Genomic DNA, 71,367 nt, shown 5'->3' on the forward strand with positions numbered 1-71,367 from the left:
GCATAACACCCTCAAGTTCCATCCACATTGCTACAAATGGCCAGATTTCATTCTTTCTCATTGCCATGTAGGATTCCATTGTATAGATAAACCACATCTTCTTGACCCATTCGTCCGTTGATGGACACTTAGGCTCTTTCCATGTTTTGGCTATCGTTGAGAGTGCTGCTGTGAACATTGGGGTACATGTGCCCCTATGCATCAGCACTTCTGTATCCTTTGGGTAAATTTCTAGCAGTGCTATTGCTGGGTCACAGGGGAGTTCTATTGTTAATTTTTTGAGGCACCTCCACACTGTTTTCCAGAGTGGCTGTACCAGTTTACATTCCCACCAGCAGTGCAGGAGGGTGCCCATTTCTCCACATCCTTGCCAGCATCTAGAGTCTCCTGATTTGTTCATTTTAGCCACTCTGACTGGTGTGAGGTGATATCTCAGTGTGGTTTTGGTTTGTAGTTCCCTGATGATGAGGGATGCTGAGCATCGTTTCATGTGTCTGTTGGCCATCTGGATGTCCTCCTTGAGGGCTGCTTTATGTCCCAGTATGTGATCTGTCTTGGAGAATGTGCCATGTGCACTCGAGAAGAAAGTGAATCCCATGGCCTCAGGATGTAAAGTTCTAAATATATCTGTCAAATCCATCTGGTCCAATGTGTCTTTCAAGTCCATTATTTCTTTAGTGATTTTCTGTCTAGTTGATCTGTCCATTGCTATAAGTGGAGTATTAAAGTCCCTTGCTATTAGCACATTCTTATCCGTAGATTGTTTCTGTTTGTGATTAATTGTTTTATGTATTTGGGTGCTTCTGTATTCAGTGCATAGACATTTATAATTGTTATCTCTTCCTGATGGATAGACCCTGTAATTATTATATAATGGCCTTCCTCATCCCTTGTTCTGCCTTTACTTTAAAGTCCAGTTTGTCTGATATAAGTATAGCTACTCCAGCTTTCTTTTAACTTCCAGTAGCATGATAGATATTCTCCATCCCCTTACTTTCAATCTGAAGGTGTCCTTAGGTCTCAAATGAGTTTCTTGTAGACAGCATATTGATGGATTTTGTTTTTTAATCCATTCCGCTACCCTATATCTTTTGATTGGAACATTTAGTCCATTTACGTTCAGTGTTACTATTGAAAATATGGGTTTAGAGTCATTGTGTTCTTTATAGGATTCATGCTTGTGGTGGTGTCTCTGGGACCTTGCATTCCTTACAACATTTCCCTCATAGGGTCCCCCTCAGGATTTTTTTGTAGTGCTGGTTTAGTGGTGATGAATTCTTTCAATTTTTGTTTATTTGGGAAGACTTTTATTTCTCCTTCTATTCTGAATGACAGGCTTGCTGGATAGAGGATTCTTGGCTGCATATTTTTACTGTTCATCACATTGAAGATTTCCTGCCATTCCTTTCTGGCCTGCCAGATTTCAGTAGATAGGTCTGTCACCACTCTGATAGGTCTCCCTTTGTATGTTAGGGCCCTTTTCTCCCTAGCTGCTTTCAGAATTCTCTCTTTGTCCTTATGTTTTGCCAGTTTCACTATGATATGTCATGCAGAAGATCGATTCAAGTTACGTCTGAGGGGAGTTCTCTGTGCCTTTTGGATTTCAATGTCTGTTTCCTTCCCCAGATTGGGGAATTTGTCTGCTATAATATGTTCAAGGACTCCTTCAGCGCCTTTCCCTCTCTTTTCCTCTTCTAGAATTCCTATGATACCGATAATGTTTCTTTATCTTTGAGAGAGAGAGGCAGAGCGTGAGTGGGGGAGGGGCAGAGAGAGAGGGAGACACAGAATCTGAAGCAGGCTCCAGGATGTGTGTTGCAGCACAGAGCTCAATGGGGGGCTTGAACCCATAAATTGCGAGATGATGACCTGAGCCAAAGTCTGAGCCACCCAGGTGCCCCAAGGCTGATTTGTTCTAACAAGAATTGCATCTCAGGGTATAGAGAGGTCAGGTCGCAAGGAAGAGCAATTCAGAAAAGTAGCCAATCTGGGCAGACAGTGTTTTTGATATAGGTGGACCATGATTTATTTAAACATTCCATGATTAGATTATTTTTTATTTTTTTCTGTTACAAATAATGTCACATCAAATATCCATGTACACACATCTTTGTGTCGCATGTGAGTGTTTTCACAGGCTGGAATCCTAGAATGGAATTGCTGTCAATGGGTATCATGTATGCTGCCAAATCATTTCAAAAAAGATTGCAATTTTCACTTCTGTCAGCTGTGTATGAGGGTGCTGCTTCCTCATTTCTCTCCAATCTTTTAATTTTCACCAAAATGATTGACAAAAATGTATTTCTGATTTGCATTTAAATATTGATACATCATAATCAAGCACAGCTTTTTATGTTTATTGGCCATTCAATTTTCTTTTTTGTGATGTATCTACCCTTTGTCCATTTTATTCAATTAGATTATCTTTTTCTTATTCATATGTAGGAGCTCTTTACCTGTTGTGGACTTTTAACCCTTATCTGGTATATATGTTGTAAATGTTTTCTCTCAGCCAATCACTTGAATGGTGGCTCTTCTTGTACAAAAGCTTAAATTTTTAAGTAGTCTAATCTTTCAGTTTTTTCCTCTATGTCTCCTGGGCATTGCCATAGGGTTAGCAAATCCTTTTCCAACCTCAAGATGATTGAAATAGTCTCATGTTTTCTTCTAGTATTTTAATAGTTTTAGTTTTCATATTTGGATCTTTAATCTACTTAGAATTTATTTTTGTGTATGGAATATACATAAGTAACTGTCCCCATGTCATTAAATAATTCATCTTTTTTGACTGGAAATGCCAGTCTTATGGTATATTAAATTTTCATTAACTTGCAGTTTCGTTTCTGGACTGCCCATCTGTTCCATTAATCTGCCCTTTCTACTCATGCACCAGCACCATATTTCCTAATTAGCTTAGTTTTGTAGTATGTGTTCATCTCATGAAGCATTTTTCAAAATGATGGCTTAATTTTGAATATTTACTCATTTAGAATCAATTGGTCAAGTCCTCTCTCCCCGTAAACTACAAAGAATTCTAGATAAATATGGGGAAAACCCCATATTTTTAAAAACTTTATTTAACTTTTTAAAACATTTTTTTAACATTTATTTATTTTTGAGAGAGAGAAACAGAGCATGAATGGGGGAGGGAGAGAGAGAGAGGGATACACAGAATCGAAAGCAGGCTCCAGGCTCTGAGCTGTCAGCATGGAGCCTGATGCGGGCCTCAGACCCACGAACCATGAGATCATGACCTGAGCTGAAGTCAGCACTTAACCAACTGAGCCACCCAGGTGTCCCAAACCCCATCTTTTATAATGTTGCCTTCCTATCTGGAAACATGGTATGGCCCTTCAATTTTCAGTCCATCTTTCATATCTTTTAGTGAAGACATACAGCTTTTTTCTATTTTTTTAACAAAGACTTAGCAATTTCTTGTTATCTCCAGGTATTCACTTTTTATTGCCTTGTGATTATTATGATTTTTTTATCATTACATTTTCTAAGTGGGAAAGCTTATAATTTTCTCCATTTGTCTTATATTCAACCAATTTACTGAACTCCATTATTATTCTAATAGCTTTTATGTTAACTATCCAAAATAGTCTGAATTAATAATTATAGTGCTTGCAGTAATGGTAGTTTTGATTCCTTTTATTTATACTTCATTTCCTTTTCTTGCCTTTTGGCCTTGCCATTGGGAGTCTGGGCATGGTGTCTCTCTTTGGCACTCCTTTGATCTGTGACACAGGGACTCTGCCTTCCTAGTGCAAGTCCTTTAACCATGGGTGAAGCTCTATTACTATTTTGTATGTGTGTGGAGACCCATTCCCTGAACCAGCCTCTACTTATCAGAACGCACCCTTCCTGCAAGCGTGACTCTCATCCTTCTCTCTTGTGGCTGCCGCAGGCTCACACTGTGCAAGGAAATGGGCAGCCATTTGAGGAAGCACCTCTAACGATGACCTGCTACACGCTGAATGCCAGCAAAATCTGGGCCCCATCACAGCTTACTTCCCTTCATGCTGCCGGCTCTGCCTTTGCTCGCTCAGCACTAGAAGATTGGGTTGGTCAGTCTGGAGGTCCTTTGTTTCCAGCTTACCCTGTTCCCCTTTGTGCATCTCCTCATGACCATGCTCTCTTTACTCAACTCTCATTGACCCATGGGGACCCCAACTTGTGCGTCCATCCTCTGCCACCACAGACCTGAGCCAGGCATCGGACAGAGGAACGAGAATGCTGGCACAGAGGCACTGGAGGCTGGCTGCAGAGCCTGGGGAAATGGGAGGGATTAAGAAGCAAGGAGAGATTCCATAACTCTTGGTCTGCCTGCAGGAGTCTCCAGCTATGCGGAAACACTGGGCTAGGATAACCAAGAGATACCTCAGGTGGCCAGGATCCCCTAAAAAAAGACATGTTGTCAGGGTAGTTATATAACCTCAAGAACACACCTATCATCAGGGGGGCTTGGATGGCTCAGTGGGTTGAGCATCTGACCCTTGATTTCGGCTCTGGTCATGTTCCCAGGGTCATGGGATTGAGCCACACACCAGGCTCTGTGCTGCGCATGGAGCCTGCTTAAGATTCTCTCTCCCTTAGCCCCTCTCCCCTACTCATGCTCTCTCTCTAAAATAAAAAAAAATTAAAAAATTAAACAAGACCACACCTATCATCACCCCATCCCTTTAGACTCTCTTCATTTCTGCAAGCTCTTCCTTCCAGTTTGGCCCCTGGCTTGGCCCATAGCTTACTTCCCATTCCTAGCTGGCCTCTCCCTCCTAAGTCAGGGCCTTTGGGTGTATCTCAAGGCCCTCGAGTGGAGCTGCCCTAGATAGAGGGCAGTCTTGACAGCCAGTACCTGGTGACCTGGTCATTGCCTACCTTCCCTCACCCTACTCTGCAGCACCAGGTACACACACCTGGGCCAGGCAGGCTGGAAGTGAGAGGCAAGGGGAGGGCACTGGAGAAATCCCAGGTTTTTAGCTTGGGTGACTAGAAAGGAGACAGAAGGGAAGAGAAAGGATGTGAGGGGTTAAAGGTAACATCTCTGAGCAAGATGGCTAACGACAGAGCTAAGAGACAATAGTAAAAGAAAGAGGAATGACCACTAAAGGTAATTATGTTCCTTTCCATTTGAGATTTGCTCTTTTTTCCGATTAATAATATGTTGTGTACTGGTGGATGCTTGGGGAGGCCCCATTGTTCAAAGTATCTCTTCTAGGTGCTGGGACTCCACCCTTTGAGACTCATTTCTTTGGGTCTTAAAGGCTTTTTGGTCCTTGAGGCTCTTTTAAGAAAAGCTAATATGCTTCTAGAGGCTCTGATTCCCCACTGTCCTCTGAACAAAGGCTAGGGAAGAAGGACCAAACTTCCTGGCCGTGTGTGTCTCCCGTCACCTACCCGTGTCCTGTCCTCTGCCCACACGCCCCGGGCCAGCCCAGTGCTGCTCCTGGGGACCAAGGCTACTCCCAGACATGCTGGGCTTTTCCACACCTAAGGGAAACACAGAAGTTCTGCTTTCCCTACGTCTGGTTACCCTTCCTGACTGCAACCCGTCCAAATTCTACCTAAACATCACCTATTTAGTATTCCTACCCAAAGGTTTTAGCTTGGATCCAATCATGAGGAAATGATCAGACAAATTTAGATTTGGGGACATTTTATAAAACAACTAGCCTGGACTCATTGAACTGTCAATATCATGAAAGGCCTTGTTCCCCCAAAAGAAAAGGCAGGGTACTGTTCTAGATTAAGAGAAACTAAAGAGGCATGATAACTAAATAGAAGTCATTATCCTCAGTTGGAATCCTAACTGGGGGGGGGGATCCCAAAACTCTCAAACTACAAAAGGACATTATTGGAATAACTGAAAAAAATCTGAGTATAGATTAACAGGAAGAGGATCATACTGTTATCACTGATGTTAAATTTCTTTTTTTTTTTAAGTTTATTTATTTATTTTGAAAGAGATAGAGAGTGCAAGCAGGGGAGAGGCAGAGAGAGGGGGACAGAGGATCCGAAGTGGGCTCTGTGCTGATAGCAGAGAGCCCGATGTGGGACTCGAACTCCCAAATCATGAGACCATGACCTGGGACAAAGTCAGACACTTAACCGACAGAGCCGCCCAGGTCCCCCAGATGTTAAGTTTCTTTTCTTTTCTTTTCTTTTCTTTTCTTTTTAATAGTTTATTTATTTTTGAGATGGAGGGAGACAAGTACAAGCAGGGGAGGGGCAGAGAGAGAAGGAGGCACAGAATCTGAAGCAGGCTCCAGGCTCTGAGCTGTCAGCACAGAGCCCAACGTGGGGCTCAAACCCACGAACCATGAGATCATGACCTGAGCCGAAGCTGGACGCTTAACCAACTGAGCCACCCAGGGGCCCCTGTTAAATTTTTTTCTTTCTTTTATTTTTTTTAATGTTTTATTTATTTCTGAGAGAGAGAGAGAGAGAGAGGCAGTGTGAGCAGGGGAGGGTCAGAGAGAGAGGGAGACACAGAATCCGAAGCAGGCTCCAGGCTCTGAGCTAGCTGTCAGCACAGAGCCTGACGCGGGGCTCGAACCCACAAACTGCGAGATCATGACCTGAGCCGAAGTCGGAAGCCCAACCGACTGAGCCACCCAGCCACCCCTTAAATTTCTTGAATGTGACAATAGTACCATGATTATGTACCTTGTTCTTTTGAAATAGATTCTGGAATATTTGGGAATGCTGTGTCATGATGTCTGCAACATACTTTCAAGTGAATCAGCAAAGTGTATAAATGTAACTGTATGTGTCCACAGGGAGAGCAAATATGACGAGCTGTTAACAGTCAAGTGACTCTAGATTATGGCTGTATGGGTGTTCATTACACTCTTCTAAGTTTAAACTTTTTCAAGATACAAATTTGGAGGAAAAATCTCCTATCTTTGAATCTGCGATCCAAGGCAGTCACCTCCTTTACGAAGCCTGCTTCTTGGCCCCAATCTTTATGAACAGCTCTTTCTACCGTCCGCCGAGAGCCCATGGGTTTGCCTGTTATATGACCTAACCCTGGAGTGCGCAAGCTGCAGATGTGCCTGTCCCCTTCTCAGGCTGTGAGCACCTGGAGGGCAGTGGCTGAAGGGGCCTCAGGGGATGGAGAGGGTGAAAAGCAAGGCATACCGCGTCCCAGCTTGGCCCGTGAGCACCATCAGGCATCTGACCTGTGCTCTAGGCCCCTAAGTAATGGCCCTCCCTGCTCCTTTGGGGACCTGCCCTCCCAGACAGGGACCAATTCCATAGTAGAGGAATCTATTTCAAGGTTGTATCAGGGTCCAATTAGGGAAGAGACCACTCTGAGTGGGTGTATTAGGATTAAGGTTCTCCTGAGGAACAGAAGGGACAAGATGTGTATGAAGGGCGGGGGGGGGGGGCGGGGAGGGCAAGGGTGAGGGGTGGAGAGAGAGAGAAGGGGAGAGAAAGAGAGAGAGAGAGAGATTTTAGATTTTAAGGAATTGGCTCACATGTTTACAGAGGCTTGGCCTGTTCAAAATCAGCAGCATAGGCTCTTCCCAGGGAAGAGCTGCAGAGAAGGGTGTAAAGGTGGTCCACTGGCAGAATTCCTTCTCCTGTGGAGGTCAGTCTTTTTCTAGTAAGGCCTTCAATTAGTTGGATGAAACCCATCCACATTATGAAGGGTAGTCTGCTTTACTCAAAGTCCACTGGTTTAAATACTAATTGTATCTAAAATCATCTTCAGAAAAACATTCAGAATAATGTTTGACCAAATACTGGGTGCTGTGGCCTACCCAGGTTGACATATTAAATTAAACATCAATAGCCATTCTTTGTCAACTTGGCGTCCACGTATATCTCCTTAAACCACACTTAATCTCTGAATAAATACAATAATAAGGTCATAATTCCACCTAACAGGATATGACTATCCTGTATACAACTGAAAATGCATGAACCTTTCCCTAGAAGAGGATGCAAAGTCCTTGGGTAATATTACTCTTCTCCTTGATAGCCCATAACTTAAATACTGTGATATAAAGTTAACAATACTGGGGTGCCTGGGTGGCTCAGTTGGTTAAGCAACCAACTCTTGATTTCAGCTCAGGTTATGATCTCACGGTTTTGTGGGTTCGAGCCCTGCATCGGGCTCTGCACACTAAGCTGACCATGTACAGAATGTGCTTGGGAATTCTCTCTCCCTTTCTCTCTGCCCCTCCCCTGCTGGTGCCCTCTCCGTCTCTCTCAAAATAAACAAATACAAACAAAACTTAAAAAAATAATAAACTTAATACTATGATATATATGATATAAAGTCAAAACGTCTTATGTTACATAAGGGAGTAATAGAGGAAAGAAAGACATTAAACACACAAGTGCGCATAACAAAATAAGGAAGAAATACTCATGACGATCACAGTCCTTGTTTTCTGAAATTGGTCACATGGTTGTAGGTGGTATCTATAATTACCTTTTCCTACTGCCCACTCCATATTCCCTTTGTCCTTGGCTGGTTGTGCTTCTTTACCTGCTAGGGTGCCCCAAACCTTGATTCATGAAGGATCAAGGTCATTAGCAGGTCCTGCCTGAATTTGATTGTTGTAATTTTCCATTGACTTTAATCACAGGGTGTGGTAATACTAAAGAGACGCCCTTAAGGGATCTCCTATATTGCAGACATACTCTTCCTTAGCTCCATTGTGATGTTCAAGGGGTATGTTTCGGTCCCACCTTCCTGTAGCTAATGTGTCCAAAGCTACTTGGCTATTTTGAAGTCTTTCTCAGGTCCTGATTTTGAGTCACGCTCAGGGCATTCTCTGCATATTTCTTTCTATTCAGGCCAGTTCCTGTGTTCATTTACATCCACATATACCTAGCAGGGAGTGCTCAACATGCAGTCACTTGGAGTTGCCCTTTGGCATCATTTTTTCTTATGTGTCCCTAAGCAGTGGCATTTACTCTTGATCCTTTGTCAGAGGGCCAAACTCACGGACATTTTAAACCTAAAATAAACATTTAGAAAGCTGGACTTTGCCTATTTAATGACAAACACACAAACATTCAGAACTCTAAATACTGTATTTTATCATTAGGTGGCTTTATCATACGGGTGTGAGAATTTCCCTTCCTAGCTAAAGGCAAGCATTGAAATAATACACAGATTTGGGGAGATGTTTCCAGGGGTGTGTATTATACCCTATTAACTGAGCAGTAAGAGGATTCCGGGTGATCGGCCTTGTAACTTACCTGGAGAGTGTCCTGCATGCAGATAGTGCTGAGGGAGCATTGTTACCCCACCACCGGCTAAGGTGAGTGAACACTGAACTGAACGTGAGAGCTATTAAGAGGGATAAATACTTCAGGTCTTGGGAAAAGCCTGGTTGAGAGGAGTGAGTTGGGAAGGAGCAGATACGCCTGGGGAAAGAGGTGCTGGCAACCCAAAACAGAGAGGCAGCAACTTGGCAATTTGATTTCCCTTTTGAAATAGTAGGTAGGCTCTGTCTTTGGTAGCAAGAGGCAGAAAATATATTAAAAAAAATTCATTGGAAAAAAGTTGAAAAGATATCAATGAAAATAAGCATATAGTTTTGTATCCTGATTTTTAAGAGTTTACTGTAACAAATATTCTTTGAAAAAAACAGAATTTGAAGGTCAGAAAATTAAATCTGATTTAAGGGTTGAGAATCTCGTCCCATACTCTTGTATTTCCAAGTTTATATAGTCAATTAGAACCTATATTTGCTTTTCCTAGTTGAGGGCATCAGATCTTGGCATCTGTATTGGTATTTGTTGAAAGAAATTTCCATTTAATAAGGCAATTTGAGCTTCTATTAAATTGCAGAAATAATGCCCAGTAAGTTACAAAACAATTCTGTACTCCAGATAGTCTTATAAACTAGGATTTTCATCCTTTTAAAAAAAATTTATTTATTTTTGAGAGAGAGAATTCTGAGTAGGCTCTACACTGTTAGCATGGAGCCTGACAAAGGTCTCGATCCCACAAACCCGGAGAGCATGATCTAAGTGGAAATTGAGTCGGATGCTTAATTGACTGAGCCACCTGGGGACTTCTCATCCTTCCTTCCTCCCTCCCTTCCTCCCTTCCTTCCTTCCTTTTATAGAGCAAGAATCTTACGACAATTGGTGGTGTGTTTAGAGAGAGCCTTTGGGATAGGGCAGACGTGTGTGGGACCTGTCTTTGCCTCTTGCTAGTTGTGGTGCCAGAAGCAATTATTTGACCTCTGTAGGCCTCAACTTCCTTAGAAGTGAAAGGGGATAATCTTAGGCCACTTTTAAGATTGTTGCAGAGATTAAGTGAAATAACGCACACAAAGCACTTGACATAGAGTCTGGTACGTAGTGATTAACTGCTAAATTGTGTTGCTGAAGACAGAGAGCCAGCATTTGGTTATTATCGCATTCCGAGAACAAAGCACAATGTGTGAGATATAATAAGGGCTAGATGTAAACGGAAAGAGGGAAGGAAGGAGTTTTATAGCTTGAGATGAATGCGCAGAGGTAGGGACACTGTTTTTTATCTTCCTATACTTTCCCTCTTCTAAGATCCTGACTACCTCAAAGAAACTTTGCTTATATTTCCAAACTACTGGAGCACCTGGCTGGCTCACGTGGCACGGCATGACTCTTGATCTCAGGGTCCTGAGTTCAGGCCCAACGTTGCGTGTGGAGCCTACATTAAAAAAAAAAAAAATTCCAGGGGCGCCTGGGTGGCTTAGTTGGTTAAGCGTCCGACTTTCACTTAGGTCATGATCTCGCGGTTCGTGGGTTCGGGCCCCGAGTCGGGCTCTGTGCTGACTGCCAGCTCAGAGCCTGGAGCCTGTTTCAGTCTGTGACTCCCTCTCTCTCTGACCCTCCCCTGTTCACGCTGTCTCTCTCTCTCCTAGAAATAAATAAAACATTTAAAAAAAAAAATTCCAAACTACTCCCCACACCAAACTGTGTTAAAAAAAACAAAAAACAGCAAAGATTTTAATTAAATACACTGCAATCAAGAGACAGAAAGGGGGTGGGGATATGGATGCCCCTCTTTTCCCAGAAAGGTCCAAGCTTTTGTTTTACTTGCTCATTCACTGCAGGGGAAAAGACAGAGCCTCTAGTTCTCATTCATGGGCAGAAATCAGTATTATAGTCACGTCAGGATCAATCTAATGGAGCCCATTAGATTCTTAGCACCACAGTTTTTAGAGTAATCTGTTGGGCTTTTTCTTCCTTTCACTGTCAATTATAGAAAAACAGGCTGCTTGACACTTAAAATTCTGAATTAAGGGCATGATATCTAGCACCTCTCCCCCCATTTTTTTTTCAATTGTACCTAAACAGAAGACCTGAAGGGTTTAGAATAGTAAATGGTGTTATTCTTCTCTCTTCCCCAGAGGAACACAGCATAGAGGGCTGCACCTGGGGGCTTCTGGAGGGGTTCACGGGTTCCTGTGCCCGGCCAAGGGCAGGATTTAACCTGCACCATTTAGCATTCAATGCTTGCCGCTGAGGGCAGAGAAGACCAAAGGCATTCAGAGATGGGACAGGGCCAGATCTACAAAGGGAGGGCTAGGAAGATGAGGGAATGATTAGCATGATTTAGGAAGGGCATGAACCAGGAGGTGATTAGGAGCTGACATGGACAGGAGCAAACACTGTTGCTCTCTGGGCAGTGGGATCTCTTAGGGGACTTCGTTCCAATGAGAGTTTTTCAGGATGTTACCTCTTCTACAAAGCCCGCCCTGAGGCCTGGTGGCACTCTCACTAAACTTCCATGTCCCTCTTTTAGAAGATCTACAGAACTTCCAATGATTCATTTAGTTTAGGTATATGTCTCATTTCCCTCCATGAAGGCAGAGACGAAGGGCTGTTTCCCTCCCAAGGCTAGCTTCGCAATTTTCAACAGCACCGTTGGTGTTGAAATGAGATGAAATGTAGTAGGTGTGGAATGCGCTGGCCTGAGGCCTTGTATCTGGGTAGAGGAACTGCTTTTACAAGGGGGTGAGGGGAACAGGAGGGCAGAAAAGAGACAGAGTCTTGGCACACGCTGTGTGGAGAGCGAACTGCTTCCATGTTCAACCCCAGAGTTCAGAGTTTCTCCAGTTTCAAAGTCCACAGCAAGGACCTTGGAAACAGGAGAAAGGTTTAAATGGTCCGAGAATGGCTTTTGTCAGACTCTCACTTAGCCTCAGCCTGTCACCTGGCCCTACCCCTTGGGAATCCCTGATACTTCCTGCCTGTCTCTGAGAGCTTACTAGTGATGCCCTAGAGGGCAAGGCAACTGGGAAATAAAAGGAGCAAAAGCTCAGGCTGAACAAACTGATTTCTTGTTAGTAGACTTGGGAAAGGTCCGCTGACAATGGCCATGAAAGGTGGGCAGAGATGCCTCTTTTGGGTTCATGACTGGCTTAGTCTGGGAACCCCTGCAAAATTGACTCTGAGCAAGAATATAGGTAGTTTATTTTGGGAACAAATCCCAAGGAACAGGAGTGGTGGGCTGGAAAATCAGACAAGCGAGAAAGAACAGAGAAAAGCAATCCAAGAGTGCAGGACTGAACTGCAAGTTGGGTACCACCATGGGCCACCAGCACCCTATCATTTTAGGAGTTATACAGAATGCACCTCCGAACTGCCCACCAGGAGGAGGGAAGAGTAGAGGATTTCTCTACCAATTCAGACGCTGGTTTCTGCCTCAAAGGCTGTCCCATGAGGTGTTAGTTTTGCATTTGCAGGTTTGTGCGTGTGTCTGAATGGGCAGTGGTTCTGCAAGGGTCCCCAGCTGCCGTGACAGAGATCTGAGGCAGAAAAACACCAGGTGCAGCTGTGGCAAGGCGCTGCCAGGTAGCACCTGTATGCAGCTGTTTGCCATAGCAAAGCTGGATCAGAAAGACAGCCTGGGAAGATGCGATGTCAGCCACAGGTGCAGTCTTGATAGAACTTTTGGTCAAGTATCCTTTCCCTGTTTTCCATAAATAGAACTACATTTCAATTTAATTCTGAGTCCAAAAGCAGAGCCTAGGTGAAAATATTAATTCTTCCTTTAATTAACCAGTTGTCTAGCAAGGCGTAACTCCCAAAGTGTAACCAGTGGCCCAATATAACGATTTATGTTATGGCTGCTGCATGATGTGCACAGTGAGAATTCTGAAACACAATACTGAAGAAACAATGCTTGCGATTTGTCTGAAAATTGGGTGCAGAGAATCAAGTGCATCCTACCTGTGTGACCCTCTCATTCTTCAAAACTCTATGTGTCAGGAGCTGGGGATAAATAAGGAAGAAACAGCCACTCTCAAGAAGCTCATGGAACTGAGCTGACAAGTTTTTTTTGTTTTGGTTTGGTTTTTTTTTAAGTCCCACCAGGCCAATACTTCCCTCCCGTTTTCATCTGCCTCGTCCCTTTCCAATCCGTGCTTCTCCGTAATTTGACCTAAACATAGTTCTGCCACAGATTTGTCCTGATCGTTTCCTTCTCTTTTCAGTCGGTTTTTCATCCTGGAAACTTGGCGAGGGCATCCTGATCTGTGGCCAACTGGCCCCTGATGTTCCATTGTTGAAACTCTGGGAGCTGTGCTATTCTTAAATTACTTTTAAAGATCCGTAGGAGTAATTCTTTAAATGCATTTCACCCGATCCAAAAAAAAAAAAAGAACACTAAAAAACAAAAAAAACCCTGAGAAATCAACCAACCCGGATGAGTTCTAACGACAGAAAACATGCACAGAACCTGGAAGGAGCCTTATTCCTCACCAGGTTTCCCTCAGGTCCCGGTGCGGCACCACCTTGTCCCAGCCCGAAGGCCCCCAGCCCCCACCCGCTCCAGAAGGGGGCTGGCGGGGGAGATCAGCGCCCGACAGGGGTCAATCTCTGGCTGGGAGCCCGACAGGGGGTACCCAACGCAGGAGGAGGGCCAGGCGGGACCGCGGAGGCCGAAGGAGGCCGGAGAAAGTGCAGGAGCGCTCCCCGCCCCGGCCACGCCCGCCTTGCGCCCCGCCCAGCGCAGCCCCGTCACGCGCACCCACGGGGTCCAGGCTTGTCCCCATCCGGTAGCGCAAGTAGGAAGCCGCAGTAGCGGCAGCAGGTAGAGGGGCTTCCAGAAGGAGACGGCGGCAGCGCCCCCACTCGGCTGCTCAAGCCAGCAGCGCGGGTACCCGCGAAGCGCCTGTCCCCGGGGAACGCGCCAGCTGAGCCGTGGGCGGCCAGAGCCCCTCCGCCCGTTTGGTTTTCGGTAAGAGGAGGGGTCCGCACCTCTGCAGCTCTACAGGGATGTGCCTGCGCCTGCGCACTTGCTCACTTCGCTTTGGCCTCGCTTGGCCGCTTGGCCGAGTGGCCAGGATGCGGGTGGGGAAGGCGCCTTAGGTTCCTGTAGGTCTGGCCCTGCCGCTGCGGCCGGAGTCTAGGTAGGAAGGTGGACTTACCCCGCCCAGACCCGCCTCACCCCCCCCCCCCGTCCCCGGGAGCCCGTCTGGCGTTTATTATTTGGAATAATGTGCTCCGCAGAAGGCCCCGGTTGACCATGCAGCCCGAGGCTCCCAGGGGAAACCCTCGGCACTCATCTTTCCTCGCCCGCCGCATTTTACAGACCCCCCTGGCTCCCCAAAAGGGAAGGAGGCGGCCTAAGGTCGTATCTTAGAGGTCGATCCAGGACCAAAAGCTAGCAGTTTGGTCTTTCGCGTTCGGCGGTGCCCCCCGGCTTCACTGTATCCCCCTCATCCTGCCCCGCATCGCGTCCTCCATGAGGCCCTGTTCGCAGGACTTGGGGAGCGCTCCCCCCCACCCCGCCACGCTGCGCCATGGGGAGGGATGGCGGACAGTGGTTAGGCTGCCGGTCCTGCCGCCTGGGGCGCGAGCTGAGACCGCGATGGCCGGGGGACCTGACCGGCTGCCGGACGGGAGGAGAGGGGGAGGCAGCACGCCGGCCGCGCCGTGGGGGCAGCGGGGGGATGCTGAGGTGGCCCTGGGCTCCGGGGCACCCTGAGCCGGGGGCGTCGTCCGCGGGGCTTTGTCTGGGCGGTGCCGTCTTAGCCAATGGGAGCGCGGCTCGAGCCGAGCCCCCGTGGCTCGGGCCGACGCGTAAGGAGCGTGGCGCTGCCATTGGCTGCGCGCGCTGCGCGCGCTGCGCGCTCGGCGCACGGTGAGGCTGCGCCTGCGCGTCTCGGGCTTCCCGTGCTCTCAGGTGCTGGAGCGAGTGCGCACCGGGCGGAGCCTGGCTGTTCGCCCGACGCCTCTTTGGAGGAGGGCTCAGCGCTGCCGGAGTCGTTAGTTCGGCGCGTTTTTTTCCAGCCTGTCGGCCCAAATTGGCCTCGAGTCAGCTGATGTAGAGTCACCGGCGAACCCTGCGAGGAGGCAGTTGCAGGGGCACGTTCGCCTGCATGCCTCCTGCTTCCCGGATCCTTCAGGATGCAGCACGTGTCCTACTTTCTCCCTGAGCCTTGGAGTCCCCCTCTGCACAGTTTATATACACCCCAGGCCGGCGAGGAGGCTGACCTTTGGAGTTTGTGCGGTTTTCATACTCTGTTCATACACATTTGTATAGTGTCTGTTTCCTGCCAGACACAGGCGTAGATATTTTGGAGGAAGAAGTGAATGATAGGATAGGTGGATCCTATCTGTGGGGCGCTCACAGTCCAGGAGGGGATCAGTAGTTAGACAGGGGCTTGAATGCTTGGAAATAACCTCCATTACTCCTTGTTTAGGTAAGTGCTATTCTAAGTGCTATTACAGAGGCACAGAAGGAAGGGACAAAATGCAAACGTAGGGGAGAGATTGATTGTTTAGTTGGGGCATCAGGAAAGGCATCTTGGAGGAGTGTTAATGGAATCAGAACTTGGTCATATGAAGAAGGCACATGTGGTACAGGATGACCAAGACGCAGAAATTGGAGAGTACAGGAGTTGCCAAGTGACGGTATCACAAATGGTCTGTATGAGTAGATGCGAAAAGCATAGTTGGAGACATGATTTGGCGTGAGTGGGTGAGGCCCAGTTTGTATACACTGATTTGAAATGTTGTACGCACTTATGAATAGACTGGTTCTTTAATATATCCTTTGTTGTAATGTTATTCTCTTTTTTACATCTGCACCAAAAACCTTAGAAATATTTTTTATTTTCCATTCTTGCACATCCTCCGTTAAATTTGTCAGGTAAATCATATTGGGCTCTTACCTTCAAGACGTGGCCAGATTCTAATCACTTCTAATCACCTTTGTGGTTTCCACCAGGGCTGGCAGCCCTTTTATGTATCTCCAGACAGTACTTGTCACGTTTCACTGGAGCTGTGCAGTGCACAACCTTTGTGGCTATAAATTGTGGCCCTTGGTTATTGCCATAGCATCTAAATGGTCTCCCTGCTTCTGCTCTGGTTGGTTCATCCTCAGTTTATTGTTAACCCAGTGAGGCTTATTGTATTATCGTGTTGTATTAAGTCTGATCATAGTATCCCTCTGCTGAAGACCCTGTTAGATAATTTGCATATTATGTACCTACTGTGTACAGGGCACTGTTAGGTGTTGGGGATATGACAATGACCAAAGCGACCAAAATTTCTGCTCTCAGACTTTACATTCTGATGGGACTGAGAGATAACAAATGAGATAAATAAGTACAATGTGTATAACATTCTTATGTGGTAAGCCAAGGAGGGAGGGGAAATGGAAGCAGGTAAGGGTATAGAAAAGGTCAGGATGGGGGTGGGATTGGTGGGGTGGCCAGGGAGTGATTTACTGAGTAAACATTTGAGTAAAAGATTGAAATGAGAGAATGAGCTCGTGGATGTTGAGGGGGAAGAATGTTCCAGGTAGAGGGAAAAGGAAGGGCAGAGTTTCCAAAGCAGGAGCTTACTTGTCATGTTCTAAGTATAGCAAGAAAGCCACTGTGACTAAGGGCAGTGAACATGGGGGATGAGGCCAGAGAGGTCATGAGAACCCAGATCATGGACAGCTGCAGGGGGGCAGTTTGTAGTGACTTTGGCTTTTAGTCTGAGCAAGAGTTTGGTGCAGAAGTGACATGATCGAGTTTGCATTTCATAAGATCATGTACGGTAGTGTCGAGCAGTGTCTGAAGAAGGGTAAGGGTGAAAGCAGGGAGCCTGGTTAAGAGGCAGTTGCAATAATCCAGGCAAAAAGTGATGAAGGCTTAGACAAAGATGTTATCTGAGGGTCCTAGATACATGGTGAAGGTGGAGTCAGGATGTGCTGACAGCTTAGCAGTGGAGTGTGCAAAAAAGGGAGGGATCAAGAAGGAGGAAGACGTAGAGAAGCAGGTATTCAGTGCCATAGCACAAGCTCAGTTTTGGACAGGTTCAAGTGTAATATATGCCTAGTACAAATTATTATAAATTATAATTGATACCTCTTAAACATTACAGTGGGGATGTCGGATGGGCAGGCAGATACATAAATTTGGAGTTTGGAGTAGAAGACTGGGTACAGAGAAATATTTAGGAGTTGGCAGCATATAAATCTTATGTATTTATTTTCAATTAATTAATTAATTTGGAGAGAGAGAGAGAGAGAATGGGAGAGGGGCAGAGAGAGGGAGAGAGGGAATGTGCTTCAGCACAGAGCCCGACGTGGGGCTTGATCTCCCACATTGTGAGGTCATGACCTGAGCCGAAGTCTAGAGTTGGATGCTTAATCGAATGAGCCACCCAGGCACCCCTGTAAACCATATTTAAAGCTATGAGAGTTCATCATGGTGTTGTGAAGAGCCTACGAATGGAGCCCTGAGACTCTTATCATTTAGCTGTCTGACTTCAGTTTGATAGGCAAGCCCTACTCGTAGGGATAGAATGTCTGCTTAATCTGGCATTTGTGACTATGGCAATTTTGACAGCCCTTCAAACACTTTCTCTCGGAGAAGGACAGATGAGAAGCAGAGAGGAGGAGGCACGTGTTGCTCTTTTCCTTGCAAGATCTACAGTGTGGCGCTCTCGGAATATGGGGCAGGCTTAAGAATTAGTAATAATGCTCAGGGGTGCCTGGGTGGCTCGGTCGGTTAAGTGTCTGACTTTGGCTCGGGTCATGATCTCACGGTCCGTGGGTTCGAGCCCCACGTCGGGCTCTGTGCTGACAGCTCAGAGCCTGGAGCCTGCATCGGATTCTGTGTCACCACTCTCTTTTTGCCCCTCCCCCGCTCATACTGTGTCTCTCAAAAATAAATACATATTTAAAAAATATTTTTAAAGAATTAGTAATAATACTCTGCAGAAAGAACCTGCTTTCAGTGTATGTAGCTAGTGTTGTTTCTGTTCTAAGGAACAGGGACTATAAACATATTTAAATAACATGGAGAATAAACACCTTGTATGCCTCACAGAGCTGGAGGACAGGAGGGCACATAGGTCTCAGAAACAGGCCTGTAGTGGGGCGCCTGGGTGGCTTAGTTGATTAAGCATCTGACTTTCGCTTAGGTCATGATCTCACGGTTCGTGGGTTCGAGCCCCGCGTCGGGCTCTGTGCTGACTGCCAGCTCAGAGCCTGGAGCCTGTTTCAGAGTCTGTGACTCCCTCTCTCTCTGACCCTCCCCTACTCATGCTGTCTCTCTCCTAGAAATAAATAAAACATTAAAAAAAAAAATTAAAAAAAAAAAAAAGAAACAGGCCTGTCCTGAGGCGGTTCCGTTGTGCTTCACTTTTTTCTCCGTGTCCATCTCTCCTTTCTGCATGTGGGCCAGGCTCTTCTCTCTGCAGACTGCCTCTCTCCCTCTCCCTCTCCGGCTTCAGGCCCCCCTCCCCGCTGCTGCAGCCAGCTCATTTGTCCCTGCCCCACCAAGGTCGATTTGCATTCTTTCCCAGTGCCAGGGGACAGAGGACGGGCTCTGTCCCAGACCCGGTCCCCCTCGGCCGGAGGGGGGGCCTCACTGTGCAACCACAGCAGCGGAGGCCAAACCCTCTGCAGTTCTAAGAGGCTAGGGGTCAGGTGAGCAGGACAGACGCCCAAAAAGATGACCACTTCAGAGTGTTGGTGCTGTTTTATTGGAAGAGTGTTGCCATCACCTGAGTTTAATCAGGTGCCTGGAATGTGTCTCAGACTAACCGAGACACATGTATATATACGTACATATATATGTATATACACACACACACATATATATGTTTGAAATCCCTATATATATACACATATATATGTGTGTGTGTGTGTGTGTGTGTGTGTGTGTGTGTGTGTGTATGTAGGGATTTCAAACTCAAATGCCCAGAGTCCAGGAAGTTAACAGAGGTGATTGTATGGAAGCTCAAGATAGTAAGTGCAACTCTGTATTGCATTCCAGCATTACTTAGCTGCCTAGCTGCAGTGCCAAAGGCTGCCCAAACAAAACAGCCAGGTAGAACACACTGGAGGCAGGCTGCCAGTTGTCGGAACTTGAATCTCACACCGAAGCCCACTGGTCTTAAAGCTGCTCAGTGTGGGCTCCCTTCATAGGAAGACTTCCTTGTGCAGTCCCAGCTTGCCCTCCTCTGTAGGACAGGGCCTTCCTTTCCCACTTGGTATTGCCACGGCCCCTCCAGGCTTCACATCTCAAAACACATATGTTCTGTTTCCTGCCTGACGCCCACCTCCTGTGTTCCTGTTTCCTGCCGACGCGCCATCTTTTCCAAGGAAGTCCGTATTGGGAATGTCTGTCCCTTACAAGGGAGACCTTGATCCTGACGCGCAGGAAGGCATCCGGCTGTGTCCTTTGCAAGGTAGTCCTGTCAGAATGTGACAAGGGATCCCAGCATTGGGGCGAGGTGCACACACTGGTTTTTTGGAGAGGAGATACCTTCCGTAGGTTATGCATTGAGAGGACGTGTCCTTGAGAGTAGACCCGGCCATTCTCCACGTGAGAAGAGTTTCTCCCAGATTACAGATTGACACGCGAGCATCTTGATTTTGTGACAGTATCTTATAAATTTGGCAGTCAAGCTCCCTGTGCCAACTTGCCCCGGGGCAGCTGACTGAGTTCAAGGCTTGGGAGACTGTGCCCACCCCCACAAGGCACTCTGCCTTCCTGCAGCACCCCCCTGTCACAGCCACCTCTGTTTCCAAGCCAAAAGGCAAGTGAGGGCTTTTCAAGGTTGAGAACTCCGTATCTGCAGAGAAGAAAGTCTAGCAAAAGGCAGTAAGCTGGCAAACATCCCCAGAGACTACGTGGGAATCCCACTGCTTGTAGCATTGTGTTTGCAGTGAAAAAGGCAACGTGTTTAAGAGACTTAAAAAAGAGGGGCACCTGGGAGGCTCAGTCAGTTAAGCATCCAATTTCTGCTCAGGTCACGATCTTACTTTTTGTGAGTTCGAGCCCCGCCTTGGGCTCTGTTGCTGACAGCTCGGAGTCTGGAGCCTGCTTCCGATTCTGTGTCTCCCTTTCTCTCTGCCCCTCCCCCACTCATGCTCTGTCTCTTTTCTCTCAAAACTAAATAAACATTAAAAAAACAAGAAACTTGAAAAAGAAGAGATGTAAAATTCTACCATTCTGTGTGTAAGAGACTACTTTGTGACTAGTGCCTTATTCAAGGGGCTGAGTTTTCATGTTCTTCAAGCTATTTTGATTCCCACCCTTTTCCGTATTGTGGACTCAAGGGAAAAGAAAATTGAAAGCAGCCCTCAGTTTGGAGATAATACTGAAGCAGTCTCTACCACAGGCCCTGAGCAGAAGGCATGGAAGGGCTTTAATTATAGACCACTGGATTCGGAGTCACCCAGTGGTGGTGACCGCAGACTCTGTCCTGATGGGAGAGGTGGAGATGTGTGTGCAGAGCCAGCTCAGCCACTGGGGTGGGGGAGGGAGGCACCCAGGTAAAGAATACGAGTCATGTGGGCCTGTGCCTTCTATGAAGGGCGAGTTTGGGCTCCATTTTGCTGTCCCCTGCCAAGTACTTGCCATGGAAACTTCAGTTTGGGCTACAGGCTGACTTTCTGCACTCAGCAGAGACTCACCAACTGCCTCCTTTGTGTGAGGCTCCTTTGGGCACGAGGGATTTAGTGGTGATCAAAACAGACAAGGCCCCTGGTCTCACTGAGCTCATCGTCTAGAAGGGAAGGATAAAGTAAAGAAACAAGGTGCTTTTGGATTAAGAAGTGATCTTACAGAGCGCAACCTCTGTGTGCTGCCTGGAGGGTCAGGGACAGCCTCTCTGATGTCCAAAGGGTCAGAAGGACTCAGCCATCTAGAGTGAGGGAGGGGCAACATCCAGGACCCTGAGGCAGGAAGGAGCTTGGCACACGTGGGAAACTTTCAGAAGGTCAGTGTGGCTACAGAGCAGAGGGGAGGGTGGTATCGGACAAGGTTGGGGAGGGACGCAGAGGCCTGTTCCAATAGACATGGAGAGGACGCTCTTAGGCAAGGGATTCACGTAACTTGACTGTGTTATAAAGACCTTTCTGGCTGCAGTGCTGAGAATAGTGTGCGGTGAGTAGGGGCCAGAGTGGGAGCCAGAGTCTGCTGCAGTGTTGGAAAAGATCACACAAGCCAAGGGATCCCTACTTGTTTTCTCTTCTTGAGGATCAAGCAGTTAGATACCTCTACCTGCTCCGGCAGTCAACAGTGCAGTGGCTGGCCAGGTAACGAGTTCATTACAGACCTAGCGGCCCGGGTGGCTGGTTAGCAGTTAGGCTGGGTGGCAGCAAAAGGGCAGGGAGGAGCTGCCTCCTGGGTAGAACCTCATTCCTGATAAGAATGGTCTAACTCCAGGCAGGTGCGCCAAGGAGAGGCTAGAGAGGTTCACCAGGACAAGACCAACAGCTCCTCCAGCTGTCGTTGCCTTGCTCAGCTCCCTCCTGGCCTCCCCTTCCCTCCCTCGGGCAGGACTCACTGTTAGCCGGAACAGGGGGGCAACTAATGCACACATCAGTCAACAGTTAGTAATGCACAGCTAGTCATGGTGCTGAGTGACTAAGGTGACACGACGTGGTACATGGCCTTGTGGCAATAAGGTTGATTTGCCTTCCGAAGAAGGTGGCGGGACAGACGGGGTATGTATGTGTTTTAATTTAGGTTGATGGAAGTGTGTCCACCTTTCCAGCTCCCGTCTCCATGCGCTCTGAGCTGCTGATGAACTGAGGCTCAGGGCCAGACCCTGTGTGTGGTGGGGTGTGGAAGGATGGTGGAAAGTTGAGTCCAGTGATACATGACATGGGCTGGAAGAGCTGCCCGTGGAGGCATGTGACCACACGGAGTGCGGGCTGGTGTCCTGGGTCACCACAGATCGGCGATCTGCAGGTTGTGGGGAACACAGACAGGAGAATGGGACTCATGGAGTTGGAATGCCCGAGGGGGTAGGTCCCCAGGTCCTTCCTGTGGTTGCTACTTAGCTTGGTTTTAGGATCACCGTCCTGGGCCATCCTTCTCACGTTACCAATGGGCGAAGCCTTGCCCAGGGTTACCCAAGGAGTTGGTGGCACAGCCAGAACCTAGCCTCCTGATTCCTTCTAGCCCGTGGGGCTGCAGCTTGATGAGGGCAGTGCAGGGGGACATTGCTTGGTGCCATGAGCCAAATGGACAGCGCCCAGTTGGGACTCTCACAACCTGGAGCGAAAATGGCCCCTCCCATCTAAGCCCCTGAAAGGTAAACACAGGAAGGCAACAAGGCAACGCTGAGTATACATTTTGTGTTTCAGAATCCCCCAGGAGGAGGCTGCCCGTTCTACCTCTTGTGGCCACGATGCTGACCGCCCGTCTCTTCAGACCTCTGTCACAGCTCCCCAGGAAAACCCTGAGTTTCTATGATAGAGAAAAGGTAACAAGGTAAGAAACTAAAAGGATGGAGGTGCCCTCGAAGGTCACACCTTCTGGGTGAAACAGCTCTTCACACACGGATGGTGCAGGCGGTGGTAAGGCCTGACCCTCAAAGATGGCTGCCAGCACCTGCTGTCTTCCAGCAAAGGAAATTCCAAGGTGTCTGCAGCAGACAGAGACTTTCACAGGGCACAGAAGAATATCTTTCATCACTCCTTTATTTTCTTCAACTTTTTATTTTGAAACAACTACCCTTATACAAAAGTTGCAAAATTAGTACAGAGGGCTCCCGTGTCTTTCACCTAACATCCTCTGCGTTGTGCAATCAGCAAAACCCGGAAATTGCCACCAATGTGATACGACGACCGGATTCAGATTTCGCCAGATAGCCTACAGATGGACCTTTCCGTGGTTCCGGGTACAAACCAGGGTCCCACAGCGCATCTAGTTGTCACGCCTCCTCAGTCTCTTCCTACTGGAGTCCTTGTTGTTCATGACCTTGACACTTTGGAAGAATGCCTGTCAGTTTGGGTTTGTGTGAGTTTCGTCAGGTTTACACTCAGATGTGTCTGTCTGGAAGAGTCCCAGCTAAGTGAGGTGATCCCTCTCTCGGAGCATCGCATCAGGATATGTTGGTGTGGTACTTTGATCATCTGGATAACTGCTCTTTTTAAATCTTACACATGAAACCAGTTAACTAAAATGTCCTGAGGCTTCACCGAACTTTTGTGTGATTTAGAGAAAGTATTAAGTACAAATTAAACAAGCAGTTCTTTGAGAACTTCTGGAATTGCCTTTTCCAAGGGGTTCAGAGTGCTCTGTTATCTCATTTTTGTCTTTTGTAACACAGAGCGAGGAAAAAAATAATTCACTTTCTGTTCCTTTATAATTGAGAGAAGAGAAATTAAGTATCAGGTTAAACTCAAAGTCTCAGCAGCTAGGAAATGGATGGATATTTTCTATCCTGATAAATATGTCTGTCTAGAAGAACATGCATTTAGGCTTTTAGCACCATTTGCTTAAAGGCATTTCCATGGGCTGCAGGAGCTTGGTTGGAGATGGGCTTCAACTAGCAGAAGACATCATATAAGAAGAGAATAGGGGCATCTGGGTGGCTTAGTTGGCTGAGCATCTGACTCTTGATTTCGGCTCAGGTCATGATCCCAGGATCGTAAGATTGAACCCCGCATTGTGCTTCACACCGAGCGTGGAGCCTGCTTAAGAGCCTCTCTTTCTCCCTCCTCTGCATGTGCTCTTTCTTTCTTTTTTTTTTTTTTTAAATTTTTAATGTTTTATTTATTTCTAGGAGAGAGAGAGACAGCGTGAGCAGGGGAGGGTCAGAGAGAGAGGGAGTCACAGACTGAAACAGGCTCCAGGCTCTGAGCTGGCAGTCAGCACAGAGCCCGACACGGGGCTCGAACCCACGAACCGCGAGATCATGACCTAAGCGAAAGTCGGACGCTTAACCGACTAAGCCACCCAGGCGCCCCTGCATGTGCTCTTTCTAAAAAAGAAGAGGAGGAGGAGGAGGAGGAGGAATATAAAATGGCCCTTCCCACAAAGGCAGCATCCCATTGAAGAGAGAATGGAGCCTGGCTCTCTTGAAGGACACTGGCCTGATGACCTGCCCTGCTAACTGGCCCCGCACAGCTCCAGATTTTCCATTTCTGACTTTGGTAAAAGGCTCTGCCCTGCCCCAGGAGAGGTGGCTTACTGATGGATTCCTCACCTCCCAGACACTACCTCCTGGATCCTGGTTACACACCAGCTGGCTGAACGCCGGTGCTCAGCTCTACCTGCCTGGGCATGACATCTGTTACGCCGGGATAGCCTGACCTGACAGAGTGGAGAAGTCTTCTTTATCCTTTCCAGCCTTGGCTCGCGTTAGATCCTTTTGGCAGTCACACCACTAGCGATTCATGGTTGAGCAGACTAGCTTGTTTTCCCAGATGCTGCTGTGTGAGGCCATATTTCTCCCAAGCTGCACTGTGTCACTGACATTTGTCTCTCCTGGACTCTATCTTGTTGTAGTCAGCCTGTCAAATCACTTCGTCATGACTCCTCTCAGCAGAAAGCTGGGTTACTGGTCATTGTGGCTGATTCATGATGGAGGAATAAGAGATAGAGGCACAGACTGGTAAGATGGAAAAGAAGCCAGGATGAATGCCCTGGCCAGCATGGGGTGGCATCTCAAATGTGGCCAGGCAAGTTCCCGGATGACAGCGCTTTGGAGGCCAGGGAGCTCTCACCCAGGCCCTTGGGGGACGTGCCAGATTGCACCTTCTCTGCCCCATCAAATTGCACTTGTAGGTTAGGACAGCAGCCAGCTGGCTCTCCTCTGAATTTGGCTGCTACCTCTCTGGGATTCTACCCCTTAGAAAGTTTACTGACTGTCCCAAGTCTAACTTGTACTGCCTGTGAGGCTGGCATAGCTGTTGGAGTAAGGGTTTTGGATGACCCGCAGTGTGCTGCCATCCCATCCTGCGGAGTCAGAAGATCAATGGGAGGGACCTGGGAATCTGCATTTTAACAAGCTCCCCAGGTGCTGGTCAACTAAAATGAGAGGATTGAGGTGCTAAGGACTTTCCAGGCCCAGGGACCTTCAAATTGAGAAGTAGCCCCAAGCTAGGGATCCTGCAGCAGCTGCAAGAGCCTCCCAGGGAGAGAAGAGAACAGGAACAGGCTGAGGCAATCCCAGCAATGGCCAAGGGGGAAAGGCCGAGAAGCCCGGCAGTCCCCTGGAGGGTCCCCTCATGCATGGCCCCACTCACCCACCTTGTCAAGATTCTGCCTCGTGGAAGATGAGCGTGCAGGGATGGAGCCCTGTGCTCTCTAGAGAGGAAGAACTACGCCGCCGACAGCTGGGTCTGAGCACTAGAGCCTGCTATAGTACACCCAGAGGTCGTCAAGTTTGGGTCCGAATATATTTGAGAATGGGGAAGTAGAGGAGAAGAAATCTGGCAGCAAGTCAGTTTGAAATAAGTCCTTTCCCTTGCTGTGACCTTTCTGTTACTTTTTAAAATATCAAGTAGGACAGGGGTGCCTGGGTGGCTTAGTCGGTTAAGCATCCGACTTTCGCTTAGGTCATGATCTCGCGGTTCGTGGGTTCGAGCCCCGCGTCGGGCTCTGTGCTGACTGCCAGCTCGGAGCCTGGAGCCTATTTCAGAGTCTTGTCTCCCTCTCTCTCTGACCCTCCCCTGCTCACGCTGTCTCCTCTCTCTCCTAGAAATAAATTTTAAAAAATTTAAAAAAATAAATAAATAAAATATCAAGTAGGACAAAGAGACTCACAGCGGGGGGGCGGGGGGGGGGGACGACGACACATATAATCTGGTCCAGAAGGACACCTTGTTCTTTTTGCAGATTAACCCCTGGTGTCATGAACAAACAATGATTCTCTTTGGGTAAAATCATGTAACTAGCTTTGTTGATTCTGCTCATGAGACCACCATGTACTGGGACTTAAAATCCAAAGAGACTCTTCTGTGAGGATTCAAAAGGACAACAGTTTACTTTGGAAGGTTTTTCTACTGGACCCTTGTTTCTGTCTAGTGAACCCATTGTTCTTTCAGGATGTTGGGTAACACATATTTATACATATTTCAAAAACTTTAGGTTTCTAATAGATAGTATATTCACAGAGTACACAATTCAAATGGTAGAAAGTAGTACAAGTCCATATCCTACCTCCTCTCCTCTGTTACCAGCTGCTCACCTGCCTCTAACACCTCCATTTATCGTTTCTGCTTTAATATTCATTTAAAAACGAACTGCACTTCTCCTGCTGGAAAGATGGAGTAGATGTGCTTTTTCTCTATTGCTCCCAAAGGGTACAACTAAAACCCCCCGGTATTATGTAAAACAAGTATAACAAGACTCTAGAAGATGGAGAGAACAAGAAAAACATGTAACAAACTCTCAAAACTCAGTAGTGAGGGGCAGGTGGCTAGCTGAATCAGAGGAGCATGTGACTCTTGATCTCGAGGTTGTGAGTTCAAGCCCCATGTTGGGTGTGGAGGTAACTTAAAAATAAAATCTTGGGGTGCCTGGGTGGTTCAGTCGGTTAAACACCGATCTCAGCTCAGGTCATGATTTCACAGTTCGTGGGTTTGAGCCCCGCGTCGGGCTCTGTGCTGACAGCTCAGAGCCTGGAGCCTGTTTCAGATTCTGTGTCTCCCCCCACTCTTTCTCTCCCCCCCCTCCACCCCTCCCCCAGCTTGTACTCTCACTCTCTGACTCTCAAAAATAAACATTAGGGGCGCCTGGGTGGCTTAGTCGGTTAAGCATCCGACTTTCGCTTAGGTCATGATCTCGCGGTTCGTGGGTTCGAGCCCCGCGTCGGGCTCTGTGCTGACTGCCAGCTCAGAGCCTGGAGCCTGTTTCAGAGTCTGTATCTCCCTCTCTCTCTGACCCTCCCCTGCTCACGCTGTCTCTCTCTCTCTCTCTCTCCTAGAAATAAATAAAAATATTTAAAAAACAAAAATAAACATTAAAAATTTTAATAAAAAAAATAAAATAAAATCTTAAAAAAATATATAGACAAAAGATGAAGAGACATCTTACCAAAGAACATATACAGATGGCAAATAAGTATATGAAAAGATGTTCAACATCATTAGCCATTTGAGAAATGCAAATTAGAATCACAGTGAGATTATCTTTACCCAGTCATCAGCATGGCTAAAATAATAAATGGTGACACCACCAAATGCTGGTGAGGATATGGAGAAACTAGATTGCTTCATCCATTGCTGCTGAGAATGTAGAATGCTTCAGCCACTCTGCAAAACAGTTTGAAGGTTTCTTAAAAACTAAACATGCAACTACCACATGACCCAGCAATTACTCTCCTGGGCAGTTACCCAAGAGAAAAACAGATTTGGACAAAAACTTGTACAGGAATGTTCATAGCAGCTTTATTTGTGATAACCCAAAATGGAAACAGCCCGGATGCTCTTTAATAGTTGAACCGTCAGGGGCACTTAGCTAGCTCAGTGGGTAGAGCATACAACTCTTGATCTCAGGGTCGTGATTTCCAGCCCCACATTGGGTGTGGAGCCTACTTAAAAAATCAAAAACACAAAAAGAGTTGACTGGTTAAACAAACTGTGGTATACCCATACCAGGAAATACAATGTAGCCATAAAAAAAGAACAGATTATTGGGGCGCCTGGGTGGCTTAGTCGGTTAAGCGTCCGACTTTCGATTAGGTCATGATCTCGCGGTTCATGAGTTCGAGCCCCGCGTCGGGCTCTGTGCTGACTGCCAGCTCAGAGCCTGGAGCCTGTTTCGGAGTCTGTCACTCCCTCTCTCTCTGACCCTCCCCTGCTCGCGCTGTCTCTCTCTCTCCTAGAAATAAATAAAACATTAAAAAAATATATTAAAAAAAAAAGAACAGATTATTGATACATGCAACAATCTGAATGAATCTCCAGAGAATTATGTTGAGTGAAAAAAGCAGTCCCAAAAGTTTATATGCTACGTGACTCCATTTATATAATATTCTTTCTTTTAATGTTTTATTTATTTCTGAGAGAGAGAGAGAGCGCATGAACAGGGGAGGGTCAGAGAGGGAGGGAGACAGAATCTGCAGCAGGCTCCAGGCTCTGAGCTGTCAGCACAGAGCCTGACACGGGGCTCAAACCCACGAACCATGAGATCATGACCTGAGCCGAAGTTGGACGCTTAACCCACTGAGCCACCCAGGCGCCCCTATAATATTCTTGAAATGATAAAATTATACAGATGGAGAACAGATTAGTGGTTAAAGAGGGTATGAGGTGGGCGAGAAGTGGGTGTGGCTATAAAAGGGTAACATGAGGGATCCTTGTGGTGATGGAAATGTTCTGTATTTTCCCTGTCTGTCAATATCCTGATTGTGATACTGTGCTATAGTTTTGCAAAATGTTACCATTGGGGGAAATTGAGTAAAGGGTTACAGGGCATCTCTCTGCGTTATTTCTTAACTGCCTGTGAATCTACAATTATTTCAAAAATAAAAGTGTAATTGAAAAATAGCTATCAGGAAGCAGCATAAAACCTAAGGGTTAAGACCCTGAGTTTGCAGAAGGCTTTGTGGGCCAAGCTGTATCACTGGATGGATGATTCCACTCCTTACACGTGGCAAAAATGGCTACCGCAACTGCTGGCTTACTTTGTCCCAGCCTAGCAACCCTGGAGGATAGAGGTCCTCTTCCTCACTCTGCCAGCAGATTGTCCTCAGGGGCTGGGGTTGGTGAGCAGTGAGATGCTCACTGGTACCTGAGGGTCCTCTGAGTTGCTTCTGCCCTGAGAACAGGTCCAGGTATGACCATAGCCTTTACTCATGGCTTCCTTCTCTCCTGCAGACGCATGCTGCTGCTTTACTCCGCCTCTCCTGTCCCTGTCAGCCGGCGCACTTACTCCGACAAGGTGAACCCGGTGAGTGGCAGCCCAGCTGAAAACCAGCCAGGGGGTCAGAGCCCTTCCCTTTGGGCCCCCCAGCCCCGGGCCACCCTCAGAGCAGGGCGTCTGTTCCTGAGACAGCTGGAGCCACTTTCTCACTCTCTTAACTGCCCCCTTTACCCCCATCAAAGGCAGTTAGGGGTTGAGTTTAGACTCTGGAATCTCTCATTCCTGGTTTCAGTTCTCACTCTGCCGCTAACTACCTTGGGCATTTAGAAAATATCTGTTTCCTCATTTGCAACATGGTATAGTAATCCTACTTACTGTATGGAATTACCGTGAGGATTAAATAAGAAAAATGTGTGCAGAGTGCCTTGCCTATGGTAAGCAATGATGCATATACCGTAATGATGGGGATGGGGATGATGGGGGTTATGGATGAGGAAACTGATGCCAGAAAGGTTAGTACCTGGTCTGATTCTGAGTCCAGGCATTTCCCACTCTACCATGGTGCTTCTCTAGATAGCCAAGACTGGCCCACTCGGGAAGCACTAATCGTTACTGCCCAGAGGAGATTTGGTCAGTAGGCTCGTAGGATCTTGGGTTCCTAATGTGAGGTATGACCTTCTAAAACAGGTTGGCAGCAAAGCTGTCCTGGTCACAGGCTGTGACTCGGGATTTGGGTTCTCCTTGGCCAAGCATCTGCATTCAAAAGGCTTCCTTGTGTTTGCTGGCTGCTTGATGAAGGTAAGAGATGGGTCATCTTTGTCACCATTGTCCTTTACACACAGTTACTGTTTTGTAGGGCTTAAAAAATTGTAGTAAAATATGCATAACATAAAATTTACCGTCTTAACCATTTCTAAGTGTACTCTTCATTGGTATTAAATATATTCCCATTGTTGTACAGACATTACCCCCATCCATTCCCATAACACTTTTCATCTTGTAAAAACTGTAACTCTATACACAATTGTACCCAATCACAATAACTGTCCATTTCCCCCTCCCTTCACCCCTTGGCAATCATCATTACAATTTCTGTCTTTATTAATTTGGCTACTCTAAGTACCTCATATCAGTGGACTTTTACAGTATTTGTCTTTTGGCAGTTGGCTTATTTCATCTGGCATAATGTCCTCAACGTTTGTCCACATTGTAGCATATTACAGAATATCTTTCCTTTTTAAGGCCGAATAAGATTCCATTGTATGTATAGGTCACGTTTCGCTTATCCATTCATCTGTCATTGGACGCTTGTGTTGCTTCCAAGCTCTAGCTATTGCGAACCGTGCTGCTATGAACATGGGTGTGCAGATGTCTCTCCGAGACCCTGCTTTCAATGCTTTTTGGTGTATACCCAGAAGTAGAATCGCTAGATCATATGCTAGTTCGATTTCTTTTTAAATGTTTATTGATTTTTGAGAGAGAGAGAGAGCAGGGGAGGGCCAGAGAGAGAGGAGAGAGAGAGAGAGAGAGAGGATCCACACTGGGCTGTGTGTTGAAAGCAGACAAACTCGAGGACCGTGAGATCATGACCTGAGCCAAAGTCGGATGCTTAACTGACAGAGCCACACAAGCGCCCCATAGGGTGGTTCTATTTTTATTTGAGGTAGTTTTATTTTAAACTAACTGTTTTCCACAGTTGGCTGCACACTATTTTACATTGTCACCAATGGTGTACAAGGGTTCCAGTTTTTCCACAAGCCTCGCCAATATTTGTCTTCTGTTGTTGATGTTTTATAGTAGCCCCCTTAATGCTTGTAAGGTGGTATTTCACTGTAGTTTTGATTTTCATTTCCCTGATGATTGGTGACGTTGAGCACCTTTTCATGTGCTTATTGGCCATTCATTTATCTTCTTTGGAGAAATGTCTATTCAAGTCCTTTGCCCAGTTTTATACTGGGTCATTTGTTTTTTGTTGTTGTTGAATTTTAGGACTTAAAAATTCTAGATATTAATTCTTTATCATAATAAATAATTTGCAAAAATTGCTCCCATTCTGTGAGTTGCTTTTTTACTCCGTGGGTAGTGTCTCTTAATATACAAGATTAAAAAACTTTTCTGAAGTCAATTTGCCAATTTTTTCTTTTGTTACCTGTGCCTTTGATGTCATATCCAAGAAATCTTAGCCAAATCCAAAGTTGTGATTCCTTTTCCTGTTTTCCTCAAAGCCTTTTACTTTGGTGGGGAGGTCTTACATTTAGACCTTTGATCCATTTTGAATTATTTTTTTTATTTGGTATTGGATAAAGATCCAACTTCTTTCTCTTGGATGTGCACCTCCAGTTTTCCAGCACTATTTGTTGAAAACACTGTTCTTTATTTTGTTGAATGGTCGTGGCAGCCTTGCAAATATAATTTGACCATATATGTGAAGGTTTATTTCTGGGCTTTTCTATTCCGTGGTTTCACGTGTCTGTCTTTATGCCAGTGCTAGACTGTTTGGACTAGTGTAGCTTTGTAGTAAGTTTTGACATTAATAAGTCTGTATCATCAAGATGGTTTTAGCTCCTTGGGGTCCCTTGAGACATCATGTGAATTTTAAGTTGTGTTTTTCTGCAAAAAAAAGGAATCGTTAAGATTTTTACAGGCATTGGATTAAATCTGTAGGTTGCTTTCAGTAGTATCTACAATTTAACAATATGAAGTCTTCTGATCCATGAATGTGGGATGTGTTTCCATTTGGGTATCCCCTTCTTTAGTTTCTTTCGGAAGTGTTTCACAGTTTTCATTGTACAAATCTCTCACCTCCTTGGTTAAGTTAACTCCTAAGTATGTTGTTATTCTTTTTGATGCTATTGTAAGTGGAATTGTTTTTTGTGATTTCCTTTTCAGATTGTCTGTTGTTTGTGTACAGAAATGCAACTGACTTTTGTGTGTTGACTTTGTATCCTGCTACTTTGCTGAATTCATTTATTAGTTCCAATAAGTTCTTCAGGGAACCTATAGGGTGTTCTCCGTATAAGATCATATTATCTAACAACATAGTTTTATTTCTTCCTTTCTGTTTTGGACGCCTTTCATTTCTTCAACAAACTCCAGAGTTCCAAAATAGTTATATCAGACAGATTCTGCCAGTACACTTGTCTGGGGGTGAGGGGGGGTGGAGATTCCTGGTGCTTCCTACTCTGCCATCTTCCCAGAATCCTTCAAGCTGAGGTATTTCATACCAGAACCACCCAGGACTTGGGCCAGAGTTTGTAGTTGTTTTTTAGTTGCTTTCCTAACAGCTGGTTCATCTGTTGCTTAAAACAGCCCATACCTTTTCTATTCACTTCAGACTCCCTTGTTCTTCATAGCTTTGTTCATTCACTCATTTATTCATTCATTTGCCAAATGCCCATGATGTGCCTGATGCCTTGATAGGTGCTCTAGAGGAATATGACCTGGTCCCCGGGTCTGAGGAGCTCACTGTCCAGTGCTGGGGGAACAGCCATGCACAGACACAGCTGGAAGAGTTAGAGCAAGGAGCGTTCTCAGAGTTGTGCAAAGAGTGTTTCATGAGAGTGCATAGAAGGAAGGGATTGATTCTGGCATGACAGTGGAGGTGACATTTGCTCCGGGCTATGGAGACTGGATAACGCCGTTCCAGATAGAAACTGAGGATCCTTTAAAATTCCTCAAGTGGAATTTGGGGGCGTATTAAGGGAACATTGGGACATGAGGCTGCAAAAATAATCAGGGCCAGTTCTCCCAATTTATAGAGTTGTGCAGCCTCATCACGATCCACTTGTAGAACGTTTCCGTCACTCAGAAATTTCCCTCTTGTCCATTGTCACTTAATTCCCACACCTGTCTCTAGTTCTAGATAGGACTGATTTCTGTCTCTTCTAGATTTGCCTTTTCTGGTCTGCTCATGTATGGAATTATACAGTGCATAGGCTTTTATGCCAGGCTTCTTTGACTCAGCATAATGTTTTTGAGGTTCTTCACGTTGTAGAATGTATCACTAGTTTACTTCTTATTGCTGGACAGTATTCTATTATATGGATGTAGTACATTTAAAACAATTCACTAGTTGATGGATATTTGGGTGAGATGTTTGGATTCTTGGCCATTATGAATTATGCAGCTGTAAACATTCATATATATCTATCTGTGCAGATATGTTTTTACCAGATTCCAACATCTGTGCTCTTTGTCTCTCTCAGTGGACAGAGCTAAAAGATGTAGAAATAGTCACACACTCATATACACACACATGCACACACTGTATATATTTATAACTATCTCCTGTCGACATTTCCTGTAAATCTCTCTCTCTCTCTCTCTCTCTCTCTCTCTCTCTCTCTCACACACACACACACACACACACACACACACACACATTCATCCACATGTAATTCATGAGGTTATACTGACCTTCTATTCCAGTTCAGCACATCATTCCTCCCTGCTTCCCTCATTTCATATATTTTTTTTTATTTTTTAAGACTTTATTTTTTTTAATGTTTTTTTATTTATTTCTAGGCGAGAGAGAGAGACAGCGTGAGCAGGGAAGGGTCAAAGAGAGCGTGAGACACAGACTCTGACACAGGCTCCAGGCTCTGAGCTAGCAGTCAGCACAGAGCCCAACGCGGGGCTTGAACCCACGAACCGTGAGATCGTGACCTAAGTGAAAGTCGGACACTTAACCAACGAAGCCACCCAGGCGCCCCAAGAGTTTATTTTTGAGAGAGAGAGAAAGACAGAGCAGGGGCAGACAGGGGAGGGTCAGAGAGAGAGGGAGACACAGTATCTGAAGCAGGCTCCAGGCTCCTAGCTGTCAGCACAGAGCCCCATGCAGGGCTCAAGCTCCTGGAGTGTGAGATCATGACCTGAGGCAAAGTTGGCTACTTAACCAACTGAGCTACCCAGGTGCCTCCATATTTCTGTTTTCCCTTTCCCGCAGTTAGAGTCTTGATGCCCAACTATATCAATATATTTACTCATTTGGTTTATCCTATAATACACACATAATTGCTTCAGAATTATTACATTCATACCATTAGAAACACAAACCTACTAAGTTGTGTCAGCTCGGTTCTTCCAAGAGCAGGTGCCAACATAAAATCAGGTGTGCTAAGAGGTTGATTTGGGAAGTGCCTGTAATGGCTAAAGGGAAAGAGGGCAAGAAAAGGAAGGAAAATGCTTTAGACTGAGGTGCCATTCTGTGAAAAGCGTTGGGAAGGAAGGAGGGTGAGTAGGCAGAGTCTCTGACTGCAGTCCAATCCCAGAGTCTCATTTGGGATGATGAGTTGTCTCCAAACAAAGTTTACCAGGAATGGCTCAGTACTCCCGCCATGCTGGGCCACTGGCTGAGAGCAGCCCAGACCAGCACGGCCGTGGCCATGACATTCATGTTGCAGCCGATCTGAAGATGAGGCAGCCAGAGACCTTCTGTCAACTGCTCCTGCAGCAGATTGTCCTGAAAGGAGGTCTACTGCAGTAGAACTTAAGATTTCTTTGAAGTGTTTTTATATATTAACTGAAGGTACACAAAGAACTGTGTTTAAAAGTTACATGGACCAAAAAAAAGTTACTTGGACAGCATCCAAGAAAACAGTAATACAGAAACAATCAGAAATATAGCCAAAGATTTATCTATGAAGACTATAATCAAAGTACTATTTGTAATAGTAAAAACTTGGGAATAACCTAAATGACCAAAAACAGAGGAACCACAGACTAAATGATGGTAGAGTCATAATGGGAACTATTAGGCTTTTCACTATAAATGAATGAATGAATGTTACCTGGATTAAGTTTTTATTGTCTTCGTCATTATATTGTTAAATGCAGTTTGATTCATTTATTTGTTTGTATTTTGTTCCTTTCATTCTGGTTAATGTAATTTAGTTTTGGAATATGGAAGGCTCTAATGTCAAATTATACTAAAGGGTACATTCAAAGTAGTGTTACCCTTCTAAGATGTCTAAGATAGGACATCTTTCCCACCCCATTCTCTCATTTTCCCCTTCCCACACAAATGTTTGCAACCTGAATGGACCTTTTTGAGCTTTAAAAACAAAAACTGGGGCACCTGGGTGGCTCAGTCGGTTAAGCATTGGACTTTGGCTCAGGTCATGATCTCATGATTCGTGGGTTCGAGCCCCAAATCGGGCTCTGTGCTGACAGCTAGCTCAGAGCCTCGAGCCTGCTTCAGATTCTGTGTCTCCCTCTCTCTCTGACCCTCCCCTGCTCATGCTGCCTCTCTCTCTCAGAAATAAATAAAAAACATTAAAAAATAAAAACAAAAACCTTTTTAATATCTCAGAAATCACTCCATGTGAGTTCATAGAACTCTTCCTCACTTTTTATTTTAACAACATTGTAGTACTGCATTGTGTGGTTGGACCTTAGTTTACACCACCAATTTCCTATATATGAACATTTAGAAGATTTTGCAATTACAAAAAATGCCACAACAAATAACTTTGTGTATGTGTATTTTTGTATTGGAGGTTTATCTTCAGGGTAAATCCTTAGGAATGAGATTACCTTTATGTCAAGAGTTAATAAAATATGTCATCATTTTTAACGATATCTCTACATTTGTCATCATAGGCGCTGTATAATTTTACATTCCCACCAGTATGTATGAGAGTATCTGTTTCCACACAATTTAATGAACAGTGTACTTTAAGCTTTTTCTTTTTTTAATTTCTTTTATTTATTTTGTGAGAGAGAGAGCACAAGCAAGGGAGGGGCAGAGAGAGAGAGGGATCCCAAACAGGCTCCTCACTGTCAGTGCAGAGCCTGACACGGGGCTCAAATCAGATCATGGCCTAAGCCAAAATCAAGAATTGGATGCTCAACCAACTGAGCCACCCAGGCACCCCCTGTACTTTAAGCTGTTGATTTTTGCCAATCTCATAGGTGAGAAATGTATCCCAGTACAGGTTTAATTTGCACTTCTTCTGTTGTGAGTTCTACCCCGGTCTTTAGAGGCATGAGTGACTCAGAAGTTGCCATAGAGCAACCTATACTCTCATTATTGACCAGAACTTAGTCACATGACCTTACCTGTTTGCCAGGGAGACTGAGAAATGTAGTCCATATTCTGAAACAGCATGTACCCTGCTTAAAGTTCTTCGGGGTTCTACCACTATAGAAGAAGGGGAGAATGAGCATTTAGGATAATTTGCTGTGTGTGCTCAGTAGATGAGATACTTTTCTTTATTTTGAAGGCAGTAAGAATCCAGAGTAGGAATTTTTTTATAGCAGGTTTAATATCTTTTTGAAAACAATACCTGTCCAATGTAAATGTTTCAGTAATATAAACAAACACAAATATAGCAGTAATTTGCATTGCCACAGTTTGAACATATTTCCAAATCAGAGAGGGTTTATTTGTCCTTTTAATTTTTCCTTCTTTTGAATTATGAAAGCGATACATATTTATAATAGGTTCAAACCAAACAGAAATGAATGATATAAAAAAGTGAAGTGTTCTTACATCAGTCTCTTGCCTCAGAGTAACTAATGTTAATGTATGTGTGCACCTTATTTGTGACTTTTGCTATTAAAATCAAAGCCCCAGTGAATCGTCTTACACATATCTTTGCATGCTTTTCATTAGTCATTCTTAGGAAAAATTTCTAGATGTGAAAATACTGGATAGAAAGGTGTACAGGTTTAGGTTTCATTCAAATCTGCCAAACTGCCGCCCCCGCCTCCCCCCAAACCATACCAGTGCCTACTGCTGTGACAGTGCATGCAAAGACCTGTTTCAGGATGGATGTGGGAGCGATGGGTGGGGCATACTTGGAGCGGGGTTCTCCGCATAATGTGGACCTGCTTCAACAGGCCTTGACAGGAGCTGTGATGCCACAGAATGTTTTGTGTCTTTGAAGTTCCTACTCCATGTCTTATGCAGCTGTGCCATTATGGTGGCTTGCCCAGTGACACAGGGCCTGCACCCTGACTCCACGGCGCAGGGCAGAGGCTGCTGAGTGCTCAAGAGGAGCTTTTGAGAGAGAGTCAGGGCCTTGGAGTCTAGTCCCGTATCAGCCACAAGCCCGGGACTAGGCACTTCCCCTCCCCGAGTCCTTTACTTGTAATAAGGGGGTTGGACTGGGCACTCTTATTCCTTAAACTCCCACGGCAGTGATTCTGATATAGTGACTGGTATTTTCTTCAAAATTCCAGACAAGGTCACTGCCAGATTATGTCTGTTGGTGTTACTTCTTTGACTATTTTGATGTCATGGTCTGTCTTGTCTGGTCAAAAGCTAGAGGAGGCAGAAGTTATTAGGGGTTTGAATTAGTTATGCACAGTGGAAAGCAGTCAGAGCTACCAGAGACCAGGGATAAAGTGCTGTAGGAGTTGAAAACAGGAGATCAGTCTTCCAGTCTGCTTCTGGGATGTTAAACCACGTGGTGGATTCTGACGAGGTCTGTGCCCAAATACTCCACATCCTCTTATCTCAGTCTATGGGCCCAACTCAAGGACTTGGCTCCAGCAGATGTCTCTCCTCTCCTACATCATTAGCTCCTCCCTCTCTCCTGAATCATTTGGGCGCATGTGCATGCAGGCACGCACAGGCGTGCACACACACACACTGACACAACCCCATATCCTGTGTATGCTAGCTACTACCTTATTTCTCTGCACCCCCAGAGGGTGGTTGATAGTAGATATTTTCACCTATTTACTTCCCATTTTCTTTCCAACCCATCTTAGATTGGGCTTTGGGCCAATCTGTTTATTTGTTCTTTCATCCACTAAGTATTGATTGAGTATCTACCGTGAGCTAACAATATTCTCCTTTTGAGATACAGTATATACCAATTCAGGGAGGGTAAGCTCCTTTGTGGAGCTTATGTGAGGAGAGATGCACAGGGAGATAGCTAAGACAAATATGAAAATTGCTTTTCTATGGCATGTTGAAGCTGTGGAGAAAAATACATCAGGAAAAGAAGAAGGAGGGCGAATTTGGTGGAGGGGGTGTTGAGTTTGAAGGGGAAAGAAAGACCTTACCAAAAAAGTGACATTGGAAGGAGGTCAGGGGTAAGGAAGCAAGTCTTGCAGATCCCAGGGGGAAGAGAGGACGGCCAAGCCAAAGTCCCAGGCAGGGCGTGTGCCTGTGTGTGTCAGACAAGAGCAGGAAGCCTTGGCTGCAGTGGGGGAGGGCGGGGGAAGGGGTGCGAGGTGAAAATGGAATTGTGGGGGGGGGTGGATCTGGTATCAGAGAAGGGACAGATTGCCTCTCTCTGGGTGCAAGAGAAGGCTTGATAGGCCAATGTGGCATCTCATTGCCATTTGGAAGGACAAATAGGAGTTCTCTGTGATGGATGCAGTTAGCAGACTTAGACACTGTCAGGAGTTTGAGGCAGGTGAAGCCCAGAGCCTCATGGAGGGAGAGAACAGCAGGGAAGAAAGCAGGGCTGGACCAGGAAGGGCCTTGGATGCCTCTGAACAGCTTTTATGAAGGACGCCAGTAGCCCCCATTTTGCTGGATCCATTGGGCACTTCTCAGTCTTCTCATACTCAACCCATCAGCAACTTTGACCCAACCAACCACTCTTGTCTGTTACACGTTGTTTCTTGCCTTATGGACACCTGCTCTCTTGGTTTTTCTTCCCTTTCCCTTGCTAGCTGCTCTTGCTACTCATCCTGTGGTTGCTACAATGCCCCAGACTTGCTCCTCTTCAGTGTTTCTAATACATGTGTTAGAAGCTTCCATTTAACATGCTGAGTGTCCTCACTCCTGCCTTGAGCTGCTAGATCACCTACCAGGACATGCCGGGGGTCTGTGAAACCTTTCTGCCAGGATTATTCCATCACCTGCCTCAGTCTGGTGGTACGTGGAGGTGGAAGAGGTTGAGAGGTTGGACAGAGTTGTTAATGTGCTGCGATATTTTCCTTCTGGTCTCAAGTAAAATGAGGTGGACTCCAAGAAAACTGCTTGGAGACACAGACTCTCAACCATGGAGAACAAACTGATGGCTACCAGAGGTGGGGATGGGGGAAACAGGTGATGGGGATCAAGGAGGGCACGTGTGACGAGCAGCAGGTGATGTATGCAAGTGGTGAATCACTGTATTCACTTGAAACTAATCACTTGAATCACTTGAAACTAATAGAACATTGGATGTTAACTAATTGGAATTAAAATAAAAACATAGAAGTGGGGCGCCTGGGTGGCTCAGTCAGTTGAGTGCCCAACTTTGGCTCAGGTCATGGTCTCACGGTTCGTGAGTTCACGCCCTGCATTGGGCACAGAGCCTGCTTTGGATCCTCTGTCTCCTCTTCTCTCGGCTCCTTCCTGGCTCACGGTCTTTCAAAAATAAACATTAAAAAAACAACAACAACAAACTTAAAAGCTACCTGGAGAGCTTACCATTTATGCCCTGGAGCCTGAGGCCATAGAACGGTATCTTATTATTTATCAGGTCTAGAGGCCCATAATGAGGCCAGAGTGGCTCATCTGGAAGCAGAGTAAAGAAAGCTGAACCAGGAAAGGGCCATCCTACTGCCTGGAAAGAAACTCTTCCCTGGACCCGGTGTGGACAAGGGGGAGGGCTCCCCCGAGTCATCATAAGGGTGCCCATCCAGTGAGACTCCTAGGAGCACCTATGGTGGCCCCAGCCAAAGGGCTGCCTCACTGACGCCCAGGCTGAGGGAGAAGAGGCCCGGCTGGAGGAGCCAGCAGCACCGCAGGTGTCCAGGGGAGGGGTCCCTGCAGAACCCACAAATTACCCCAAGAAGGGAGGGCCAGCTCTCGTGCACCCGCTGTCTCAGGGCATGGACAGCAGACGCCCAGGAGTACCAGCCTCCGAAGACTACAGTCTTGCCGCCTAATTTGCCAGCCCCTGGATCCAACCCTGGAAGGGTCAGAGATTAAGGAACAGGTGCGGAGGCGCTAGAAAATAGGGAGAAAGACTATCTTCACCCGTACCTGACATCCCAGGGGCTTCCCACACTCCCTCAGGCCTGGGTCAGGGCAGGCTTTAAATTGAATACAAGTTCGGAGGGTTTGAGTCTTCAGGCCAGGCTGGGAGCCCTAAGTCACACAAACAGGCTCTCTATTATCTGAGAGTGTGTGGAATAGCTACAAGAATTGCCTGAGATTTCACCCAGGGGTAGAAAAGAGAGCTTACAGATGAAATTTAAAGGGATAGTGAAAGGGACACCTGGGTGGCTCAGTCGGTTAAGTGTCCAACTGTGGATCAGGTCATGATCTCACGGTTTGTGAGTTCAAGTCCCGTGTTGGACTCTGTGCTGACAGCTCAGTGCCCGGAGCCTGCTTCAGATTCTGTGTGTGTCTCTCTCTGCTCCTCTCCTGCTCACGTTCTCTCTCTGTCTCTCAAAAATAAATAAATGTTAAAAATAAATAAATAAAGGGATAGTGAAAGAAGTGGGTTTATCAGTAAAGCAGGTACGTAGGCACCAGCACCGCAGGACTGAGCGCTTGCCCCTGAGCAACAGGACAGAAACCCTGGAGCCAGGGAGGCGGTGCAGCACAGGCAGTGTGGCCCTGGACTAGGACAGGTGGATCTGGAAGGGGACCGGCGGCCCTGGTCTGCAGCCATTGGGCTGAGAGTGGTCGGGACACTGTCCTCCGAACAGCAGGAGGCAAACTGATGGTCTGTGTCCCTGCTGACGTGGCTGTCAGGAGCAGGGTGTGGGGCTCCTCAGGGTGATGAGGACCCCTGGGAACACCTGTCAGGTGCAGGTCGGAGGTGGGTTTCTCTCCGGGGGTCCCGAATGCGGAGCCTGAAGCTGTGAGCAGTGATGTTCACCTGCGGTTTCCTCTGAGGGAAGGCTCTTAGCTGCTCTGCTGCCAGGCTGAGTTCACGTGGGCCCCCTGACACGGGTGAGGAGCCTCCCCTGGGGACTTCAGAGACCTTGGCTCAGTGCTGGCTAGAGGCTCACGGAGAGAGGCCTGGTGTGGGGTCCCAGAGCTGCTGAAAGGTGGCCGCAGGGTTAAAGTCCGGGAAGGAGACAGGATGCGCGGGGGCCTTTCCTGGTGGAAGTAGGCATCGGCACCCCGTGGACACACTCAGGCCACTCGGGCTCTGCTCCGAGGGGCATTCGAGGAAGTGCAGTACAAAGACTGCATTAACCCAAGATACATGTTTTCTGGTGCCTGTGTGCTGTCCGCGGAAGAGAGGGGTGTCTGGGCACCAGCCCTGCCCACCTCCGGACCTGGAGATGGCGGCTCCCAGGGGGTTCTCTGCCGGTGGACCCTGTGTGGGCACGGCCGCAGAAGCTCTACCTGTAGATGGAACCCCTGCTGTGTTGTCTGGGGAGGGCCACACATGTTTCGTCTCTCAGGGGAGGCTCCCTGCAGAGGCTGACTGTTCCGGGGTGTAGGGGGTCTTAGCGGGGGGACCAGCCCGACCTCCTGTCTGCTGCCTGGGTTTTCTCTGCACCGCGTTCCGCCCCGTGACCTCCACCCTCGCTGTGTGCGCCCCTCCTGGGCAGTCCACACCATCCGTACACTGTGCAAGTCACTCCTCGTTTGGGGCTGAATTTGGCTTCCTGGCCCTGCCTCTGTTTTGTGGGCTGCGTGGGACGAGCCTCTCCCTCGCTGTCTGTTCTCCCCGAGTCTGTCTCCGGAGTGACAGTCTCCAGCACCTTTGGGCCCATTGCGCCATTCTCTCCCCTGACCTGCGTGATGCAGCCCGGCCGGTCCTGGGGTTAGAGTCCTCCCGCTTCCGGCCACGTGACGAGGCTCAGCCTAATTTGTAGAGAACTTTTACATGCTGGCCTCCTTGGGCTTCCTACCCTTGCCCTTGCCGGGGCTGTTTGCTTCAGTCCCGCCTGCAGCTGAGGCAAGCCCTTGGCTGGGAGTACGGGTATCTCCCTCATGTCCGCAGCTGGCAGCTCCTGGAGCCCGCTTACAGGATGCGTTGCCGTTCCATGCGCCACTGAGGAAGTCACTGTCAATTAAACTGTAACTGACAGTGTTTGACTTTCACATCATTGTAGCTCATCCCTACGGTGGGAAAATGTGGATTATAGAATAGATGAAATATGGTAATACATCGTGCCTCATGATTTGAGGGCTAATGAGAAATGCACATCAAGGGCTTAGCACAGTGGGAAGCACGGTAAACACTCAGTAGATGATGCCTGCTTTTATCCACACCCTCCAGCAGCTCACCACTGCCCCCAAGAAGACCCCCGCCCACCTCCCCAGCTGCATGTGCAGCCATTTCCCGATGCCTTTCCTCTGCCTGAAATGTCCCATTCCCAGGGCCCCTCTAGTTCATGGCCTCAGCTGTCACTGCTCTTGAAAGGCCTTCCCTGTTCACCCCACCTTCTGTGCAGCCTCTCACCTCCTGCAAGGTGTCATGCAGCAAGTACTGCCCATGTTGTTTGCTGATGCATCTGCTCCCTTCCATACAGTGTGCCTCTTTGAGGGCTGAGTTGTTTATTTTTGCATCTCCAGTCAATTCTTAGCACAAGGCTAGAAAGTGATGGAGGCCTAAGAAATGTTTGCTTTCTCATGTTTAATAATACCTGGATTTGCATAGCGCTTTATAGCTTAACAAGTTTTTAATAAAGATGATGTCCTCATTCCATTAACCCGAGCAGATCAGGACAGGTGGCAATGTCCTTATTTCTAAGCTGGAAAAACTGGGCACCTGTTAAGGAATGCACCGGAGCACCTGAGCCTGGGTAGTGACCGAACTGAAATTAGAGCCCTCTCTGGCCTCTAACCATCTTGGTGGTGTCAGACCCTTGGCTTAGGACAGAGGTGACAAACTGGCAGCCCACTGGTCACATGTGGCCTGTGGATGTGCTTTGGCCTACACAGTTTTGTTTTTTTTTTAATGTAAGTTGTCAACACTTAAAATATTAGGAAATCCGGAGCAGCTGGGTGGCTCAGTCGGTTAAGCATCTGACTCTTAGTGTCGGCCTAGGTCATGAGCTCATGGTTCGTGGGACTGTGGAATTGGGCCCCATGTCAGGCTGTGCACTGACAGTGAGGAGCATGCTTGGGATCCTCTCTCCCTTTCTCTCTGCCCCTCCCCCATGCATGCACATGCCCTTGCTTGCGCTCTCTCGCTCTCAAAATAAACAAACTAAAAAAATTAGGAAATCCTAATTATTGGCTTAAAATCTGAGCATCTGGCCACTCTGGGTTACATGCATTACCACGGGCATGCGGCTGTCAGAGGTGGAGAGGGACGCACACACTTCATTCCCGAATCCCCACCTTCCCCGCTGTCTGATACCCACATGCCTGGCCCTGGCAGGTACTGAGTCTGAAAGCTTTGCTTAGAGAAAGACTCCTGCCAGTGAGGCCCTGGGGGCTTGAGCTAGGACATTGGGTTTGACTTGATTTGTCATCAGTACTAGGGTTGACTAGAACCACCTGCTGGCTGAGCAGCCCCGGTAGGTGTCCAGAGACTACTTCCTGAGGTTATTAGTAAGCCCGGGCTTTGGCAGGGCCTCGGCCCTGGTCCTCATGCTGGAGGCAGAGTGGGAAGGAAGTTGTTGAAGCAGCTCCTCTCTCCTCCCCAGGACAAAGGAAATGATGGGGTCAAGGAGCTGGACAGCTTGAAGAGCGATCGACTGAGAACAGTTCAGCTCAATGTCTGCCAAAGCGAGGAAGTAGACAAAGCGGTGGAGATCGTCCGCTCGGGCCTAGAGGACCCTGAGAAAGGTAAGGGGTCCCATGGGGCAGCAGGGTTAGTGCACGAGCCGTTCCGAGGGCACCTTTCCTAAAAACTACGCCCCGTTTGCTGGTGTCCTGCCAAAAGCCTGCTTTCTCTGTTGTTTCAGCTCTTCCTCTTGCACAGTGGGAGGAAGTGGGTTAAATTAAACACACGCCGGCAATAGGGCAATGTGAAATAAAGCCAGAGGTGGTTTAAGAATCTCTAGGAGTGACGAATGGATGAGCATTAGTTCAGGTCAGTTCAGACAGTGCTCATTAGATGCCCACTCTGGGCCTGGTGCCAGGCCAAGTGCTGGGGACACAGACATGGCCAAGACACGGCCCCTGTTCCCATGGACCTCACACTTTACTGAGGGGCCAAGCCTGATGATTTGCACATCCCCTGTCAGGGAGCAGCACACCACAGAGGGACACAGCCCAGTCTCGGAAGGGGCGGGGAGCTGGTTGTTGAAAGCAGATTGTGGTAGAGCAGAGGAAGGGCGATCGAGGAGGAGGCGAGAGCATGAACGATGGTGGGAAGCTCACGGCGTGTGCTGGGGGCAAGCCAGGGGACAAGTCTGGTGGAGGCGGGAGCAGCAAATGGGGTTGAGGAGGGAGGTCGTCCAGGGCCTGGGGTCCAGGCAAGGGAGTGTGGTCACTCTCTTGAGGCCCGTGGGAGCCACTGAAGGGGGTTTTCTGAGGGGAATGCCCTGGTCAGTCCGGGGACTGTGGTGGCAGTGTGGAGGGTGGATTTAAAGGGAGAGCATGAGTGCAGGAGTGCTGAACAGGGCAGTGGGTGTTGGGAACAAGGCGGGATCGGATTGGGGAAGGCCCAGCTGGCTGGACCTGGTGACGGATGCACTCCCCCACTGGAGGAGCGGGTTGAGGGATGGGGAGTGCCCGTGGGACGCCCCGGGGGCAACGTCCAGGTGGAGACCCAGATGTCCAGGGTTGGAGGTGAGGCTGGAGTAGGGGAGGTACACAGAGGGGCTCCTGGGAACATAAGCAGTCAGAGGACGGAGAAGGGGAGAGGCAGCTGGCAGAGAGGATGGGTACTGTGCCCCGGAAGCTGAATGACCAAAACGTCTGAGGGCCAGTAGCTAACAGGGTCACAGGAGGCAGAAGGTCCCTGTAACATAAGGACTTAGGTGTCCTCCCAGTTCGGCTCTTGAAGGACCCGGGTGGGAGGAGACACCATTCATGCAGTCCACGGCCGTGATGGTGCTGCGTTCTGGGCTACCTGCTTCGTCTAAGACCTTTACCTTTGAGCTTCCTGGCAGACCAAGCAGAAAGGGTATGCCTCATTCAGTTCTCCGCTTTCCCACAGAATGAGGTGGGGGCAGCTCTCCTGAATGGTGACTTCAGGCACTAGTAGAGAGGAGGGAAGGGCACAGGGCCTGTGCTGGGCTCTGTTGAGCTCGTTTGTCAGGCAGGCAGAGATGCCGTCAGCAACCAGCAGCTGCCTCAGCAACTCCTGTGCTGTGTGGCTCTCAGAGAAGCTGCTGCCAGCCTGTCGCTGATGTGTCACCTTGTCAGTGCTGCCCCCACCCCAAAGCAGGCCATTCCCAGGTCCCTCCACTTTCTGAGGAGAGGCCTGTGACTTCCCTAACTCACTGAACGTCTGTTTAATAATTGGCAGCCAAAGCCAGGGCTCCTGTCCCATTAAGAAGACGCAGGATATGGGTCCCACCGGGATGATTACCAGCTCGGGAGGTAGAGCCTGCCTCACCCCTCCCTGGTGATACATCCTCCTAGCGCCCCCCCTTCCCTCACTGCCAGGATGCTGCCTTCATGAACGACTGGGCGGGGAAAACAGCTGCAGCCGTAAAGTTGCTTCATTGCAGCCCGAGGGTTGGTGGAGATTTAAAATGCCCGCGGATAGAAATCGTCACTGTAGACCTGAGCACAGAGTGGGGCTGCGCCAGAGCTGGGGGCTGCCCAGGACCCTGGGCCTTGTCCCTCACCGCAGGGCAGGACGATTTCAGTTCCCAGTAGTGGTCTGGCCAGCTAGCCTCACAGGCAAGGCCGGGTAGACCCGGAGTCACAAAGGGGAGGCACTCAACCCCTCTGCCCTTGGATTGAGCGCAGACCCTAGAATCACCCCCATGCATAACTTTCCCCTACTGCATTTTTTCCACATGATGCATTTCAGTGAGGGTTGATAAACCACACCATGACCTTCCTTAACCAATACTGCATTTTCTGGAAAAAGATTTGGATTTTTAGGTCGGAAATAAGTAATAAATCTGTCAGACATGTGTTGTCCAGGTCTCTCTTTCTCTCTTTCCCTACTTCTCCCTCCACCTCCCTTCCTTTCCTGTGCCCCCCCCCCCCCCCCCCCCCCCCCCCCCCCCCCCCCCCCCCCNCCCCCCCCCCCCCCCAGCCTCACCCCTGCCCCACCCCACCAAGGGGTGTCTTTTTCCTGATAAAGCTGCTGGGATTCTGTCCTTCTCTGGCAATGCTGTCCTTGAACTCCAGGTGGCGCCCTCTGGAGCTTTCAGATCAGCCTGCTGTCCCTAAGCGGCTGCTTCCAAGTCACCCCACCCAGACAGGATCCCTCCCAGGGCAAGGGGAGCGTACATTTTGATGAGGACTTTGGCGTCCTTCACGTTGGCCCCGTCGAACAGTTTGTGTCAAAGCCAGGGGAGACGGCCTCAGGGGGTGAGATGAAGGGGGTTGTCCGATCAGAGCAGGTGAGCCATCTGCGCGAGCCCCTGTGCTCGCCAGCAGTACTCAGAGCAACTGGACGGATGCCTGGGGCCTGTAACCAGCACCGCCCACCCACGCCCCCAGGGAAAGGCCAACCAGCAGGCCTAATCTTGAAATCATCACTTAACCTCACAGTCCGTAGGTACTTATTGAGTACCTGCTGTATGCTTGGTAGTGTGCTGAGCACCAATAAGGGTTTGACCTGGCAACAGGAGTTTGTGGTGTGATAGCAGCCAAGCGTAAGTTGGTGGCTTCATGGCAGGACCTATTCGGAACAGCTACAGCCCTGGGGACATTATGCCACTGATAGGGAAGACCCTGGCCTACATCTGGGCCTCCCTTAGTCTGGGAGTGAGAAGACTGGAGTTCTTGTGGGCTTTGCCTCTTACTAGAAGGGTGACCTTGGGCTTGTACCTTCCTCTGTGTGGGCCTCAGCTTGCCCATCTGTGAAGTGGGAGAAGTGCCAGAGAGCGAGCCAGTGCTCACCCCTAGATCTGACTGCTGCAGGAACATGGGCAAAATGTCAGCAAAAGCTGCTCTCGTCTCAGGCTGAGGGATGGGGCACTGAGCAGAGCCAGAGTGGGGGAAGGGGGTGGGGCATGAGGCAGAAGAGTAGGACATTCAGGCTTCCCGAGGGCAGAACAAGGAGGCCTCACATACCATGTATGGAAGGGAATTATCAGAGGGGGAAGTGGCTGGCAGCGGAGAGCCTGGCTGAGGGGCTCTCAGGATGGAGGTGGAGGCCAGAGGCTGTCACAGGGAGACCCGGGAGAGGCTTCTCCAATGATACAGGAGGGAGGCCATGAGGACTCAGACTAACGCTGTGGAAAAGAGGAAAGAAGACAGTGATTCTATGACACAGTGGGGGGAGCCAACAGCAGCCCAGGGTTGGGCGTGAGGGCCGTGTCTTCTATCCCGTCCACCTGTTAGCTGTGTGACATTGAGCAAGATGCTTAACCTTCCCGAGCCTCAGTTGCCTCATCCAGATCTGGGACACCTTGGTATCCAAACAAATGCATGCAAAGAGCTTATTCGGGGGCTGACAGCCGTCCTTTTTGATCCTGATCAGTAATATCAACAGTACTCCTTAGATGGGGGAGAAGCGAGGCTGCCGAGGCGTCAGATGAAAGTGAGGCTGTTAGCGAAGAGGAGGTGCAGGCTGGAGCGGCTGGAGCTTGACGTGTTGCTATGGGTCGGGAGTGCTGGGGCTCTGGGGTGCATTGAGGTGAAAGCGACCATCAGGAGGGGGAGACCAGGGTTGGGAGAGAGCCATGAATCCAAGGGGTACATGGGAACCCTTGACGGGGAGGCGGTGATGTGACAGGGCTGTCTCAGGGAAACAGCAGGAATGTTCACTCTGAGCATGTCTGGAATGTTGGCTGAGGACTCCAGAGAGCTGCTAGGTCCACAAACTGTTACAGCTTATCAAGCCAGCAGAGCTATAATCCAGGAGCAATGTGCTTCCACAGGTCAAGTTCAATTACACTTCTTTGGATGTCAGTGTCAGATGTAATTCATTTTTAGTTGGAAAAAAAAAAAAAACATCCCTGTATGCATTTTGGGTGTGATACTGTCTCGTGTGAATCGAACACAAGGCAGCTGGAAATTTCCAAGAACATAAGCAAGTCAAAGCTGCCTCCTTGGTGCCACTTTCCCCAGTTCAGCTCTGCCTCTGCTTCCCGGAGCACCCTGAAGCCAGTCCTTCCTCCTCAGGGCCTCTGCTTTTCTGGCTGTAAAAGTAGTTGTCAGAGGTCCAAGGATCCTTCCAGCACCAGTGTTCACTGATTCTAGAGAAACCAGCTGTCCCCTACCTGGTCTTGTAGGAAACAGTCAACCCAAGTATTCTCAGAGTGTACGTTTGCTCCAATTCTGTACTCCACCTGGGACCACACAAGGCTGAGGGGGGTTCTCTACCTGCAAAGACCAGGTGTATACAATGGGGCTTTTGCCAGTGAAAACCAGCAAATAGTGCGTGGTTCACAGAAGGGAGATCAGAGAATGGAGTTGTCAGAGACCGGCTCCAGCCGGGGTCCAGGGGTCCCTGAAGGATGGACGGTGTCGGCCAGGGAGGGGTGAGAGAGGCCACGAGATTCTTTCTGGTCACCAGGCAGGCATGTCAGCTCTGACTGGGGCTCAACTTTATTTTATAATTAAGTGTTTGGGGACCTCACAGAAGTGGCATTTGCCTTATACAATGATTTCTGATGACAAACTTCTTTGATATGTAAGAATTTCCCAGAACATAGATTTGTAGAAGACTCCTGCATAACCTTTATCAATAGTGATTGAGATAGGGGATTTAGATGCTTATCCTATGGGGAAGGAAGGTATCTTTAGCATACCAGACAATGTTTTTAGCATAAAAAGGGTGAAGTTACTTCTTTGTGAGCAGGGGTCAAACAGGTCTTTCACCTGTTGCTCTCATCACAAAAGAAGAAGTTCAATAAGTTCCTTCACAGGGAGCAATCAGCATATTCAAGGCCAGAATAAGTCACTCACAGGATGCTCCAGGCAGAAACAATTGGGTGGGGGTGGATATCTGTCCTTAACTCTAAATTAGGCTCTTTGTCTCAGGGCCAGACTCCATTGTAACTCTTGTGTTCTTAGCCCCCTTTATTATGTAAGTCCTGGATCTGCAAGGCCCATAGGAAGAGCTTTTTGACAACCATCCACAATGCTTTCATCTGATATCTCTTTGGAAAAGGCAGGGATATGCTTTTCCTTATGAGCAACCTGTGTGGGGAATATCGGTCTGATCTGGAATATTGTGAGGCCTGGCCAATACCAGCAGCTTCATTTCCAACAGGAGCCAGTAGTAGCAGAAGGAGATACCAGTTTTCGCTTCTCATGGCAGGAGCTGTGCAAACGCTGCCATTTCCTCGCTGTGACTGTCACCCAGCGAGGCCGGTGCGGCTCCCAGCTTGGAGTAATGGGCAGAAGGGTCTCAGGGTGGAGAAGGACTGAGGCTCGATCTGAGGTCAAGCCTTAGCTGAGCCTCTAACTGCTACATGACCTTGGATGCTGGGTCCCTCCCTGGTCCTCCAGAGAAGGCTTGGCCTGGAAGACTCCTCTGGTTCTCCCGGCTTCCGGCGGGATGCAGGTGAAGGTGCAGAGGCAGGGATGAACACTCGGTGCGGGGTGCGGAGTGCAGGGACGGGACAGCATGGAGCAGAGTGGAAATGAGTTAGCCCGTGTGGGACTCGGGGCAGGGGCCACCTGTCAGGGCTGGGTCACGGTGGGGGCCCAGGGGGTCCATGGAGGTAGAAGCGAGATGATGACTGGACCTTTCAGACTTAAGGGAGAGTCACAGCACTTTTGGCCTCTTTGTTTGTTCTTGGTGACTCTAGAAAGTGTCCCAGAGCCTTGGATAAGAAGTGGCAAGGTTTGGGGAAAAGGGACAGAAGCAGGGAGGGGGATGGGCTGCAGGCCAATGGGTGAGGTCTGAGGCCAAGGCTGCGCGGTGACTGCAGTTCTGTTCCATCCTGTCCAGGCATGTGGGGCCTGGTTAACAACGCGGGCATCTCGACTTTCGGAGATGTGGAGTTCACCAGCATGGAGACCTACAAGGAGGTGGCAGAAGTGAACCTCTGGGGCACGGTGCGGATGACAAAATCCTTTCTGCCCCTCATCCGAAGGGCCAAAGGTGAGTTGGAAAGGGATCTTCCCCTTGCCCCACCTTTTCATCTCTGCTCAGAATGGAACTTGGTCTCCGCAGCTCCAGCAGCCATTCCCCGGTGAGGGTGAGCACATGACTCTCACAGACTGCGCAGATCTGTGGGTGGTGGTACGTGGAGGTGCCGTGACCAGGCAGATAGAAAGGGATGTGTGATTTTCAGAAAGAAGGACAGCTAAGAGGTCAGCAGTCTCGAAGGTTATTAAAAGATTAACAGCAATAGTCCCACTCTCGGGACCTAATCTAGAGAAATAACCACCCTGTGCACAGAGCTGTGTGTACACATCAACTATCAACAGAGGTGTGGTTAAGTAGATTTTGGTGTACCCATTCTATGAGTCACTGTGACACAGTTAAAAAATAAGACGATTGTGGTTGTAAGTAAAATATAGTAATAATAACAGTCAGGATTAGAAATTTCGAAAACGGGCAAAACACTCAAACCATGTTAGTTGGCCAAGAAGTCACTGATTCAGATTTTCTCCCTAGATAGCAAATGATGATGACAAAAAGGGGACAATCCATATGGTCTGTCCCAAGTTTCAGCAGTGATAGGATGAACCCAGAGAGCAGCTGTAGGATTTTAGAAGAAGACCCCAACCCTCCAGTGACTTCCAGCTTGTAGGTATCTGAAAGTTGCCCTCCCCACAGTGCCCAGAATGGAGCTGTGCCTTAACCTCCTGAGTGTGCACGCAGGGCAGGCGGGTCCCAGGTCTGCCTGGGCTTACTTGGATGGGCTCCACCTTCATCCCACCACCCAAGGGGGGCCCTGTGGGAAAGCCTCTTGAGGTCGCCACTCTCTTCCCGTGCTGGAGACGCTGTCCACATGCCCTAGTGCTGAAATCAGGTGCAGAACCCTGGCCCTGCCTGCTTGCAGCTGGCGCCGTGGCAGGTGAGAGCAGTTTGCCCGTTCTGCATGCCTTCCTGGTATGCAGCCCACTCATTGCTCTTCCCCTGGCCTGCCCGGCAGTCAGCTACCTGGGAAATATCAGGGAGGTTGGTCCTGACAGGTGGGCCCGAGCTGGCCTTACTATGAATGAGAAGACCCCTTGACCCTGGGTGGTTCAGAAGGCCAGGCCCCAGCCTGATAGGCATCCAAACAGGGCCAGGAGGCCAGGTTGCAGCCAGGCCTCTGGAAACATGCCGGGCCCCAGGCCCTCCGCCCCAGCAGGCAGCGCCTCCTGAGCAGGTGTTTGCTGTCTTCCTCTGTAGGCCGTGTTGTCAACATCAGCAGCATGCTGGGCCGCATGGCCAACCCATCCCGCTCCCCATACTGCATCACCAAGTTCGGGGTGGAGGCTTTCTCTGATTGCCTGCGCTACGAGATGTACCCGCTGGGCGTGAAGGTCAGCGTGGTGGAGCCTGGCAACTTCATTGCTGCCACCAGCCTCTATAGCCCCGAGCGGATGCAGGTCATTGCCAGCAAGATGTGGGACGAACTGCCCGAGGTGGTGCGCAAGGACTATGGCAGGAAGTACTTCGATGAGAAGGTCGCCAAGATGGAGACTTATTGTAACAGCGGCTCCACAGACACCTCGCCTGTCATCAATGCCGTCACCCACGCTCTGACCTCTGCCACCCCCTACACTCGCTACCACCCCATGGACTACTACTGGTGGCTTCGAATGCAGATCATGACCCACTTGCCCGGAGCGGTGTCTGACAGGATCTACATACACTGAAGAGTCTCCCACCGGCCTTTGTTGGGGAGCCCGAGGGGAGGGAAGGAGGGCGGGAGGGAGGGAGGATCTTATGTCATCATCTCTTGATTACCTACTTGTGCGTTATCCGCACACAGCCTCGGGAGGGCCTACCACCAGGTTTAGCACCCACCAGAGGGGACAGCCCAACCCCACCTGTGAGTGGTCTGGGTCTTCACAGTCAGGGTGTGGTGTATGTCCAGGGCCCCAAAACCCCAGGGCAAACATGGTACGTCCATCTCTCTGGAGTGATTTCATACAAAGAGTTTGGAATGATGTGTTTATGTTAAAAACAGATTATTATGAATTCTTTACATTTTAAAGCCAAAACGTCAGTTCAAAAATGTATCTCATTTGATCCTTAAACCAGCCTGATAAGTAAAAAGGACCGATATGTTTTTCTTTGGTTACGGGAGTCTGCGGCCCAAGGAAGATACACGAGTAACCCATTAATTGCCTGTAGGTGGCCCAGGGAGTGCGCTCCTGCCACTGCTGTAGAATTGCATCACCTTCTGTGTTCCAGGGCTGCTCTGAATCCAGTTACCTGAGAATCTGTATCCTCGCCTGAGCCATACATACCAGGTGCCCACTGTGCACCCCTTTGCACGTCCATGGTGCCTTGTGTGTGACCCAGAGCCAGAAATTCCAAGGGGTGGGGACATTCTGGAAATTTCCATTTGTGATTTCTCCACCCTCTCTTAGGACTTGTATAGAGGTGCTTATTGGCGGAGAGGTGCTTGTTAGTTTGCTTCTGGTTTGAGGCTGCTTAGTTTTGTCTGAGGTGCAAATGGTGCTGGGACATCCTTGGCAGGAGCTGTGATACCTACCCCTACATTGCACCAGGGGCAGGTCCAGGTTCCCTGCCTGTCTCATGGTGTACATGCACCCACACAAGACACGCACAAACTCAGGGTGGCCTTTACTGATGGCTTGCTTTCCTGCTATGGACTTACTTGTAATTAAAAAGTCAGGTGTCTGATAGAGTCTGTGTTATCACTTCTGGGGTCTGGGTTTGAAACTTGCCATCCCTGCAGTCGTCCAGAGCCTGGATCTTTGGATCAAAACCAGGCAACATTCTCCCCTCCAGGTGGCTGCCGGCCTAGGGCAGGGTCTGGAGCTCCAGGCTGTCAATCAAACTAGCACTTCCGCCTCTACATGGAAGGCCTATGGCGGCCGCTAGAGGACGCTCTGTCTCTTTTGCAGTCCCAGCGGCCTCTGCTCTGGACTTGGGTGCTTCCGTCCAAGCCTGAGGTCTCAGATGGTTCGAGATCCCCACCTCCCAGACAATCAGGGCACAAAAACGCAAGACCCTTTTATAAACAGCATTCCTGCTTCAATAGCTGCCTGGCATAAAGGTGGAACTTGGCCCCGGGAGAAGGCAGAACAGTGGGGCAGCTGGGCCTGGCCTCAGGGCTCAGGCAGGGCCAAGGAATAGGGGGTCTCACGAGGAGGAAATTCAGCCCGCCTTTTGGTCCTTGGCCCCCTCAGTCTTAAATCAGGGATGCCCTGTGCAGCCACCTGTCTGCAGGGTAAGGCCCAAGACGGCCTGTGGGGGTGACGGGGTGGGCAGGCAGGGCTGAAGCCCTTGAGAGACCAGAGGCGGACTTTCGATGGCCAATGTGTTCACATAACAATCACATCCTTTTGGGGACACCTGGGTGGCTCAGTCGGTTAAGCATCTGACTTCGGCTCAGGTCATGATCTCATGGTTCGTGGGTTCGAGCCCCACATCGAGCTCTGTGACAGCTCAGAGCCTGGAGCCTGTTTCAGATTCTGTATCTCTCTCTCTCTGACCCTTCCCTGCTCACGCTGTCTCTCTCTCTCTCTCTCTCCCTCTCTCTCAGAAATAAAAATTAAAAAAAAAAAAAAAGGCAATCACATCCTTTTGAATCACAGAGCTTACCTTTCAGGATCGCATTTCTACATCTTGGGAGATTTTGTTTTCATGCTCAGATTTATGAAAGAAAGATGGACGTGGCACCTGGAGTTACACGCGTGCATGGACGCCCAGGAACCAGGGGGGAGGGGAAGCGGTCAGGATCAGCAGCCACCTGAGCACTGGACAAGCCACATCTTCATCACCTGGGGTCTCAAGGAGTAATACAGCACTGCTAGGCTGGCCTCCAGGCTTCCCTGAGTTTTTATTTTACCCCCATGATTGAAAAGTGCAGAGCACCTTCTTTCCAGATAATCTCAATGGTAATTAGAACCTCACAATTACCTTTCACCCTGGCAGCCTCGAGCTTACTTGGGTGCACGTCTCATTTGGATCCTTACAAGAGACAGCTGAGTAGGCAGAACAGAGGTGGTGGTTCCCATTTTACAGATGCTATAATTCAGACCCAAAGAGGGAAAGTGACTCACCCAGTGTCACAGTGGATCTGTGACAGAAGTCTCCTGAATGGTGCTGTTCACCATCACCTCACCCCAACAGCCCTGGGAATAAGCAGGTCAGGGTCCCCCGGCACCTGGAGCCTCACTGCTTGTCTCTCAGCAGACAGCTGCCCCTTCTTGGGGGTGGTGAGGGGAGGGAGGAGGCTCCAGTTCTGCTGGGCACAAATGGCATCCACAGGTGCTCCCGGGGAGCACTACCTCTAGGGCACTCTCCTTGATGGCCGGAGGCTACGTGAGAGCTTTTTGCAGGATGCTTCTGACAAGGTGCGCTTCACATTCTGCTTAGGGCCAAGAGGCTTCTGAGCAGGCAATGGGCCAGCCTGGCCCCGCCTGCTGCAAGCTGCTGGGGTAGTGTCTCTGCTATCTATGGCCGGGGGGTGGGGGTGGGGGTGTCTGCCATACTCCCCACTCGTAAGGCTTGTTCACTTCCTATATTTCAAATAGGGCCTGGCTCTGCAAAGCCACACGAAGCCCTTCTGGGGCAGGTGCGGACATGAGCAAGCAGAGGCTCCCTCGCTTGGGTGGCGCCAGGCTCAGGCTGCCAGAGAGCCACCAGCCAGAGCTGTGCGGTGCCGGGCGCTCGACGCAGCCAGTTCGCTGCCGCTCCCCTGAGTCTCATAGCACCCCTGGGAGGGAGGCAGCGTGGGGTTACTATCTCATTTGACACATAAGGAAGCAGATTACCCCAAGTGATCTTGCCAAGTAAGGGCTAGAACGGGGTGCCCAAGCCAGATCTAACCTCCAGCCTGGAGCTGGTGATGCATGAAAAGAAGGGCAGATGACACCAGGATCTAAAATAAGGAGGGGGGGAAATACCTCAATTACATAACAGTGAAAGTTTTCGGGCCAGCTAGAGCCGACATTGAATCCTCTTCGGTCATCTTCCAATTGTATAAAGCTGTCAAGTAATCTAGCCTCTCCCAGCCTCCATCTCTTTACGTCTAAAATGGGGCTAACAGTGGGTATCTTGCAGGGCTGCTGCGCAGATTAGGTGAGTGTGTAAGCTCCCCAGCACGGTGCCCGGCACAGGGGGAGATACTCAGGAGGCACCCCAGGCGGCAAGTCAGGGCCTAAATAACCCTCTCCCATCCCTATCCACCCCACCTTAGCCTTTCTTAGAAACGCACAGGCTTTAGTCCAAGGGTGTATCAGTGCCAGAAGTGGGGAACCATTCAAGGATGAACCACAGCGTCAGAGCCCACCTTCCTGCTCACCCTGCTCCTTCTGGGGGCCTGGGGCAGAGGAGGTAGTTTCCGACGGCTAAACAGAACGAACTCTACAGCCCTGCATCACCTTCTTGCCAGGAATCTCTGAAGGGGGATGTTGGTGGATACAGGAATTAGTGGCCAGAGGGGCTTCAGACTGGAAGTAGAGGCCACAAGTGCATCCCAGGCAGAAAAGGAGGTATTTTCTGAAGCACAAACCTTTGCAGCTGTCCAGGGGGTCATCCCAATCTTTCAGCTCAGGGGAGGAGGGCGGACCAGTTCCTCCAGCCCACAGCTGTCTGTGTTTGGGCTCTTGCTGTTGCCTCTCAGTTAGGTCTTAGCCAGGCCTGGCTTCCCTTCTGTCTTGTCTTTTTTTGGCATCCAAGTTCTGAGGGTGAAGTGCCATCTAGAATCAGGCCGCAGGGGGGTGGTGGGGAGATCGCATTCCTAGCCTTGAGGCGCCGCCTGTTGTGTGGGGAAGGGGGGCTGTGTGCCAGCTTAGGGGAGCTAACCATCACCCAGGACAGCTTGTGCTATGCCGGATGTACACCCATGTGTGGGAACCAAGGAAAGGGAGAGGGGGGTTCTGACCGGGCAGGTTACAGGTTCTTCGTAAAAGAGGTCGTGTTTCAGCAGAGCTTTGAGAAAGGAAGAGGATGTTGACAAGCAGGGCACTTGGCGGCGCATCCCCACTGAAGGGAGCAGCATGGGACAGGCCCACTTGCCCGCTCTGCCCCTCAGAACCTCTGATTTGCTCAGCGTCCTCGGCTTAGCCAGGAGGGGGCAGTCAGCTGCCTCTCCCAGGGCCTTCCTGCCTTTAGAGTTGAGACCAGGGAGGACCTGGGAGGTGATTAAACAGAATACACTTTCTTTGACCCCTGGCCGGAGGGAAACCACACGGTAATTGAATGCTACATTCTGCACATTGTTGATTCTCAGTGTTGAGCATACTTCATTTCCCTCATGGTCTCTGCATCTATTTTCTAACACTACTAACATAGTGAAACATGACGTTAGTTGAATGATTCATTCCCGACTGTGCTTTTTCCCAGAGTTGAGAATAACACTCACCTTATATTTCAATGCATGTGTTTTCAAAGCTCACTAACCTACTAAAACCAGATTGTCATTGACTGCTGCATCCCTCACGGTGTTGTTTCACAAAGTTGAACATAGTGCACTTCCCTCATTCTCCACGTCTGTTTTCAAACACACTAACAGAGTGAAACATGTTGTTAGTTGAATGATGGGTTCCCCACGGTGCTTTTTCGCAGAGTTGTGTTTATAACACTTAGTTTATAGTTGCATGCATGTGTATTTCAACATTACTAACTTAGTGAAAAAACATAGTAACTGAATGCTGTATTCGGCACAGTGATGGTTCAAAGAGCCGAGCACACTGCACTTCCCTCATTGGTCTCTGTGTCTGTATGTTAATACTACAAACATAGTGAAAGATGATGTTAATTGAATGATGCATTCCCCACAGTGTTCTTTCACAGAGTTGGTAATGTAACACTGAGTTCATACTTCCAGTCCTGTGTTTTCACACTTTACTAACTTAGTGAAACAAGGTTGTAACTGAATGCTGTACTCTGTAGTGTTGTTTCACAGAATTGAACATAGTACACTTCACTATTCTCTGCATCTGTTTTGAGACACTACTCATAGTGAAACTGGCAAATATAAAGACAAAGAGAGAATTCTGAAAGCAGCTAGGGAGAAAAGGGCCCTAACATACAAAGGGAGACCTATCAGAGTAGTTACAGACCTGTCTACAGAAACTTGGCAGGCCAGAAAGGAATGGCAGGAAATCTTCAATGTGATGAACAAAAAAAATATGCAGCCAAGAATCCTCTATCCAGCAAGCCTGTCATTCAGAATAGAAGGAGAAATAAAAGTCTTCCCAAATGAACAAAAATTGAAAGAATTCATCACCACTTAACCACCCCTACAAGAAATCCTGAGGGGGACCCTATGAGGGAAATGTTGCAAGGAATGCAAGGTCCCAGAGACACCACCACAAGCATGAATCCTACAAAGAACACAATGACTCTAAACCCATATTTTTCAATAATAACACTGAATGTAAATAGACTAAATGTTCCAATCAAAAGATATAAGGTAGCAGAAAGGATAAAGAACCAAAATCCATCTATATCCTGTCTACAAGAAACTCATTTGAGACCTGAGGTCACCTTCAGATCGAAAGTAAGGGGATGGAGAAATATCTATCATGCTAATGGAAGTCAAAAGAAAGCTGGAGTAACTATGCTTATATCAGACAAACTGGACTTTAAAGTAAAGACAGTAACAAGGGATGAAGAAAGGCATTATATAATAATTACAGGGTCTATCCATCAGGAAGAGATAACAATTATAAATGTCTATGCACCAAATATGGGAGCACCTAAACACATAAAACAATTAATCACAAACAGAAACAGTCTTATGGATAAGAATGTGCTAATAGCAGGGGACTTTAATACTCCACTTATAGCAATGGACAGATCAACTAGACAGAAAATCGATAAAGACACAATGGACTTAAATGACACATTGGACCAGATGGATTTGACAGATATATTTAGAACTCTACATCCTGAGGCCATGGGATTCACATTCTTCTCAACTGCACATGGCACATTCTCCAAAATAGATCACATACTGGGACACAAAGCAGCCCTCAATAAATACAAAAGAATTGAAATCATACCATGCACACTTTCAGATCACAATGCTATGAAACTTGAAATCAACCACAGGAAGAAGTCTGGAAACCCCCCAAAAATATGGAGGTTGAAGAAAGCCCTACCAAAGAACGTATGGGCCAATCAGGAAATTAGAGAAGAAATTAAAAAAATATATTGAAACAAATGAAAATGAGAATAGAGCAATCCAAACTCTATGGGAGGCAGCAAAAGCAGTCCTAAGAGAAAAGTACATTGCACTCCAGGCCTATTGCAAGAAATTAGAAAAGTGCACTGATGGTGAATGGGGTGGGGGAAGAGGCAGGGGGGTGATGGGCATGGAGGAGAGCACTTGTGGGGATGAGCACCGGGTGTTATATGGAAACCAACTTGACAATAAACTATTCGAAAAAGAAAAAAGAAATTAGAAAAAGTGCAAGTGCAAAATCTAACAGCGCACCTAAAGCAACTAGAGAGAGAGCAACAAGAGCACCCCAAACCCAGTAAAAGAAGAGAAATAGTAAAAATCAGGGCAGAAATAAACAATATAGAAACCAAAGGAACAATTGAACAGATCAATGAAACCAAGAGTTGGTTCTTTCAAAAAATAAACAAAATTGACAAACCTCTAGCCAGGCTTCTCAAAAAGAAAAGAGAGAGCACTCAAATAGACAAAATCATGAATGAAAATGGACTGATTACACCAACCCCTCAAAAACACAAACAATTATCAGGGAATATTATGAAAAACTATATGCCAACAAGCTGGACAACTTAGAAGAAATGGACAAATTCCTAACCACACACTCATTACCAAAATTCACACTGAAAGAGATAGAAAACCTGAACAGACCCATAACAAGTGAGGAAATCGAATCAGTGATCAAAAATCTCCCAACAAATAAGAGCCCTGGGCCAGATGGATTCCCTGGGGAATTCTACCAGACATTTAAAACAGAATTAATACCCATTCTTCTCAAATTATTCCAAAACATAGAAATCGAAGGAAAACTTCCAGACACATTTTATGAAGCCAGCATCACTTTGATTTCCAAGCCAGACAGAGACCCAGCAAAAAAGGAGAACTATAGGTCAATATCCTTGATGAATACAGATGCAAAAATCCTCCATGAGATACTTGCAAATCGAATCCAACAGCACATAAAAAAAATTATCCACCAAGATAAAGTGGGATTCATTCCCGGGTTACAGGGCTGGTTCAATATTCACAAATCAATCAATGTGATACATCACATCAACGAAAGAAAAGATAGGGGCGCCTGGGTGGCTTAGTCGGTTAAGCGTCCGACTTTCGCTTAGGTCATGATCTCGCGGTTCGTGGGTTTGAGCACCGCGTCGGGCTCTGTGCTGACTGCCAGCTCAGAGCCTGGAGCCTGTTTCAGTCTGTGACTCCCTCTCTCTCTGACCGTCCCCTGCTCACGCTGTCTCTCTCTCTCTCTCCTAGAAATAAATAAAACATTTAAAAAAAAAAAAACAAAGGAAAGATAAAAACCATATGATCCTGTCAATAGCTGCAGAAAAAGCATTTGACAAAATACAGCGTCCCTTCTTAATAAAGACCCTCGAGAAATTCGGAATAGAAGGAACTTAGTTAAACATCATAAAAGCCATCTATGAGAAGCCCTCAGCTAACATCATCCTCAACGGGGAAAAACTGAGAGCTTTCCCCCTGAGATCAGGAACACGACAGGGATGTCCACTCTCACCACTGTTGTTTAACATAGTGCTGGAAGTCCTAGCATCAGCCATCAGACAACAAAAGGAAATCAGAGGCATCAGAATCGGCAAAGAAGAAGTCAAACTTTCACTTTTCACAGACGACATGATACTCTACATAGAAAACCTGACAGACTCCACCAGAAGCCTACTAGAACTGATCCAAGAATTCAGCACAGTTGCAGGGTACAAAATCAACGTACAGACATCGGTTGCATGTTTATACACCAACAATGAAGCAACAGAAAGAGAAATCAAGAAGCTGATCCCATTCACAATTGCACAAAAAAACATAAAATACCTAGGAATAAACCTAACCAAGGATATAAGAGATCTGTATGATGAAAACTATAGAAAACTTATGAAGGAAATTGAAGAAGACACAAAGAAATGGAAACACATTCCATGCTCATGAATTGGAAGAATAAATATAGTTAAAATGTCCTTACTACCCAAAGCAATCTACACATTCAAGGCAATCCCAATCAAAATTACACCAGCATACTTCTCGAAACTAGAACAAACTATCCAAAAATTTGTATGGAACCACAAAAGACCCAGAATAGCCAAAGTCATATTGAAGAAGAAAAACAAAACGAGAGACATCACCATCCCAGACTTTAGACTCTACTACAAAGCTGTTATCATCAAGACAGTATGGTATGGGCACAAAAACAGACACATAGATAAATGGAATAGAATTGAGAACTCAGAAGTGGACCCAAAAGTATACAGCCAACTGATCTTTGACAAAGCAGGAAAGAATATCCAATGGAAAAAAGACAGCCTTTTTAACAGATGGTGCTGGGAAAACTGGACAGCAACATACAGAAGAATGAAACTAGATCATTTTCTCACACCATACACAAAAATAAACTCAAAATGAATAAAGGACCTGAATGTGAGACAGGAAACCATCAAAACCCTAGAGGAGAAAGCCAGAAACAACCTCCTTGACCTCCACCGGAGCAATTTCTTACTTGACACATCCCCACAAGCAAAAGAATCAAGAGCAAAAATAAAGTATTGGGACCTCATCAAGATTAAAAGCTTCTGCACGGCAAAGGAAACAAACCATAAAACTAATAGGCAACCGACAGAATGGGAAAAGATAGTTGCAAATGACATATCAGATAAAGGGTTAATATCCAAAATCTATAAGGAACTCACCAAACTCCACACCAGAAAAACAAACAACCCAGTGAAGAAATGGGCAGAAGATATGAACAGACACTTCTCCAAAGAGGACATCCAGATGGCCAACAGACACATGAAACGATGCTCAGCATCCCTCCTCATCAGGGAAATACAAATCAAAACCACACTAAGATACCACCTCAAGCCAGTCAGAGTGGCTAAAATGAGCAAATCAGAGAACTCAAGATGCTGGAGAGGATGTGGAGAAACGGGCACCCTCCTACACTGTTGGTGGGAATGTAAACTGGTACAGCCCCTCTGGAAAACACTGTGGAGGTTCCTCACAAAATTCACAATAGAACTCCCCTATGACCCAGCAATAACACTGCTAGGAATTTACTCAAGGGATACGGGAGTGCTGATGCCTAAGGACACACGTACCCCAATGTTCATAGCAGCACTCTCAACAATAGCCAAAACATACAAAGAGCCTAAGTGTCCATCAACAGACGAATGGATCAAGAAGATGTGGCTTATCTATATGATGGAATACTACATGGCAATGAGAAACAATGAAATCTGGCCATGTGTAGCAACATGGATGGACCTTGAGGGTGTTATGCTGAGCATAATAAGTCAGGCAGAGAAGGATAAATACCATATGTTTACATGTATAGGAGGATTAGGAGGACCTTAACTGAGGACCATGGGGGAGAAGAAAGGGTGAAATAGTGGGGGAGAAGGAGGGAGGCAAACCATGAGAGACTCTTGAATGGTGAGAACAAACTGAGGACCGATGCGTGTGGGGGGGGAGAGGGGATGATGGACATAGAGGAGGTCTCTTGTGGGGATGAGCACTGGGTGGAAACCAATTTGACAATAAACTATTTGTAAAAAAGAAATTTGTTAATGTTTATTTATTTTTGAGAGAAAGAGCATGAGCAGGGGTGGGGCTGAGAGAGAAGGAGACACAGAATCCACAGCAGGTTCCAGGCTGAGCACAGTGCCAGTCACAGGACTTGAACTCATGAACCATGAGATCATGACCTGAGCTGAAATTGAATGCTCAACTGACTGAGCTACCCAGGCGCCCCTAACGAATTCTTTTGATGGGGATACCTGGGTGTCTCAGTAGGCTAAGAGTCTGACTCTTTGTTTCGGCTTAGGTCACGATCTCATGGTTCTTGGGTTTGAGACCCTTGTTGAGCTCCATGTGCATAGTGTGGAGTTTGCTTGGGATTCTCTCAACTCTCTCTCTGCCTCTCCCCTCTCAAAAATAAAAAAGGGAATTGTCTTGAAAAAAAAAAAGTAAACATCATAGCAAAGAAATCAAAGTTTTTTTTTTTAATGTGTATTTATTTATTTATTTTGGGAAGGAGAGCTGTACATGCATAAGCGGAGGCAGTGCAGGGCTTAATCCCACAAACCATGAGCTGAAATCAAGAGCCTGATTCTTAACCCAGTGAGCCTTCCAGACATCCTTCGAAGGTGTTTTGTTTGTTTTATTTTTTTTCTTTATTTTTTTCCAAATACTTTATTGTCAAGTTAGTTTCCATATTACACCCAGTGCTCATCCCCACAAGTGCCCTCCTCCATGCCCATCACCCACCCTCCCCCCCGACTCCCATCCCATGAGAGACTCTTGAATGCTGAGAACAAACTGAGTACTGATGGGAGTGTTTAGTTTGTTTTAAAGAACCAAATGAAAATTACAGAACTGAAAAAGACAGTAACTGGAAAAATGATTACTGTGGGCACTGAGGACAGATCACTAGAATTTACCCAATCTTTTTTTAAATTTTATTCATTTTTGAGAGAAAGAGAGAGAGAGAGAGAGAGAGAGAGGCAGAGCACGGGTGGAGGAGGGAAGAGAGAGAGGGAGACACAGAATCTGAAGCAGGCTCCAGGCTCTGAGCTGTCAACACAGAGCCTAACGTGGGGCTCGAACCCACTAACCACAAGATGACCCGGGCTGAACTCAGGTGATAACAGACTGGACCACCCAGGTGCCCTGAATTTACCCAGTCGTAATGACGGAGAGAATAGATTGGGGCAAGGGGAGGAGGAGCACTATGGACAGTAACAAAAAGCATAAGATCATACTGTTGAAGTCCCAGGAGGAAAGGAGGAGGAGAGAGGGACTGCAATGCATTTGTTAAAAATAATAGCTGAAAACCTCTCAAATTCACTAAAAGACATTAACCTACAGATTCATCATGTTCTAACTAGGATAAACCCAATAAACCTGTGCCAAGACACATCATAATTAAACTTGTGGAAGCTGAAGACAAAGGAACAAAAATCTTAAAAGCAGCCAGAGGGAAATAATGTATTATTTATGAATGAACACCAATGTAAATGACAGCAAATTTCTCATGGGAAACTAAAATAGAAGGTGAAAATGACTCAAAGAAAACTATACCTAGAGTGACCACTAAGAAAGCTATACAGAGCTCAAAACCACCGTAAATAAATCAAGATGGAAGCCTTAAAAATGTTCAAATTATCCATGAGAAGCCAAGAAAAGAAAAATAACAGAATAAGAAATACAGAAAATATAGCAAATCACCAACTAAAGTAAACATACCAGTAAAAAAGAGATTGGCAGAGTAGATTAAAAAGATGATAACAACCATACACTGTCTATAAGTAACACTTTATACACAAAGACACCAGTAGATTGAATGTTATAAGGGTAGAACACTCCACATAACAATAGCAAAATGCACATTCTTTGTAAGCCGACTTGGTACATTCATCAAGATAAACCATATCCTAGGCCATAGGACAAACCTCAACAAATTTAAAAGAACTGAAACCAGTACAAATATGTTCTCTGTTCATAGCGGATTCACACTAGAAATCAAAAGCAAATAGTTAACAGGAAACTCACAAAAATCTTGGAAAGTAAACAAAACACTCTTAAATAATCCATGTGTCAAATAAGAAATCTCAAAGGAACATTTTAAAGATTTATATAAAGGGAGAGAGAGTTGAATTAAACTGAAAACAGAACATCTCAAAATATGGAGGGTTCAGCTAAAACAGAAATGAGAGGGAACTTCATAATACTAGAGGCTTGTGGTAGAAAAAAAGAAAGTCTGAAATCAATAATTTAAGCAACTTGCTGAGAAGCTAAACAAAGAAGAGCAAAATAAACCCAGAGCAACCCAAAGAAAGGAAACTAATCAAGATAAAAGCAGAAATCAATTTAAAAAAAAAAAAAACAAACAGTGGAAAATCAATGAAAAAAAAGCTAGCTGTTTGAAAAAATATTTTTAAGACAAAACCTCTAACAAGACTGACAAAGACAAAAAAGACACCAATTATGACAGAAATTAAATACAAAAAGCAACTTTCTGCTGCTAGATTCAACTACTGAGAAGAAACGGACTGATTCCTTTAGAGATACAAACCGCCAACACTTAACCAAGGTGAAACAGATAATTCAGATAGTCCTATAACCACTAAAGAAATAGAATTTGTAATTTTCGAAATCCCTGAAGTAGAAACATCCAGATGCAGATGGTTTCACTGAGAATCCTACCAATGTTTCGAAATGGGACCAATTTTACACAACCTTTCCCAGGAAATCAAAGAGGAAGGAACACTTACCAATTCATTTTATGAAGCTGGTAGTTCCCTGAGATAAAAACCGAACACATCACAAGAAAACTACAGACCAGTATCTTTTACGAGCACATGAATTCTCAACAAAATGTTAGCAAATTGAATCCAACGACGTAAAAAGAATTGTGCATCAAAACCAAGTGTGATTTATCCTAAGTACGAAAGGTTGGTTCAACATTTACAGATCCCTCAGTGTGATCCAACATATCAATCAGCTTTAAAAAAAAATAAATAAATAAGGATTATAGGTTTGAACACTCAAAATTAAACTGTGGCATTTCAGAACAGGAAAATAGTCTAGGGAAAGCCTGCTGGAAAATCCACATCTTAATGGGTGAAGAACTAAGCCCAGGAAGGGAGGGTGCGCCTGATCTTAGACATGCGCCAGTATTGTGAAATACTGTCAGATTTTGGAGGGGAAATGGTGAATAAATTACATTTACACATTAAAAAAAGGGAGACCTCCAGTTCTCTTTGCCTGTACATAACTCTTCCCCCTTCTTCCGTTTGTATCTGTATCCACTTCTCTCTCTTGGTAGTAGGGGGGAGAATTTTAGAGATTAAATGGTCGTAGGAGCTTGTCATCTGAGGGCACCATACATATGTCTAATTCATGGAGCCAACCCGCCAGCACAGGAAGGCAATGTATACAAAGAGTTAACTGAGAGGCGCCTGGGTGGCTTAGTCGGTTAAGCGTCTGACTTTCGCTTAGGTCATGATCTCGCGGTTCGTGGGTTCGAGCCCCATGTCGGGCTCTGTGCTGACTGCCAGCTCGGAGCCTGGAGCCTGTTTCAGTCTGTGACTCCCTCTCTCTCTGACCCTCCCCTGCTCACGCTGTCTCTCTCTCTCTCTCTCTTTCCTAGAAATAAATAAAACATTAAAAATTTTTTTTCTAAATAAAAACAATAAAAATAAACAAAACAAAGAGTTAACTGAAATTGGTTTCACATGATGGAGAGAACTAGGAGCTCTAGCTTCTAAGCAAGATGATCCGTTTTGTATAAGAACCGTTTAAATGAGCCTAAATATGTATTTAAAAGTTCATATCTCAGATGGAATGGAAATAAAAGGAGGTAGCTGCATTTGGCTCATCTAGACCTTCACGGATGCCCTCCCTCACTCCAATCTAAAACTTCTAAATACATGAATTTCTCCCTCTCTTTTCTCTTGAATGTGAAAACTCCTCACAGCAAATCAATTAGAATATCTTTCCCCTCCTTCAGAGGGAATCAATAAACTAGGTTACAAGTCCCTATTTAAAAAATTATGGAAACTAATAAGTGTTTCTCAAAATCTAACAGAAATTCACCAGTTTTTTGTGACTGTAGCCCAAACATCAAATGAAACACTCAAGCTGCAGGGGCTTCACAGACCACAAAAGAATATTTGCATGCTTTAAGCAATCCTAGGAGGTAGACCTTCTCTTGACTATTTTCTATCCAACCAAAGGGCCTAGAACTAGTGCACCTTGTCAAATAGCTAATATATCTTAAAATTTCTGGGTCATCACTAAAGGGGGAGCAAAATAATGAGTCAAATGAGAGAAAGGGACACTTGGTTGTTGGCCAATTGCTCTTATTGTCTTTTTTTTTTAATTTTTTTTAATGTTTTATTTATTTCTAGGAGAGAGAGAGAGACAGCGTGAGCAGGGGAGGGTCAGAGAGAGAGGGAGTCACAGACTGAAACAGGCTCCAGGCTCTGAGCTGGCAGTCAGCACAGAGCCCGACGCGGGGCTGGAACCCACGAACCGCGAGATCATGACCCAAGCGAAAGTCGGACGCTTAACCGACTAAGCCACCCAGGCGCCCCCAATTGCTCTTATTCTCTTGACGAGGGGTAGGCTGAAGGGGAAACTTGATATGAAGTGGGTGTTACTTTTTTCTCATGGTATTTACAAGTATCTTTCCTCTTGCCTTATTCGGGGTCTCCTGGCACTGAAATGTTACTCTACAGCTGTTACCCCAAGCTGAAATCTAGCTGACAGTACCATTTCAAAAAGAAGCAGTGGTCCTAGTGGCCTTCACAGCTACTCAGTGAGCTCAGGGTGACCAAATGGGAGACGGAGAAGTCATGATGTGGGGCATGGAGAGTCTACCTTCTTACCTAAGATGGAGACACCAGCAGAAAGACACTGGCCACCATGGCAGGCATGTGTCCCATCCACGCCTGTGGCGGAACCCTTAGGACTGCTCAGATACCCTCACAAAGAGCTAAACTGACTTCCCTTACCCTGCCAGCCTTCTCGGGGCACACCACCCTTCCTGAGCATTTGTGGCCAACCCTCCTACCAAGGACAACATTCACATGCTCTCCATGACGTTTGCTCTATAAATCCTGCCTTTTCCTTTGTTTAGAGTGACAGTCTATACACGGTTGTGGATGCATTTCTGGTGTGTGAATACATTTTCAGCTGTGTGCGATCTAAATGACTCTAAGCTATTCTTGGCACCTTTCTCATCAGGCTGGTGAGCTTCTGTGGTCTTTCAGTTCCCACCCACCCACCGCTTTGGATCCTCTGTCTCAGGCTCCTTTGTTGTTTCCTGCTCACCTTGCTGACTTTTAAACCTTCCAGTGTCACTGGCCTCAGTATTTGGACCACGTCCCTTCTCCATCAGTCTTGTTAATCTCTTTCAGGCCTACAGCCTCAACCAGTTCCGTATATACTCATGACTCCCAAATTTATATCTCCAGACCAGCCTCTGCCAGGATCTCCAAATGCGCCTCAAAGCCAATTCTGAAATTCTACCGGGTAGATCTTGTGAGTGCCCCTGTTGTGGGACTGAGAAATTCTCTTTGATTATTTCTTGCTTCTTCTTTATTATTCTTGACTAATCTGAGGTGTGAGTTGGGAACATATTCTCTTGGGGGCTGCATAGTTTTGGGGGCTGATAGCTCACTTCCTGCTAAACAAAGGAAATTTGGGAGTTGAGGGGTGAGTGTAAATCTTGAGGAGTCACAGAATTCTTTCAGTCCAGAACGATTTCTTGGGCAGTTCAAAAACTTAACAGATTTATTGTCTGTTGTCCTCATCAGTTCTGTGTCATTGAAACCATAAATACAGTTTTTTTCCAAGATCTAGCTCTCAGACCACCATATTTGTTTGCTTGCCCCCATCCCCCGCTACCCCACCTTGTTCTCACTCTGAAGGGGGGTACTTTGAGGCCCTCAGGCCTCTGTGGGAAAGCTCTACTGTTAGCCTGATCTTTGCTGAAAGTTTGAGTGTTGGTGGGCTTTCTCAATTTATCTTCTGGTAATTAGGGTCTCCAAACAGCTGGTTTTTTGGTAATGTGAAATGTCCATTTTTTTAATTCTCTCTATTCAGTTTTGTTTCTCTTTCTTGTATTATCTTGCCAATGAGGCCAATATTACTAGACGCTACTATTGTTTTGATTCCCAAACCTCTCCTATAGCTACAAGTTCATTAGTCCTATGAGCTGCCTCCCAAATTATTGCAGGGACTAGTTCTCTCAAATGTGTGGTCCCTACATAACTTGGAGTGTCATCTTTCCAGCCTTCTATATCTATTTCCTCGCTACCTGTGGTCTGATTGTTAAGCCAATTTTTAGATTTTTATTACAGAAGAATTTATTTCTGGTAATGATTTTCTGCATTAGTGAGGACTGAATAGGTTATGCTGTGGTAACAAACATCTCCCAAATCTCAGTGATTTAACACAACAAAGTCCTGCCACATATTGGCAGGTCGGGGGTTTGGGGGAGGGGAGTGGGATGTGAGACTGCTGCACTATCGCTCAGGGTCTCGGGCTAACTGAATGAAATACCATCATTTTTGTAGTTGTCACACCTGGGACTGGTGGCCAATGGCCAAAGGAAGAGGGGGACAGGAGAACTGTAGCTGGGGTATCCTTGGCCTCAACCGAGGAACATTACATGTCACTACTGTTCACACTCCAAGGTCAGAACTAGTCATATGACCCCCAAAGAATTACAAGAAGACTAAGAACTGTAGTGTTTCTTACACATTATCTACCTCATTGCATCTGTCATTGAGGGTAGCCCTTCAGTCTACCTGAACACAAGGTTTGATTTCTTGTTGATAGTGCTTTTATTTTGTCTTTTGTTTAATGTTATGTCCTTAATTCCTGGTACATACTAAGGACTTAATAAATATTCAAAGAATGGATGACTGAATAGACTAAGTTTCTCAGCTGAGCTTAAAAGGAGGAAAGAAGGAAGGAAGGAAGGAAGGAAGGAAGGAAGGAAGGAAGGAAGGAAGGAAAGATGGATGGAATGAAGGAGGGAAGGAAGGAAAGAGGGAAAGAAGAAAGAAAGAAAGAAAGAAAGAAAGAAAGAAAGAAAGAAAGAAAGAAAGAAAGAAAGAAAGAAAGAAAGAAAGAAAGAAAGAAACCTCTAGGTCGTTACACCCATAGCCACAGTGGAAAGTTGGAGTTGGAGCTGTGTGACGCCCCAGGAGTGGGTGGATGTGGACAAAATGCACACATCAGGCATTGGAGTGTATAATCCCTTCTCCAGGAAAGTTGCTGAGGCCTCTCTAGTTGTCTCAGGGGGTCAAATACAGAGCTGGGTTGGTGGCATGTTCCCTGAGATTTCTAAACAAGAGTGAAATCCCAGCCTGGCTGCCTAGGATTCTGGGCCAGAAATGGTCCCTGGGTGGAAACAAAGTCTTGCATGAGTCCCTGAGCCATTGCTGTGTGTGTGTATTGGGCTAATTTCACCTGTGATCTGGAAAACTTGAGCCAGTAAAACAATTTAAAAACAGATCTGAGGGGCATCTGGTGGCTCAGTAGATTGTGTGTCTGACTCTTGATTTTGATTCAGATCCCAGGGTCATGGGATTGAACCCCACATTGGGCTTCACACTGAACATCAAGTCTGCTTAAGATTTTCTCTTTCTCGACTCTTGAATGCTGACAAAAACTGAGGATTGATGGATGGGGGGGAGGGGCATGGAGGAGGGCACTTGTGGGGATGAGCACTGGGTGTTATGTGGAAACTAATTTGACAATAAACTATTTGTAAAAAAAAAAAAAGATATGTTTGGTTGAGCAGAAGAAAAAAAAAGGTTCTCTCTCTCTCTCTCCTCTCTCTCTCTCTCTCTCTCTCTCTCCCTCCTCCCTCTGTCCCTCCCTCTGTCCCTCTCCCTCTCTCTCTGTCTCTCCCTCTCTCCCTCTCCACTGCTAGGGCTCTGTCTCTCTAAAATAAAATTTTAAAAACAAACAAACAAACAAACAAACAAACACAGATCTGAGAATACTTGTATGTGAATGTTCTTAGCATCTTTGTTCATAAGCCCCAAACTGGAAACAGTCCAACTATTTCCACAAAAGGAAAATGGATACACGATTTGTGGTATAATATCCCTATTGTATGAATGGGTACCTATCCAGGGATAAAAGGGACATACTACAGATATGTACAAAAACAGGTATGAGGGGCACCTCCGACTTTGGCTCAGGTCATGATCTCACGGTTTGTGGGTTCGAGCCCCACATCAGGCTCTGTGCTGACAGATTACAGCCTGGAGCCTGCTTCAGATCCTGTGTCTCCCTCTCCCTCTCATCCTCCCCTGCTCGTGCTCTCTGTCCATCTCACAACAAGAAATGAAAATGTTTAAAAAAACAAACAAACAAACAAACAAAAACAAAAAACCACCAAAAAAACCCAGGAATGAATCTGAAAAATGTTATGTTAAATGAAAGAATCCAGACATTAAAAGGTACACACGGCATGATTTCATTGATGAGAATTTCTACAAGAGGCAAACCTAGTCTCTCGTGATATCAACAAGAAAGTGACTGCCTGCTTCTTGGTAGGGGTGTGGAATTGACTGGAAAGGTGCACAAAAGCACCCTTTGGGGTGATGTAAATGCTCCATATCTTGGGGTGTTGGTTACATGGATATACATATGGGTCAAAACTTACAGAATCATGTTATTTTATTTTATTTTTATTTTTATTTTTTAAATATAGTTTATTGTCAGGTTGGTTTCCATATAACACCCAGTGCACATCTCAACCAGCGCCCTCCTCGATGCCCGTCACCCATTTCCCCCTCTCCTCCACCCTCATCAACCCTCAGTTTGTTCTCAGTCTTTAAGAGTCTCTTTTGGTTTGTCTCCCTCCCTCTCCTTAACTATTGTTCCCCCTTCCTTTCCCCTATGGTCCTCTGTTAAGTTTTTCCTATTCCACCTTGGAATCCTGTATTTTAAATAGATGCATTTCATTGATGTAAATGACATATTTTTTAAAAATTGACAATATAAAAATTAATTTAACAAGACAGAAATAAAATGGATTCCAAGCTGGTGAGCTCAGTGGAGAAGAGGCAACTGCAAAACTTGCTGGAGTGGACGCTACTGCTTGTGGACCCACCTGCTTTGTTCAGACCCTCCCCCCTGCGTGTGACTTCATCACCAACTCCAGGCATGGCCAGATGGGCCAAGTGAGAGTTCAGTTCTTTGGCGATTGCGTCAAAAAGGACATATTCTGGAATTTGGGCCAAAGAGAAATAAAGAGAAGCCTGTTGGGAGTTCCTCTTGGAATAATTTCCACACTTCTGTAAAAGGAAATGGAATGAATCTTTTTTTCCTCTTTCAGTTTCATCTAAGGACCCCAGGCATTCAAATTCTCACGCTATCATCCATAGCTATGTGCCTCAGCATCCTCATCTAAAAATGGTAATGAAGGGGTGCCTAGGTGGCTCAGTCGGTCGGGCACCTGACTTCTTCTCAGGTCATGATCTCACGTTTCATGAGTTCAAGCCCCGCGTCGGGTTCTGTGCTGACAGCTCAGAGCTTGGAGGATATTTTGGATTTTGTGTCTCCCTTTGTCTCTGCCTTCCAC

At 47.0% G+C, this 71,367-nt stretch overlaps 1 protein-coding gene across 2 annotated transcripts; it reads left to right on the plus strand.

Annotated features, from left to right (window-relative positions):
* Nucleotides 1-14,036: 14,036 nt before the first annotated feature.
* BDH1 (3-hydroxybutyrate dehydrogenase 1) lies at nt 14,037-51,741 on the plus strand. Of its 2 annotated transcripts, none has more exons than XM_039230405.1 (7): nt 14,037-14,203; nt 22,571-22,697; nt 29,036-29,108; nt 29,709-29,819; nt 43,536-43,677; nt 49,868-50,020; nt 51,263-51,741. In XM_039230405.1, exons 2-7 carry the CDS (start codon nt 22,615-22,617, stop codon nt 51,730-51,732), a joined length of 1,032 nt encoding a protein of 343 aa, XP_039086336.1. In that variant the 5' UTR covers nt 14,037-14,203; nt 22,571-22,614; the 3' UTR covers nt 51,733-51,741. The 2 variants fall into 2 exon arrangements, with proteins under 2 accessions (XP_039086336.1, XP_039086337.1); XM_039230406.1 differs by lacking the exon at nt 14,037-14,203 and adding an exon at nt 15,148-15,671.
* The last annotated feature ends 19,626 nt before the right edge of the window (nt 51,742-71,367 follow it).

This window comes from Hyaena hyaena, unplaced genomic scaffold, assembly GCF_003009895.1.
Source record: "Hyaena hyaena isolate Hyena2069 unplaced genomic scaffold, ASM300989v1 scaffold_45, whole genome shotgun sequence".
Lineage (NCBI taxonomy): Eukaryota > Metazoa > Chordata > Mammalia > Carnivora > Hyaenidae > Hyaena > Hyaena hyaena.

What these genes read in the sequence shown, in the direction of transcription:
- BDH1 (XM_039230405.1), top strand. Translation starts at nt 22,615, where the DNA reads ATGCTGACCGCCCGTCTCTTCAGACCTCTGTCACAGCTCCCCAGGAAA. An exon ending in CCTAGAGGACCCTGAGAAAG is followed by an intron (nt 43,678 to 49,867) that starts GTAAGGGGTCCC and finishes CATCCTGTCCAG; the next exon opens with GCATGTGGGGCCTGGTTAAC. An exon ending in CCTCATCCGAAGGGCCAAAG is followed by an intron (nt 50,021 to 51,262) that starts GTGAGTTGGAAA and finishes CTTCCTCTGTAG; the next exon opens with GCCGTGTTGTCAACATCAGC.